General features: G+C 43.9%; 2 protein-coding genes across 3 annotated transcripts in view; both read left to right on the top strand.

Annotated features, from left to right (window-relative positions):
• The first annotated feature begins 11,939 nt into the window (after nucleotides 1–11,939).
• On the top strand, nucleotides 11,940–40,128 carry LOC126533952 (doenitin-1-like). 2 transcript variants are annotated; one of them, XM_072289299.1, is made up of 5 exons: nucleotides 11,940–12,067; nucleotides 28,854–29,030; nucleotides 31,784–31,921; nucleotides 35,864–36,046; nucleotides 39,949–40,128. In XM_072289299.1, the coding sequence occupies exons 2-5, from the start codon at nucleotides 28,880–28,882 to the stop codon at nucleotides 39,978–39,980; spliced, it is 504 nt and encodes a 167-aa protein (XP_072145400.1). In that variant the 5' UTR covers nucleotides 11,940–12,067; nucleotides 28,854–28,879; the 3' UTR covers nucleotides 39,981–40,128. The 2 variants fall into 2 exon arrangements, with proteins under 2 accessions (XP_072145400.1, XP_072145399.1); XM_072289298.1 differs by lacking the exon at nucleotides 11,940–12,067 and adding an exon at nucleotides 19,848–20,007.
• Nucleotides 40,129–66,142: 26,014 nt separating this feature from the next.
• Nucleotides 66,143–72,089, top strand: part of LOC126533953 (uncharacterized) — a 22,319-nt gene continuing 16,372 nt past the window's right edge. The window contains exons 1-3 of the mRNA XM_050181164.3: nucleotides 66,143–66,284; nucleotides 70,984–71,169; nucleotides 71,815–71,952. Coding sequence (XP_050037121.2) covers nucleotides 66,221–66,284; nucleotides 70,984–71,169; nucleotides 71,815–71,952 — 388 coding nt within the window. The 5' untranslated portion in view covers nucleotides 66,143–66,220. The remainder of the gene's footprint in view (nucleotides 66,285–70,983; nucleotides 71,170–71,814; nucleotides 71,953–72,089) is intronic.

The following is a 72,089-nucleotide window of genomic DNA, read 5'->3' as shown; positions in this document are numbered from 1 at the left end:
TTTTTGTCACGCTCTTCATGCGCAGTCCGGTTTGTCACAGTCAGTGTATGCTATGGAATCGTGTGTAATCTTAGTCAACTACTAAAGCAATATAAAATTATATACGATACCACGCATTCATTTCCACGAAAGAACCCAAAACAAAGAACATGTGAAACAAACTCGATGTGTTTAAGTTTGAGCTTATGCCATCACATGGTAGAAGAGAAATCTACTTAAGTTGTCTTGTCAGGTAAGCAGAAAGCTGTTTTAGTGCGCATCTACTTACCTACGTCAATACAAAAAATATTAAACATCAAGACTTCAGCAAAGGCTCTACTTTCATTCTCCTCCTCTGCATCCCTCCCACGCTCTGCACAATCGAAAGTAGAGTATGGCGCTGATGCATTATGCTCCGGGAACAGAACCATGAGAAAGCAGCCCCCTTTCAGAATAAAACAATGACCTGAAACCAGCTGTCAAAGGGACAGCTTTGAAGTTCATTGGGAAGTCTCAGAACCAGTGGATAAAGGGGGCTGTCAACGGCAATTTTGTTGCCTAATTGCAAAGATATATTTATGCAGAGTGCTATTGGCAGTAGGAAAAGGTATTGTCAAGATCTAAAATGCATGTTAATAATGCAAGAGCGCCCTCTGCCAGCCTTTCACGCTAAAACAACTTATTTCATATAAGGTGCGTGTGCCAGTGTCGGTCCTTCGTTCCTTCCCCCAGGCAGTCTGATGTGTAGGCGACTTTACACATGCTGGTAGAATACACTGCGTTTTATTAAAGGTGATTCACTCTTTAAAATTTATTTCTTACCCTAATCTTTCCGTTCACGTCCTCTCTGATAGTTCGCCCCAAAAAAAGAGTGTGGCAAGCGAGGTAAGTGACGGGTGTATGAAAACGCAATGAGACAACTCTTATGCTACACTCATATGTCGTACCCCGCACGATAAGGGAAACAATACTGCATTACCAAATGAACTTGAATGAGAGATACGCCTCTGAGTTGTTTGTAAACTTTTTGTCTCACTAGTGAACGAGGCATAGATCTAGTTCCCTGCGTTTCTGTCCTCCAAATTGCTAAAATAATGCAGTTGAAGAACAGGTGTTGATAGCCTTTTGTAGAACACAATACGTCAGTCATGCTGTTACGTAGGTAGTGGTTTACGCTAAACACCTTCTCCAAAAAATCGACCGAATGGTGGCACTAACAGCGTTCACGATTTTGAAACATTGCGCTTATCATTATTCTCTAGTGGCTTTAGTTACCAGAAAGAAAATTCGTGGAATATAAGTGTTGTGCAAGCGCCAATAGAAACTGATTGAGCCACCGACTGCTGAATATGGCACATTCGTGCTCGCCCGGGTTCCAGGACGAGGAAGTATCTTTCTTCAACTGTGAGACTTCCTGTCTGAGAAACGCGTAGGGGTTTCCTTGGTTCTCGGGCTTCAATGTGGGTGGGTTATAATTTCTTTCATTTTATTTTCGTTCCTTCACCTTGCCAGATCCTGCAGAACTGTTTTGATGGCTTATTAAACACATTTCGTTATTGGCACGCCATTATATGACACATGTCAACATGCTTGTGCACTTAGGCTTAGGTGCACGTTAAAATGTCTTGGTCTTCGCATTAAAACTACGTATTTTTGTTCTAATTCTATATGATTTCTGAGTGCGGAAACAGTGCCAAACCGAATGTATATGCGAAGAAATGCAACTTGGGCAAAGCAATAATTGGCAACCGCTGTCTCATTGAAAAAAAGAAAAAGAAACACATCAATATGCACACTCTCATGGTAGTGTTACTTTGTTAAAAAAACATCCTACGTGACAAACAAACAATACAAAGACGTGCCGAGAAGCGAACTTAATACGCAAGATCAGTGTGCTGCACAATACACGTGGTAATGAATTTATTTATTCAGCTAAACAATTGAAGAATCACTGACATATGCCTTAAGGTATTACCTTATTAAAAAAACCTTCCATTAGTTCTTCCGTTACCCGGTTCTTGTCTTTAAATAGCGACAATTACATGCCAGAATTAAAAATATACCTCAACTGCAGCAGGCCAGCTTCCAGATTTCATTAGCAGAAACAGAATTTCTAATAACCATTCTGAAATGCCGCTACATCTTCATGAAATTAACTTTAAATATCTTAGTGTCATTTCTATACAGTAAATTTGCAATAAACTGTTAAAGCAGAGTGCTTTCACGTAACCATAGCATAGTACAAAATGCTAACGCACGGAAGGGAGAAATGCTGCCACCAGATCATTCATTTGTGCCTTCTATGCAAGTCATCAGCAACGCCCACTTCTGCTGTGAGGGAGTAAGAGCACCTTTTGCGAATAAGCATACGCCTGGTAAATTTCCGCTGCACTGTGTATAAAAGAAAAGTGCCGAAGTTGAGGGCGATAATGTAAAGGCGTCCTTCAACAGCAATATTTAAAGGCACACACCGCTAAACATTGTTTGATATATTGGCAGCATTAAGCTGTCAGTGCAGCACTAAAATATTGATAGGGAACAGCGACTGGCTCGGCATAGCTGCTGCGTAGGCACTAAAGAGGACAAAGTTGGACCAAAATTCCCAGTCTATGGCGATCATGGTCGCGTTTGGACCAAAAGTGTATAGATACGCTGTAAATAGCTTTGTTTCTGTGTTAAGCGTAACAATATAAAAATGGCTTCAATTACCCTGGTAACTAATTCGAATTAAAGGCATGTTACGTAGTATACTGTCCTTCATTGTACATGTCTCCATCGTTCATGCGGCGTAGATGTCTTCTTACAACGCTTAGAACACCGTTTCCCACTAAGAAACATCTTATATCGCCTCGAAGCTGAATAGTATGGTGGGATGGCTTTCGGTGGCTTCTGGACGAACTTTTATCCGTGACAATAAATTGATCTAGCTCTGGTTCACAACCCCAGCAACTTCTGGTCACTGCGACTATTTTCCAGACGATGGTTGAGTCATGGAATCTATACGTCAGGCAAGAATATTTGTTGCACAGGTAAGGCGTTCCGTTTATTAAATACTTACAACGGAGAGTATCTGTGAGATGAGAGATGTTAAGCTCATGCTCACGAGCGCGTGCCTAACATTAACCATCTCGCACAGTTTCTCCGTTGTAAGGGGCTAGAAGATGCCGAAATGAGGACTCCAGAGGCCTACATTGATATTTAGCCGGCTGTATCTCTCCACAATATATATTGTATATGCCTTTCTCAGTGCACATATCTGCTTCCACATGAAGAAACATTGCTTCAAGATATGGTTACAGCATATACCACTCTCTATTGCAAAACATAAGAAGCCAACAAATGCTGTCACCAAGGACAACATAGGGGAAATTACTTTTGCCTAATAAATGAAATAAAGAAACGATAAATTAATGAAAATAAAAGTGGACGAAAAAACAACTTGTCAAAGGTGCGGCACGATCCCACAAACTTCCCAAGCGGAGGTTGTGGGATTGTAATTATAGAATAAATCGTGATCCTTGATAAATTACTACATTAGGTGAAAGCTGAACATGTATTGCGTTAAAAAGATTCATACGCTGATATCATGTTTCCGATTTTACGCTATCGATAATTTCAATAACTCTAGTGGTAATAAACTAAATTGCCAACGATGCAGGTCAGACTCCGGCACGTGTTATCGCCGAAAGATTACATGCATATTCATCGAGGCCGACCGAAGCAAGCGGCGAGTGATCTTGACATTTACTACACCTGTGCTTTACTAGATTCATTTCTCTTTATCTGGAGAACTGCAAGTACTGTGTAAGTGCATCTTATTCGGAAGGAATTTTTCATGAGCTATTTTGTACGTTGGTCTAAAATTGATTACTTACACAGCAAACAAATAAGGCATCAAGCTATGCAGGAACGCCACATGTCTTAATGGTCTCTTGATTTTCACGGCAAGTATTTAGTTTCAAACACTTCCCACTGACTTTCTCAGAACAATTGTGCCAGTGAATGTGTATTACGGTGCGTATGCATTTATGCAGCTGCAGAAAAATGCAGTAGGTTCTAATAGAAGCAAAACATGCAGTGCTCATACGTAAAAAACATTTACCCGGAAGAGCAATCTCATTTCTGACTACAAGACTGAAGTTTAGGCCAGCAGGACGGCTACTGGAACAGGCGAAGGTGAAATATCTCCCCAATCTCGTAATCCAACCTTTCACACGCACGCGGGGCTGAGGTTGTATCTTTATATTTCAAATATATAATTCGGGACTCATAGCTTTTCTTGAATAAATGTGCGCATAACGAGTGTTGACTTTATTGTAGTTAGCGAGAAAACGTCAGAGATGAAGTTCGGGGCACCAAGATGCGTGCTCCAGTATATATTTCAAAGCAGGTGCCATCTAACGAAAGGTGGAACAACACAGTCGTGATTCTTATAGCGCATGCATTATAATGAAGAGCATGGAAAAGTGGGCGAGCTCGTACTCAGTCATGCCAAATAAGCATCAGTGCACTTAAAGCGAAGACGAAGGAAGATGTAGACAGCGCTTGTGTTGTGTCTACGTCTTGCTTATTCTTTGCTGTCAGTGCGCTGTTTCTAATTTGCCATGAATTCATTATGATATATTTGAATATTCGTTTTCTAGGCATGCAATTTCAACGTTAAAATATTTGAAGTTTGGTTATGGTCGTTTTAATGTGTGTGCAACTGCGTTGTTCGGTTAATCACAGGCCAAGGCAAGATGTTGCAAAAATGGCTTGCCAAGGACGGTAAAAAGGACAGTGATCGCCCCTATTCTCTCTCCTTCTGCGTCTACAGGTCATACAACATGTCAGTGTAGCAACGGAGACATAAAACACTCGTGCAACTATATACAAAAAAACAGCTGCCTTATTCCGCAGAATTCCAGGTTTTCTCTCTTTGCGTTGCCATTTCCATCTAATCTTTTGTCAATCGTCTTGTAACCACAGTTCAGCGAAATGTTGATACTACAAAACAACAGGTGCCTTAACACAAATTCACGCTTGTATCCATCATCACAGGCATTCTAACCCAGGAGCTCTGGGCTTCCTAATCTTGCGAAAACCTGAACACATAATTTCGCGGCCCCGATTTGTATTTGTTCCGGCTATTGGGCACTCAGCACTTGTTAGGCATATCCTGGCATGTGCGTATTCCACATTCCGCTGCAATGAAGTCTAGCCGGACACACAACCGCAGACACAGCACAAGCGCAGAGAATACATGCATGGTTCACGTACAGAAAAAAAAAAGTGCGTTTGGAAGCATGTCGCCGCATGCCAGGACTTTCGTAACCCCGAAGCCAACCAAGGAGCGGCAGCGTTCCTGGAACTAATCGCATTGTTGTAGCCGGCGTTTTCCACTCGGTCTTCTCCGAATAGGTGGGGTTAGCCATTGTGTATCGTTCGCACCTCATTTTCTACACAGGTGCGCCGCCGGTAGCTTTGCAGGGCACTGCGTGGAACATCTATGTGGGCCTCTTTTGCACGACGAAGCTCAGGGGTGGGGGGGGGGGGACGTACAGCCAAATTGCCTTAAAGTTCCTCTCACCAGGTCCCGTAGCAAATTTTGGTGATACGCTGGAAATTGCTACGTGTCCTCTAGGAAGCGTTCTGCCGTAAAACTTTTTGAAATCGGCTCAATAATAACCGAGATAAAAAAAAAATATTTCCGTGCCGCGGATCCATCATTTTAGGATGCGAGCTCCACTGCCAAGCGAGGTGCTCTCTCCACTTGCCCCGTATAGCCTCCCAAGCGAAATTCCTTCTATGCGTTCTGCCATACAAGACCTTGAGGGTCGCGTGACGCATACGTCACGGGCGCCGCCTTCATTCTTCTTTCTCTACGTTTTATTTTTGCAGCGCTACGCGCTTCCGCTGACGGCGTTGCGCGCGAGCTGTTGTGACGTCTCCTTTCGTGCAGCGCACGATTTTGCGTGCTCTGCAAAAGGACACATGACTAGCGATAGAATTCAGTGCTACATGAATACTGAGGCAGACACAAACAGATCACAGAGCATGATCCCGCGCAGGAACACTGTCAAAAATGACATAGTTTTGGTGTCTCAGCGCGCCACTGCGCGACGTGGGAACAAGCACACGAAATGGAAGTACATCTCTCTTACTGCGGGGCGAAGTAAAACATAAACGTGGTGGCATAGGGTTCGTGTGCTTTATTATTTCTCTAAGTTTTTTTTGTAGATTCAAGAAAGACATTACACAAATAACAGACGTTTCCTTGATTAATCTTGGAAGTCACGTGTCACCATGGGCAACGTCACAGTGCAAATACGTGTAGGTAAGCGCACTAGCACGCGTACGACAATACACAGACAAAAGAGACTATTTAGACTGCACTTCCAATAGCAGCGCAGCCAGAGCTCAAGGTGATAACTAGCTAGTGCAGAGCCCAGAGGCCCGTATTCGTCGTCCCTTGCGCCTTGTTTCATAGCGGCTGTTGTATCGCAAAAATATATTCTTCTTTTCAAGGCTAAATGTTATTTCTCGAGCTACTTGCATATTTAGATAGATACTAAGCATCTTGGTCCGGTATTTTTACGTTCCTTCAATTAACTGTTTCAAGAAAGAAATATTTGTATGAACATTAGGGTATTGCAGATATGTGACCATTATTCTCATGCCGAAATAAACCATTTTTATGCATTCCGCCAATTTCCAGTGGTAACCATTTATTATCACCAAGCGAAGAATAAACATACTTAGGTGTTGTTATTGACTGTATCCTAAAATTTGAACGCCATGTAACTCACGTTAAAAAGAAGTTATCGCATGGGATACGCATTCTCATTAGAGCACGTCAATTCTTTTCACGGCCTGTGTTGCTCTCACTCTATTTCGCGCTTGTACCCTATCACATTAGCTACTGCATAACCTCCTGGGGTAGCACGTACAATACTCACCTAAAAACTCCACAAACTATTCAGAAGCAGGTAATTAGAATAATCACATCGAGAGCATACACCACCGATTATAAGCAATTACGAAACGCTAATAACATTTTGGACGTTACTTGCCGCACTTTCTAAGTAAAACATTGTCACTTTTCTTTTCAAACTTACAAATGAGAAAATCTAATTGTCACTATTCCCTACGTGATCTCTGATGAACACTAGCTGAAAATGTGTCGCGCTGTATAATAACCTAATTTTGCCCAAAGTACACACTAATTATGACAAACAGACCGCTCACTTTTCAACTATATCCTCATGGAATACGTTTCCATTTGTCATTAAACTATAGAATGCCGATAGGTTTTGCCATGAATTAGATTTTTTTATGTGATATTTATGTCACACAATTTACTGTATAAACTAAATTTTCGTTTAAGACTTGCCGCTCTTATGTCCTTCAACATGCTACTTGAGTTCGTCTTTATTGTCTTTATTTTTTATTTTTCCTCCTCTTCTATCTCATTATTTATAGTTTTTGTTTTTGTACTGATTCAGCTGCTGTTCTTGACATCGTAAATTTTAGGTTAACCATGAAGAGAAGGTCCCAGTTCAATGTTAACTTTGGGACCTTCTTCTGTATATCTATATATGTAGAGCATTTTGTGAAATAATCAACATTGAATGACTGATTGATTGATTGATATCCGAAATAACCCGCGCTTGCAACAAGCCTTTAGAAATGCCGCGCTCAATGTTTTATATCAATGAAGTATTGTAAAAAAACGCTGAATACTTTCGACAAAGCCAAAGTATTTGCTATTATTTGTATGCACTTACCATTCTTCATATTGCTGACAACGCAAAAGCTAAATATTGCTTTCGGTACTCAATCCAGTCGGTGGGGGCTCGGTGTACGTGAACTGCAAACCTACTGGTACATTTGACTAGCGTTGAGTTCATTCATATGCCTTGTTTTTTTGTGACTTCAAGACATCTCTTACTCTTCATTGCAGGCTGAAGAGCAATTTATTCCTAGTATTAGTGCTATTTCACCGACTTTTGTGTTGTTTAGTTGGTTGCTGTCGGTCGCGCTTTAGCGTCAATACAATGTCGTCAAAGCAAAGGGCACACGCACCCAAGCGTGTCGAGGGGTATGCTCATCGCCGAAAGCCTACGGTAAAATTATACCATAGAAAGAAAAACATGGATCTGAACGTTAACACCAGAATTTTTTTTTCGATTTTTCTATGCCAATTTGCAATCGTAAGGTAAATGTTTCATGAAGCGTCTAATAAACACTGAGGGCCGTTGCCAAGGTTCTGAAGATAGGCAATGGACGACGATGAGAAAGTAGACATCGACTTGTTTTAAATATTTCTTCGTAATATAATGTAGACATAATGTATACATGCCTTCGTCGACCAGAATTCACGCCGAAACCATTGAATATAGTAATGTGATTAAGGGAGGAACATACAGTCGTGCGAGAGCATTGTGGCGTCTGAAGGTTAGGATTCGGTAGTTGGAGCTCTCGGGAAACATAGACCTCCTCTTTCTTATTATCCTCTCCCACGGTGGCGGATGCAGGAGACGGCTTAGGAAGCGGGAGAGGACCATGTCCCTCACCTTATATGCCAGCGTGCGGCGATCAAACATGCGGAAACTTGGCCCATAAGTATGCCAAACTATACAACTGCTTCAGATGTGGTCTTTCTCAGCAAATTTCTTCAATGAAAGAGGAAACGTTACTCAGATATCTTCGTCGCAAAAAAAAGACAAAATAAGAAACTGAATCCACGAATCGTACCTTACCTTAACTGGGCGAATACCGTTGTAGAAGCATTGGGTTATTTCTTACGAGGTCAATAATAGCCGACGGCTGTGGCATAAATTTTTGATTTGCACTGTTCATTTTACGTATTAATGAACGAATGAACTCTTCTCTTCCGACTGGGTGAACAGGAATATGGGTAGTATGCCTTGTACAACATATCGACATAAGCTGTCACAATATGTAACCTACATTGTTAAGCAACATGCGCAATTTTTGAGGAAGGCTTGATGTGCAAATAGTGTGAAGACGCTCTCTCCCGAGCCTTTTTTATGGATGAGCCCAGGGCTACAAATAAACGGCCTATCATAGCAGCCTTCCCGCACACACCGGCTGCTGCTTGCTTGGCACGCTGGCTACACTCCGATCAGAAGTAAAATTAGTAAGCTAGGTTCTTATGCATAGTGAAAAATCCAGTGACTACATTTGGAGGTGTTATGTTCATGAGCATGAAAGCGAAGAGCTCCATGAGCGCCTTTGTAAATAATTATGAATTTTGCGCATCGCGTCTTTCATTGTGATAACAATTATACGGACACTTCATGCGCATTTCTGCCACCGGCGTCACCGTCGTTGTCACGGTGATCTACCGTATAAAGTCCAAGGGCGATAATATTGTATCTGCGCCCCGTATGCTGTATTCGTGAGTAAAAGCATGCGAGTGTGAGCCGGCGATCGCGCTTCAATCTCGCGCACGCAATGGAGAAAAGCGGGGAGCAAGCGCGCCGTTTTCCTTCGCGCGCAAGGGTCCAAGGTTACAGTATGGAGGGGGGAGGGGGTCGGTACGTTTTACTTTCGGCAGCAACAGGCGGGCGCGCCGGACCACCGTATCTTGAAAGCCATCTGCGACAGGGATGGAGTGTGGCGTGAGCTGTGTTTTTTTCGGCTTAGATAACATTGCTGCGAGAGGCAGCACGAAGGTGAATTATAGGGCAGGCTGTTGCCACGCTTTCTGACTCTGGTGATTTGAGATCAAGTTTCCGCGGTCATCGAGTGAGATGTTTGCATGCTTGATTATGCGCGCGTGATACAATGCGTATTAATTTAGTTAGTATGCCCATGTTTACCAGTTTAAACGGTCAATAAATCGATTATCCTTAGTTCGTCCACTAACATGCCATCGCAATCGACGCTTCGGCTGTCAGGAGAATTAGCGACTTTTTTGAGTAGCATTTCAATAAAGTGTTGCGTGATGTAAATGCCTACAATAATGTTGGCACTACCGTGGGTTTTGTTATTTAAGTGCATGTTTTATAACCACATTTCGTCAGTTATCTATGAGTGTGCCACCACGGATTCTGGAATACATAGCAAGTTATCAAATATGAAAAATATGGATTTATGTATATGTTTATTCTCTCTGAATCTATTCTTCTACGATTGCAACAATTATCTGTCACCTGAAATTTCTGTTTCCTTTGGAAGCGACGTAGTGCAGAAACTTAAAATGGTAAGCCGGGTGTGCCCCAGCAATTGCTGACGTAGTGTTGCTGTGTTCACGTATTCAGTATCACATGGGAGACTTCCACTCGATGCGGCATTTTGACCAAGCAAATCAATTTGGCGTTTCATTCGTCCTTCTTCTAACTGCCGGCATTAGAAGCGTCATTGACGATGGGCATTCTGCTGTCCTCGGGATGAGCGTGGTGTTGGGAGTCACAATAGCTAAAATTCTTGCTGACGAGGAATGTAAATACCGTAATATTCGCTATAATTAGACGAAACCTATCTCCAGCCGCGCCTTAGAACGGAATATTTTAAAGCTTTGTGTGGCATCCGCGTTTCATTGAGATGTGTATCATGACGAATCTGCATGTGCACTTTCAGAATTACCCATTTCAATATGACGCAAAGTTCTATTAAACTGTTATATAGATTACTCATTGTTTTCTCAATAGAGGAATACAGTTACAATAATTAAAATCACGCATGCAAGACTCCAGGCTCATCATTTTGTGATTCCTTTGCTTGCTAGATTAGGTACAGGATTTAGAAGATGCGGTAAGGCTTAGGCGGAATATAAACACTGTTTTCTTTTTATGTACCATGTTAAAAATAAAATTGCATTCAGCGATTTTACCTGGTGCACCTATGACCATATGATTACGAGGTATGCCGTACGGGAGTCTCTGAAGTATGGTTAAAGACTTGGGGTTCTTTAGCATTCAGCTAAACCTAAGTTAGCAAAGGTCATTGCATTCAGCCACCAACGGAATGGGGACACCACTGCCGGGATTGAACCCACGACCTCACAATGCCGAAGCCACAGAGTTACTGCTGTGGGTTTCCAAGTATACTGTTCGTTAGTTGTCCACCGTGCGAGGCAACGTTGAAAAATGCCACAAATTACTACGTTTTTCGCACCGTCTATTTCAAAGGGGGCCCAGCGTCAGCAACAACCTCACGTTTACTGCGCCACCTCTTTCGAAGAAAGAAAAAGAGAATATAAGTGGAGACTATGCATGTTCGTTTGAATTGGGCCCACACGCGAGCATTTCTGCTTACATTTGCTCGAGGCAATGCCAGGGGCTCAACTGACGGAACCATATCTTGTTCATGCAGCGAAGCCGAACGTCTCGATCCTCCAAGCAAGCATGTCTTATCATGAGGGCATTCGGGAAAAGACACTGGTAGAGGCAAAATATTTATGGGCAAATGAAGGACGAAGCTAATGCTAATGCTACGTGGTTTATTGAGAGTTAGTGGGAAGCCGCAAGCACAGTGACGCGAGATCGAACGCGGAGCAGCCGAGCAGGTGCAGCCAAACACAAGCGCGATCTGCAGCGCCAAAGCATCAGTCTTCTTTTCCAGCAGACAAGCGGCAAGAGCGATGATGCTCGAGCTCTCTTCTTCACTACAATGGTCGCATATTTAGTCACGTCAAATCTTGTTTTGAAGCCTGTCGGTAGCGCTACATCAAAAACACTGCTGACAAAGAAGTAGCGTTACCTATTGTAGGCTGTTGTTCTGTGCCTACCTTCTGGCCCTACATTTATCGGACGCGACCAGACAATGGCAGGATTTGCAAACTTGGGTCTTTTTTTGTCGTATGGACTACAACGATTTGAAAGTATGCATGGCCCTTCGTTCTTTCGCCGGGAATAGCGGTTTGCGTAGATTAACCTGCAGACGCATTGTTCATTGTCCTAGCCTATAAAAATATCACACCAGTTATAGGATACACATCCATTTTGTCCAGGAGTGATGGCGAACGTCCACGCGCGACTGCTTTCAAAGTGTGCTTATCTTGGGGCTTCTGGGAAAATATGTTCTGCACTCGAAAACAAATGCGAGGACAAGCAAAAGAAAGTAGCTTTTTAATCAGCTTGTAAGTTTTCGGTCCTATATTATTTAACATTTTCTTTCTTTTTTTGCAGTGCCTTAACATTACCAATATATGTGGACATTGATTTCGATAAGACATTGGAATTGATCGTAGTCATTATGCTGAGGCACTACTTTTATTCTAATGATCATGAAAAGTACATGTCTTTAGTTATCTTCTAAATGTTAGTTACAGAAGTGCGCTATCTCGTTGAAATTAAACTGTAGGCTACCGCTCATACACATTTCAGAAAAACCTGATATGCAAAGATAAATTTTGCTTGAACATTCTTCTTTCCAGTATTAGACATATATGACATCAACTTCATGTTCTTTCTAAAGTTAAAATCGGCTTGTAGAAGTAAGGTTAGGGAAACCTGATAATATCCTAGCCTAACCTTTTTCGTTCGACTCTATAGAAAACAAGATGTCACTAATCAAAGCAATAAATGAAAAAAGGTCTTCAATAAGTCAATGTGTTGGTTTGATGATGATGATGATGATGATGATGACGATGACGACGACGATGATGATGATGATGGTGATGATGATGATGGTGGTGGTGAGGAAAATGATTTACTGGTATCCGCAATGAAACGGGATGGTGAGAAATAGTCACCTGGCCTGTTTGAGGTTTTTCTGGTGGGCCATAGGTGCTTTTCATTCTAGCATTTTTGTAGGCATGTCCTTAATCTTTTCTTTTTTCCTCAAAACTCATCTCAATGAATCATCAATCAAAAAGTGAGCTTTATTTAAACAATTCAAGGAATGCGTACAAAAATGGTTGCACCAATAGCTTATGGGGCTAGTAGCTGGTCCAATACACAAAAAATACATATACAGGTGAACCAAGTACATATCTGCTCAAAGAGAAAGGACATTATTTACATGAACAAGTGCTTTTCTTAAGGAAGAGCTATTACGTTTGGCTAGACAAGAAGAAGCGTTTACATACAAGATCAAAATTTCTGGTTACTTTATTTTCACAGGCACAGTGCTCCAAGTTACAGCTCCAAAGAACTCAAATAATCGTTCACCGTAGACATTGCTACCGTAAGGAAGGTTTCAGTTAAAGTTAGTTGCTTGCCTGGGGTTTGCACGCTGGAAGGTAAATATGGTGTTGGGTAAGGGAGAGTTGGTGTTGAGTATTTTGTGAACTAAACAAGCGATCTTATATTTTTTTAACACCGCGAAAGAAAATATACGAATATCAGTAAACAGAACGCTACTTCAGTGATGAACTGAGAAAAATCTTATCATTCTTATGGCGCGTTTTTGCAACTGCACTATAGGTGTCAAGTAAGTTTTATATTTTAGGCCCCATATTTCACTACAATAGCTCATGTGGGTATGAAACAAAGAAAACCATATGCAACGAAGCAAATCACGAGGAAAAAATTGCCGGGGACGGGCCAGCGTGTAACAGCTGAAAGCGAGTTTTCTACAGACAACGCTAATTTGTTCTCTCCAGTGCAAGTGACTGTCTAAAGTAACACCGAAATATTTAAATGAATCAACACAATCCAGAGTTCAGTTCGCTAGAGTCAAAGTGGACGCACTGTAGTCTACTCTTTTCCTGTTGGAGAGAAATATGATGTACTTAGTTTTATTAGTATGTAAGGCTAGTCTATTTTATGAAAACCATTTAGCTACTTTTAGCAGTTCATCCGGTATAGTGTCCTGTAATGACGAGAGTGAATCGCCTGAGTAAACTAAGGCGGTGTCGTCAGCATACATCAAAACTTTTGACAGGTTAAGTGCGTCCGGTAAATCATTTATGTATAATGAAAACAGAAAAGGGCATAAAATCGAGCATTGTGGTAGACCGCATACGATATCATATGACATATCATATGATAACCTACGATATCATACGATATCATACGGCATAGGACAGTCAAGATGCCTTGTATCGCAACATATGCCTCTAAAGAATCCAGCCATATCAATGTCTTTCATGATTTTTGTCGCCAGTACTCTAAACGTCTCTAGCCTATTCCAACTGTCTATAGGTTGATGCTTCCGTCCAGTTTAAATCAAAGTGTTTTTGGACGGTGTACGTTACCTACGGTTCTCTCCGGGTGAATCGCTTAGCAGTCCATTAGGGTATGCTGAGTGGTCTTCGGATTTTAGCATACACATGGCTCATCTATGCCTCAATATTTACAGCAGTGTGCTTTTGTCCTTAGGCAAACCAACTCGAGCATAATATAAGAAGGCACAGCCTTTTTGGAAAACCAAGGTAATGTTTAAGCGTAGGATTCTCGTTTTTGCGTTACCACTGCGTCCGAGTTTTGACACCCACCTGGCCAGGGAAGAGGGCTGGGTGGGGGGAATGCATTGGTACTGTTGGCAAGGGAGAAATAAAAGGCAGTAAACACTCGCTACAATCTTACATCCGATCCCGCGCATTCGGATGTATGATATGCTCATGAACGAGTGCAAAACAAACGTGTTTCCACGACGCTGCTTTGTTTTACGCGAAGATTATCAACAAAGGCATACTTGCCGAAGCAAGAAGCACTTCACAACGGCACGCCCTGCACTTACAGCTGTCTATATGGTCAGTACGGTTAGCTCGCTGGACTGTCGCAGTGATTGCTGGCGGCACTCGCAATCGAGCTTGTGACCGACAGTGTACTTTTGCCAACATATTTACATTTGTTCAATTACGCAGTGTGTACGCAAATAAAAATATTTTCTCTGATGGGAAGAGCAAGCGTGCTAGGCAAGTGAAACACTCCGCCTAAACTGTCGGTTCAGTGCTACCTTCCTGCGAAATGCCTTGGCATGGCTGTTCCCCTTCTCGCCTGTGGTTTATTACTAGGCGCTGCTTTGCACATAGGTGCAATTTCGACATTACATTACTCGGTAGGTTGGTATTTCATATCAAAATTGAAATATAGGCAAGTGTTATGACAGTATGACAATTTTATGACGGTCTAGAGGCCATCATCGCCCCACTGTCGTCAATATACATTCGTTATCATTTCAGAATCGTCATACTATTGTCGTCGTAGCACTTCTGGCATCACCAATATATACTCACTAAGCCTGCGATATCCGAAATTCGCCACAGAAACGCTGCCTACACAATGTGTACATTTAATTTTCTCAATGGGAGCTTTCCTCACGCGCATCTGCTAATGTTTGTAGTATCGCTGTCCTGTGGTATGATGGTGCGAACATTTATGTTGCCCAGCATTCTGTCTATACTCAGGATATCGCATGCTGCTCTGTTCTTGTCATCAACCGCCAGAATGTTCTTATGGATGTTAATTCTCATATCCGTAATCTCATTCGGAACAAGAGCCTCCAGTGTGACAGATATAGCTTGCCTGTTCAGCCAATTGAGGTCTTCGGTCGGCGTCTCGGGAAAGAGGAGGATGGTATAAGCCCCGCCATTGGCCTTTGCCGCCGCCGTCTTTCTTGTGGAAGACCAGGAAGCAGTGACGATTCTCCTCTTTCCTTTTTACCTTACAACTGTCTAGTAATCCCCGTCATCCGACAGATCTTCTTCTGAAGCAGAGTACTACAGCAGGGTGTCCTCGCTGCTTGTGTCACTCATGAGGTGATTGCGCTTCCTCGGAGCACTTGACGCTGTGACGTCTGTCTCCTCCGGACGTCTAGCTGACTCCGCTTCCATCGCCGAAGGTCTCGGGAGCGGCACCCCCGAAAACACGCTAAAATACTCGTAAAATGAGAGCAGTGAAAAAATGGGGTTCTGCACAAGAGTCACTTCTTCATCGTCTCCCCTATAGAAATGTATAGAAACACACACTGTCAAGATGCAGCTGCTATACGGGAAATCACTGTTCCCCTTGCGTAAGCTGCTGAAGCTCCTTAAAGCTGCTAATATTACTGCGTTGACTTTCATATCGCAAGCTTCAAAGAAAAGAACACCGCACCATTGGGTCGAACAATTCTCACTAGGAACGTAGACGTTAATGCAATTAGTGCTATTACCGTCCAAGAAATGCGACGACATGCCGTATTGTCACCGCTGACACCCGTCATTCATGTGTGAGGAGTGCGCGCAGCCGCGCACTTTTTAATGCGCTTCCCTCTCGACACGTTGCGCCATCTGCTGGTGGCTCCACGAAGACCGTTGATGGTGCGCGTGCGAACCCATTTACTGATATGCCCCGTTACACACCCACAGGAACTCAAGTTTGCGTAAAAAAGACTCATCGAAGAGCGTGTTATAATGCATGGCGCATACTCAGCGCCCTAAGTTGGCGTCAAAGAGGTCTATTGAAATAAGCCATATGGACAGTGGCATTTATCGAGCGACCAAAGTTGATGTCAAAGTGGTTTGTTGAAGAGCGGTGAGTACACAGTGGAGGCTAAACAGTGAGACACGGAGGCGTGAGAGAGGTTCACTGAGGAGTGGCCCATATTAGGTGGCATATAGGAAGCGATCCAAGTTCGTCCGACATCTGGTTTCTGACCAGAGTTCCCCTCAGGACAGCAACCCGACGTGCCATTTGCAGTGACCCAAAGTCGCGACAAAAACGTGAGGGACAAAGACAAAAAGACGTAAACAACCCGGAAAGCGTGTGAATTATCCTGACTAGGCTAATCGCAATAAAATGATTATTGCCAAGGGCTGAAATCTCTTTTAACCTCCTTACTGGCAAAAGAAATTTTTTCGGTAATACCATCAATACCGTCCCAGTAGGGCACTGTTATACTGTAATGCTTGATGTAGGATGAGATGCGAATGTTCTACAGCTCTTCGACGTTTATGTGATGCATCAAAATTGAAGAGACCAAAGTGCACATGCTTACCTGAAGTTACTTTACAACACAACAGAGTGGGATAAGATGTTGTCCACCTACACTTACCATGACCAGCCACGGTAGCATAGTTGTTATAGGACAGTTAAGCGAAGGGCGCATGCGCATTTGCGCCTGCGCCCTCCGCTTAGCCGCAGGCGGGCTAGCGGAGCGAGTACGAAGTCCCGAGATCATTTAATGGCTTTGGCGTCCGCTGTTTGAGGGGAGCGCAGTGTAGGAACCATCGTGTATCTATATTAGCATGCGAGATAAGCATTCCCAGGAGGCCTAAAAAGAATGATAATCTTCCCGTGCAGCGTCTCTCTTGTAGCCATGTAGTATCTTTGTTGCATCAAACCCAATTCATGAACCAATCAAATTTAATTTGCCATGTGGAACACAACGAGGAATACCAGTGGTACAGCATAGAAAGCTGATACCTACGGCCACATTTATACCTTTAGGGATCAAAAAATTCGACAGAACACGTCTCGCGATGCCTGTCAACCGTAATGCGTTAAGAATTACATCAATGCACCTTCACATGTTCCCACCGTCGAAACGAGTAATAAATTGTTTTAGTTTGGCGTTATAACGCTCCACTCGGCAGCTCCGCGGAGCGGAAGCACGAATGCGCATGCTTCCTCCGCTTAGCCGCAAGCGGTCTAGCGGACCGAGAAACAAGGTCCGCTTGGAAGACTTCTGCTAGCGATGTGGTCGATGCGCGCACCCTCTCTCGCGTGTGCATCGAGTTGCTTTTTCAAAGATGGCTCCTTCAAGCTAGATGTTGACCACGCCGTCCGCTTCAACCACGCCATGTTCGCCTGCGCAGCGCAAGGCACGAAAGCGATATCGTATAGCCGCAGATTTGCGTCTACAACGACAGGTTACTTTTGCCGACCCATTCGAACACCCCACAGCGTGGGAAGCTGTACACCGACATGTGGTGCGCACTGCGCAGCTCGAGCTGACCATTCGCGCAATCAAAGAGCGGGTCGACCCGCTCGTCGGATGCCTTAGGCAACAAGACACAGTCAACGCGAGAAAGCGAATGCTCAGCTTCTCGTAGTACATACTGTATGCGCTGTTTTGTTCGGTAGGTCCTAGATGTGACATACGTGAAACGGATAGTCGCAGCGTAACCTGCTCGTTTTCTCCGTAGATCCGGCACCGATAATCAAAATGGAGAACGCGAGCATCTGCTCCAAGAAGTGTCCACTTTGATGCAAAACGCCGGGTAGCGGCCAGGAACGTGCCGCGAGGAGCAAGCTGCATGGGGCCGCGGTGACCTGCTACATCGGTGCAGTCGGCAGCAGCTCGGCAGCGCATGGCGCGCGAGCTGAGTGACTCGGCCACGTCTTCAACGGCCGCAGTTTACACAACCGAGCATGGGCAGCTAAATGGCATGCGATCTGGAGTGGGCGCGGGCATTTACGGATATGTATGTGTGCTTTGTAGTCCGCAAAATTTTCTCAGCTTCCACAGATACAATTTCCATTACGTTCTAATCCCCGGATTTAGATCGACACCGCGCAAGTTTGGCCTGGTCGCACTTTTTTGGTCGCATGCTGGCAGTTGTGCTGCTTCTTATGTGCCGTAGGAACTCTTCCGGCCAAAATCTTGAACCCCATTACTTTGTCCTATACAAGCTGTTCTGCTTGGATCAGTCATTTATTTTATTCTGCCTACAGATATGTAGGATATGGTTTAAACATAATTGAACAATCGTATAATTTGCTGTGTTCAGTATCGGCTAAAAAATAAAAACGTACTTGCATTAAAAGCAAATAAATTAACATTACCCCTTCCTGTACCACGAAGTTATATAAAAGGAAACGCCGATGACAAGACTGATGGAGCAGTTCCAGTGTGCTCCCATCGACTGCAGTGGTCGATGCGGTGCATTTACATCGGCGCTCGACATTCGTCAGCCGCTTACATTTCACGCACAAACTCAAGGCTCGCGTTGCAGCAACAACTCAGTTCCGGCAGCATTGTTGCGTACGCAGTGTGTATCAACGCATGCCGAGTTGGCGCGCATGTAGATTACTGCACATGCGCAGGTCTGCTTTGATGTGCGGCCGCACTGTCTTCCCGTGCTCGCAGCACCGCGCGGCCACACACACGGCGTGTTTAGCCTAACTGTACTCTTTCGTGGTTAAGTCGCGCACATACTTCACTGTTTCTTCCTCAAAAAGCCAGATGCCGGTGGCGTTCCCCCACATTGTTAATGTCACCGGCTTTAATTGTTTGAGGAGAAATGGGAAAGCAAACACTCCCTCCGTATGAACACACTTGCCGTGACCATAGCGCAACGGGACGAATGACGGCTGCATGACTCGGGCCTAACCTAATCGACAGATTAACAAAACCAGCCGACTTTCAAGCACTTAACTGCTGTAATAGCATCAACACCCATTATTCCAATTTTATTCGAGAAATATGCACCTGTCTTATGCGTCTTGAAAGTACACATTAATAAAGACGTGCTATTCCTGGTAATTCCCACGTCATGATTCTGCTACGTAATAGAAGCAAAATATTTATTCTGGTGTATGAATCAAATGAAACACCTAATTGACATATATATAAAGAGTAACAGGCTGATGAGTTGTTATTGTGAAACCTTTTGTACTTTGAACTTCGAGGTTTCTACCATACCCCAAATCCACCGTTCCAATGCGTATTTTGCGTTGTACCTCACATTCAGAAACGATGGCAGTTTCTGTCCTTGGATACGTTTACTCTATCCGTCTTTCGCAATGTTCTGAAAGGACTACTGTTCCAATAATAACTTCCATTTTCTGCACATCAGACCGCTAGAAAACCACAAATACATATGCAGAAAAGATCATAAAATGAGTACTCTCTGTATCATTCATCACTCGCAATCTGACATTCTTCGTCGTTGGCGAAGCTGTCAAGCTTGCAGCTGCAAAAGGAATACCCGCCTGTTGAAGTATTCTTGTTTGTTACGGTTGTAGAAGCACTGTTTTTGTTTTTCAAGTGTGTGTCTCAGGGCGCATGACTGAAAAACAAATGCACTTGGCAGTAAGAACTTAGTGCTCCTTTTGAGAAGGCATACTTCGGACCATAGGAAGGCAATGAGGATTCCCCTAACTTCTTTTCTTACCTACTATGTTGTTTGCTTCATACCAACGTATGGTAAGCTGTAGCAATCACAATTTACCTAAATGAAATCTTATTTGCCATTTTCATCAGTACATTGACTCGAAGTGACGCTTGAATTTTATGAGAATTCAGTTTGCGGTATGCATGCGTAAGGTTGCGACCTTAGCAGTTTATAATCATGTACCGCTGCGACACGTACGAATTACTGATCCTGCCTGCGGCACTGAATATGCTTTGTGCGTCGCTGGCCACCTTATCCGGAAGAATTCGTCTATGCATTTCTTTGAGGTAAGGCTCAAAGACGCTGACGCATTTGTAAAGAACGTTAGCTGGAGAAAAGTTGATGTTGCGCCTTGTTGATATGGGTGAGCAAGATGTGTATAGCAATTCAAAAAAAATACAGTGACGAAGAGTGTGCATAACAAAACGTGTTGTGTCATCACCACCTAGATAGCACAAGGCCTATTTACTCCGATCCATGACGTCACACTACCTGGCCCGAAACTTCCATTGACATGGCTGGCATGATGAAAGCGGGGACGTCAGAATCACTATGGCCTACTCGGGGGCATCTCCATTAGGTTCTATTGCAGTCGCGCCTGGTAAAATGACGTCATGGATCAGAGTGAAAAGGCCTTGTGCAATCTAGGTGGTGTTGGTTGTGTTGAACGTCTTCGTTCCCATCTTTTCAATCGATTTGTCATTTGCTTACAAGCATTTGCTGTAAGTGCCGTTAGAACGGTACTCAACGCGTCGCGTCGAAAGGCAGACATACATGCACGCGTATGACCTTCTTCGGCAAGAGGGTGACAGTGCCTGACTCTGACTGCACAGCAGGTACTTTCTCAGTTGCGTCTATCACGCCAGTGGCAACCAGTCACCGCCAAGAATAAGAGGGTGAAAGGGAATGAACGAATGAAGAGGAATGTCAAAACTCAACCCCGCAGTCCCACACAATATTGGATTTACAAAAATAAAATGCAACTAGCACGCGCATTGGGAATGAGTTTAAGCATGATTAGTTGGTGCTCGCGATGGACGCTGTTCTTGTTCAACAAGAATCTGCAACTATAAAGCACGTTGGCATGTTGGACACATTTTCAGGGAAAAACGCCTAACTCAGCCTGGAGATATGACACCCGGAATTGGTAGAACCCACGCTTGAAGAAGAAGTAATGACGGCGACAACATGAAGAAATTGAAACAACGACCATGCAACGGCAGAGATTGCATGTCGATGGCGATTTCACAACAATGTCATTATCGTGGAATAATGATGACGGCCTGCGACACCAGAATGACTACGACGACTGAAAACATGGCGGAAACTGTATGATAACGATGCATTGAACATGGTGAAACCATAACGACCGTACGACGACGACAGCTTCAGGAAAAAGGCATGACGACCACTTATGATGACGATGCGTTCAAGAGGGCAGCAGGACAACAATCGAATGAAGGAGTTTGAATGATGGTGAGGAATGAAAGAAGCGGTCATCACGACGATAATATAACAAGGAATGAATGCAACAATTTGACAACAACGCAATAACGTCGATGGCGGGAAGATTTCTTCATGACCACGACAGCATAAGAACACCGAAATGACTACGACCGAATGAAGACGAATAGAAGACCATGCCGGTATAAGGAAGGCGACATGAAGATGACGGCATGACAAAATTGGATGGCTATTCGACATGCTAACGATGGTAGGATGATGACCACAGAAATACAATGGCGCGAAGACCATGGTGTCTGCGTGACGTAACGGGATCCTTCAAGAGCACCATCAAAAAGAAACCGAGGACACCGAAGCGCTGCTTATGGGTTGTGATTGCGAAAGCATTAACGTACAATTGAACGACGCTGAGTGGTCCTTCGAGTAACGCTGCGAGTAACGTGTCATAGCGGTACGTACTGCCCGAGCCTGTAAGAAGCAGCAGCCCGCGGTGCGAATGCCGCATGCCACCGACATTCTCCGTGACGAGAGTCCAAGGACGCAACAGCGGCCACCAAGGCCGCCAGGCAGTTGCAGCAGCTAAGCCGAGTGGGCGTGAGAGATAGAGAAACAGATGACGCGCCTGCTACCGAGAGCGAGGCGGTGGCACCCGCACTTATGCGTCACGTGCCCTCGCCATCAACAACCCCTCTTGCCCCGCGGCAACGTGTCGTCTTATCGGCGGTATCGTGACGTGGCATCGCAGCCAATGGGAATTTAGGTGCCGTTGCGCAGCTACAAACGCCGGTTTTTTCGCGCAAAGGGCCATTTGACGCTTTTGCGTCAATATTTCTGAAGGGCAGGAATGGCTTCTTGTCACAAGATTGTTCAGAGTACAGTTGAGCCCTCCTCCCTAATAACAGTACAATTATTGCTAGGCACGGACATGACCAGGCCAGACTCATAATAGTAGAAACTGCAATTGAAGAGAAAAAAAAAGCAACCGTTCAATGGCCATGTCAACAACGGAGCTATCCTATTTGTGGGATGCACCAGAAAGAATGGGCCAGCTCTTTGACAATGACTGCAGTGTCGAACGTTTTTAATCGTGACATTGATATGAGCAAGCGACAGCGTGAAATCGCGCATGTGCACAATTGCATATATGTTTGATCTTTTTGCAATAATTGAGATCAGTCGCAAGTCAGTGCTTGTTTTCGCTTGTCGCTTTTTTCGCCAGCCTTTGTCTGCCTTCGCGCTATCAAACATCGCGAATAAAGTAGATGGCATGACGACGGCAGCATTACGACGCTAAAGGATGGCGAAGCTAAAATTACAACGCTAGAAGCAACTCGACGATATCGTGACGTTGTTAGTGCTGCGTACGCTTGACGAGACTACACGATGACGATGCAGTGACAAACATGGCATAACGACGGCTGCATAATCGCGATCAGATGGCAATTGCGTTCTCAAAGTGAGATGAGGACGACGCTATAGTGACTACGACAGCACGGCAGCAGTGTTTTAATGATGGCAGCGCGACGAGGACCGCATGGTAACGGCAAAATCACGTCACAGAGATGAAGAGGGAATCAAGACAGCAGAACCGTCAGAGCTGAAGAAGCACAAAAGAATAATCACAATGAAGTAAGGGATATGAAATGACAACCACGGAAGGACAAAGACTGCGTAATGACGGAGGTACGTCTGCATTGGAGCTCACATAAGCACTTACCTACATTACCATGAGCAGCCTCTGTTCGCACTAAATCTGGGGCGCGTTTGAAGTACGCCCGACGGGGAAATGTTGGAAAACGGCACTTTTGCATCGATATATCGACAAATATATCAGCCCAGGTCCGGATCCATTCAGCCGCGCGACAAGGCTAGCAGCCACGCCCTAGCAAGGAGAGAAAGCAAAAAACGCTTCGCTTCGAAGCAGCACCACAGAGGCAACGAAAATGAGAGAAAAGCAATGTTCAGGCCAAGCACTTGATTCACTAACAAGTAATGACAGCAAACTTCAGTGATTCCATCCGCCTTACGCAAAATTACTTCGACAGCAGCATTCTCCCTGAGTAAAGAACACAAAATGTTTTTCTTGGCAGCTTTTACCTCAAATCATTGTGTTGAATAGTGTTCCCTGTGGTACGGCAGTTGGTGATGGTCATTCGAATAAATATGTATTAACACATTATAACAATATAAAAATATATTTCAAAATTTTAAGCGGTCCCTCTAGTGCTCTGATAGCAGAGCAACAATACTGTGTTTTGATGTATTTAACTTGTGACTTTTTATTGTTTGTTATGTAGGTACCTTCATTTCAATATTCTTGGATGATGCATGTTGGGAAATTTGAATTACGCACCTGTGCAGAGTTACGAACTCTCAGATTTCTCATGTCTTACTAGGATTGATTGTTTGCAGTGAAAATGTAGATCTTTACGAAAGATTTTTGGCACAGCTGTTTGGGCAAAGGATTAGCCGGGTTGCTTGCGGACAGGTATTATTTTTCTTCACGCTGTGAAGTATGCTGAAGGCGACAATGAAACCTAGCCGAACAGACAAACGTACTTACGGAGTCACAAGGGAAGCTAATTTTAAAGCCCACAACTGCAGTGGCACTAATGTAACTTAACATAAAGCTTACATATACCTACAATAAATATCAGAATAACCGAGGGAAAAGAACGCAAAGCGCGAAGTAACATCAAGCCATGCTTGAGCAATGTGAGGTAAAGACTAGCAAAATGCCTTTCTGGGTTACTTCAAATATGAAATAATTGAGCTTGGACATGCACGGCCCATGAACGTTCTTTTTTGTTTCTTTTCATTATTTGTATATTCATAAATGTGCTAACTCTCGCAAGAATATTTTTATACAAGCGCCACCCTTTTCTTCTGGGTATTCTGCCGTGTCTTTCGCTCTGCCGACTTACTTATGCAAGCGTTTATTTCACATAGAGATTAATACTGTGGGACCATACGCTAAATTACACAACTTGACAATATAGCGACACTATAGTGTATAGTGACACTATAGTGTGCTCCGTATAAGGAGCACCATTGTAGCGGATACAGGCGAACACTCAAGAAGGCACATGAAAGATACAGAGACGGCACTGTGTCTTTCATTTGCCTTCTTCCGTCCTCGTCGGTATGCGCTACGATGGCACTCCAAGAAGCCATAGCAACAAGAGGGCATGGCAACACTACTTGACGGTATTTCCTGTTCAGCGGGCCCTTTCGAGACTGTGAGCGCAGTGTTCGGACACATTTAAAGAGAAAGTACCACAGTGGCGGCTTTCAGTACCAGCATAACGCGATGGCACATTAAGCCTTTATTGACGAGCGTCGCATACTGGCAACATAATTGATAATATTTTTTTCATCCTGTGTTTTCATGGTGAGAAACAAAGTTTCTTGTTAACTGTCTTCAATAAACAATGAAAGACAGATGACAAGCTTCATTTGTGGATTTAGTGAAGAAGCTCAGGAGGGACACGAAGTTTGACAGGCGATTCAATTTCTTTTGAAAGTAGGGTTGCCACACGCATGTTGAAGGCGACCACTACAACAAAAACTCGCGCGGCCAGAGGATACAGACCGATGAAACATCTACAGTAGCAGTGGTGTCGCACGCGATATGTAAAGCCAATCAAATCCACACAAACGTTCACACATGACGAGAGGTCTTCGTAAAAACCTCCAAACGAAGCCATAGGTTCCTTGGCATATATAGGCCACATCTCTTCCCTAACATTGTTGTTCGTATTAACGTCCAATAATTTCCTCACCACTAAACACTTTTGCTTAGGACGACGTCTCTTTCCGTCGGTCACAGGCGCTAACGCTACGCTTGTTACAGACACATACCTATTCCAACCCCGCCACGTTACACATTATCTACCCGGACGTCTACCACGACTATGCGTGCTCCTCGTGCCGGATCACGGCGACACTCGCACACGTGCTCTGGGAGTGCAGAAACGCTGTGCCCGACTTTACATCAGACAAGTGGGAGAAGACCCTACTAAGCACGCTCCTACAAGACCAGCAATGCGGCGTCCAGCAGGCTCGCGCAGCGGCTGCCCGGTACTCCCTGTCGGTTCCTACGTGGGAGTCGTCCACTGCGCCCTGACGTGCGTCCTGCAGGACAGTTATTAAAGTTTGTCCAATCCAAATCCATTTTTCGGGAGCCTATGTTCAGTGTCCTGTCTAGTGCTTCCCCTCTGGCAATGAATAAGCTTTCCCAAAATATTTTTTTTCCTCAATTGTAGATACAATTGAGGAAAAAACAAGCTGTGAGGAGTGCATACTCTCGATTTGTTCTTACCATTTAGATGTATTGAAAATCTTTTTTTGTGTGTTTTTTCTAGGTGCAGTCCGTCATTAAAGAAACCAGTTGCATAAATGGACTCTAGGGCGACACAGAAAATAATAGGCGTTTGGTTACATGGTAAACATTACCGACTTGAAAAACACAACAGGAAATTTCAGTTTGTCGTATTTTGTGACGTTGTTTCTGACGTTCTGTTGTCTGTAGTGTGACGTCCTGTAGTCGAAAGTTCGGTAGTTCGTGAGCAATATTTAATTAAAAATTGACAGAGACCTTTTTAAGGCTACGTAAATTTGTTAGTACAAATAAGAAAAATATAATATGAAAAAAGATTTCCCCATCGGAGATTCCAACTTGGAACTTCAGGATCCCGAGTCTAGCATCTTACCATTGCACCACGCGGAATTTTCACTTCCTTTGTTGGTATTTATTATAGTAGCATTCAACCCGACATTCACCAGTTCTGCATAGTCAGAGAATGGAGGGCACAATGAAAGTCACACACAGAAAAGGCAGAGCTGATACTGTGAGTAGAAACGCTGGTTTCATTTAGAAGGGAGGTAAGGATAAGCACCCCACCAAAATAGGGTACCAGTCCAGTTGTATATCGAGTCCATCATAAACATGTTTTAGGTGTAGGGTCATTTGGTTAAAATGTACCCTTGTAGGTACCACCGTTTCGGCGTTTCGGTCCATCATTCGCGTTTTCCACAAAGTGTGCATTCCCATGAGAAAAAACATATCGAAAGGTGCACTATTATCAGAGGTGGGCAGCAGGTATCGCACAGTATGAGCGTTAATTTCAAAGTCTTTCTTTAGAGTACATTGGAGGACATCTCAAAATAGGATAGCGTCAGTGCAGCTAATAAAACAATGTTCAATTATCTCTGGTACATCACAAAGGCAGAGTTAACAAAAGAGACAAAAATGCCCTTTTTTTGTAGCCGTGTTTTTACCGGTATGGTTTCACTATGAAGTCTATAACAGAATATTTTGCAGCAAGGGGATTAATACATCTTGCGAACTCACTTTAATATATCGTGGACTGGCAATTTAATGTATAGTGATCGGTAAAACTGAGGCGGAAATAGCAGGGACAGTAAATCGTTATATAATGTTTTACGCGATACAGAGTACAAGTATTCAGTGGAAAACCGGACTGTGAGGAAACGAACCACCAAGCAAACTTCTTGTAGGAAACCCCAGAAGCATAAACGCGAAGAAAAATTTGAAGAAACAACTAAATCAGGTAACACATTAACAAGTGCGACTTGCATGTATGACCGAATTATGGGATGCAAAGTATCGCGAAAAATGAAGAAACGAGACACCATTTGCCGCACATAAAGATGTAGTAAGCCCAGCCCACCTTCACCAACAGGCCTAAAAATGTCTCGCCTCATGGGCTCAAAAGTTGACGAGCATACGGTGAAAGCGTTGGATGTATAGTCTAGCACAAATAATACCTTGCAATACATAGTACATTTTGTTGCCAAAAAGTTATTGCAGGCTTCGGCTTTCCCAAAAAAAGAAATTCGTTGTGGAATGAATGTCTGAGCGTAAATTTGCAGGGCCGAAACCCATTCTTTGCAATAGTGTGCGCTTACATGCCTCTAAGTGTACATTTTGGTAAGTAAGTCAACAGTAAGAATCTCAGTCAGCGTTGCTGTTTACATTTGCATTTTAATAGCCAAGATGCGCTTTCATTCCACCGCGTCAACTGCCGCATCTCTAGAAGAGCAAAGGTGTCGTTACCATCGACAGGTACATCGTGCAATGCTACAACATCGATTTTGCTGTACGATATCCATATTGAATAAGAAATTCAGAAATAGACAATGGTGACCGGGGACACTGTTAGGGTTGTTACTGCTAATTTCGACAGTTGTCTCTCGCTCTTTACACTTCTGAGCGCGCATATAATTGGTGTGTTCAATGCAAAATAGCTGCATAAACACTCGTGGATGAGTCTTCATTCTGACACCATCCTGATTTCTCACGGCAGCGCTGTACCAGATTAATGAGACCCGAACTAGACAGCTTATCACGCAACTTTGTGGAAGAACCCTAAACTTCTTTTCCGATTCGCAAAAGCTTATGCAATATTTCTGGGAAATTAATTAATGTGTCAGTATAACGGCGCATGTAAGTCCACATGCCTCTGTGCCACATCTTGCCAAATAAAACAAAACGGATACGCAGCCGTTTCTGCAGATGGTATGATCTTGATCAGCGGCCGATTTTGAGGAGACCGGTAGGGCGTTGCTGATGCCTCATCGTCACGGCACAATTATAAGAACTGGCCACGCTGACTTTAATACCGATGTCGGTGCTATCAGCATTGCCGGCTTCAAAGAAGCACGACTGAATGTCGCGCAAGAGAAAAATACAGTGTACACCACCGATGCGAAACTGACGTACAATTTTAAAGCATCGCGACGGAAAGCGCTTCTGTCGCGGCGTCAGAACTCATGTCGCTGCGGCAGAAAGTGGCACATTTCTAACGCTATGGACAGAAAATATGTAGTCCCTACAGAGAGTTCCTGTTGCGACGTCAAAATTGCTGTTGCGATAGATAGTTGTTGCGACTTCACAAACTCTTGTCGCGATAGAAAGTTTCTGTTGCGACTTCAGAACTCTTCGTCGTCGCGACAGAATCTTTCTATTGCGACGAGAGAATTTCTGTCATAATGTCACAATCGCTCTCACGATAGAAAGCTGTTGTCACGAAGTTAGAACTCATGTTGTCGCGACAGATCATTCTTGTTGTGACTTCAGAACACTTGGTCTTCGTCACAGAATTTTTCTGTTGCGACATCGAAATTTCTGTCGTAATGTCAGAAATGTGTGTCGCAACTACAGAAACGTCAGGAACTTCTGTCGTGCAACAGGAATTTCTGTAGATGCGACACGAATCCCTGTTGTATTTTTCAACTGGGTAGATACTCCGTGTAGCAAGAAAATACAGTAGCCTACAGTTTTAAGGGAGTCGTAATTTTGCAGTTGTGTGGTATATATTGACAGACTTCTTGAAAGCATGTCACTAAGTAACAAATAAAGATAGCACTCCTGTTTTCGTCTGTAACGCAGTGTCGTCGTCCCCACGCTGCTTATCAATGCCTACTCAAGATGACGATTGCGACAATCGTCTCGATGATTGGTATTTCGACAAAAATGAAGGAAAGTGTGTAAATTTTATGTATGGAGACTGTCCACAGAATAATAACATCTTTCAAAGCCAAGAGGAATGTGAAACCACTTGCAAGGGTAAGTCTACGGACTTAGTTATAGACTATAGTTTCCATCAATCCTTATACAAAACTAGCTCAAATGTAACTTAGTGTGTTTCTCTAAGGAACTGTACTGGAAGCTTCACCTGAAACTACGCTACATTCTGCAATAGCCGTTAACTGAGGAGGTCTTTAAACATCATAATTAAACGCAAAATGAAAACCAATAAATAAATGCAATTTCTTCTATTTGGGCTATGAATTTGGGCATATTGGTGGGCATGGTATCCGGCCCTCTTTCATTCTTCTATTCCATAGTTTTAATCAGGTGGAGCATATGGGTTAGCTTCTCAATTACGGCAATATGTATAGTGAAAGTCGCATGCTGGGATCATAAACGATAACGTCCCTGGGATGTGGCCGGCAGTGTTATTTACAGCCTTGGGAGATTGTTATGCTTCAATATTATTGGTTTAACACAGGCTCCGAATGAGCTGCATAGTCACTTTAGCGCTACTACGATATATTGACAAGGCCACATTGTTTATATTTTTCTCAAGACAGTTTTCCTTGATGTTTTTTTTTTTGAATAGATAACCATTGTTACAATGTTATCGCTCTGCCTGATTCCTCTATCAGAACTTTCTGGAATGTTTACACCGTATGTATAGTGAAAGTATATTTGGCTAAGTAATGTGTTGGCCAGCCATTTTTGTTCGCTGACACGCTCGTACATGTTGAGCCACTCATCTGGGTCAACGCTGTTTGCCCTGAAAGAGGTCCTGGGATTGGGAGGCTCTGACAGGGCTACAAACTGGGTGGTGGTGGCTGGCGCAGCTGGCGCAGCTGGCGGCGACGCGTCATCGCTTGGCGGCGTGGTTGTAGATCTGAGCTGGAGGACGTCCGCTGCGAAGCTGCGTCGTTGGAATAAGTACGCCGCGCCTCCACCAAACAAATATAACGTGAAACCACATTAGGCAAGCTATTTACACGGTGTATTTACAAGTGGCAGCAAGCACTGGCCTACATAGAAACTGGCAAGCATCAAAACGTATTAGGCACTTCATCGTCCTAGCAGCAGCCAGCATGGATTTATGGGTACGTCCCACTAAATAGAAGTGCCCACATCATCTTCTTCGAATAGCACGTAGCAATAGTGCTAGTGCATTCTAGACCGTTTGCGGGCACCAACGTTATAAAATTCTTCGTCAGAAATAGCCGGAGATTTCAAGCATAGATCAAGTTTCGGGGATCGACGACTGCGCTCTGCCGCTGTCATTGTGCTCTGTGCGTGTTGTGTTTTTCTGGGCGTCGCTTCGCGAACTGAATAATTAAACCCTTAACTATCGTTAGTGGAAGTCCTATTCTTCGCACGAATGCACATTATGTTGACAATGGCATGAATATAGTTAGGTGGCAATTCTGAAACGATCAAGATAATACCACGACATGGTATTGACGAGGTCATGCCGACTATTAGAAGATGACGACTGCATTATGGCGGCAGTCGGATGACGACTGCATGATAAGAGTCAAATGACGAAGCTAAAATGATGACTGCATAATGGCTAGAAGCACATGACTACAAAATGACTAGGGGCACTCACCTTGTGGCCCAATATATCGGGCAGGTTCGTTCCGTGAGCCTGCGTGAGACTCAAAATGCTTGAAGTAGTAACAGCATGCTAACCGCAATAACCATATTACAAGCGATTGAGTGGAAATTAGTAAGAATAATTCAGCCCTGGCTTAGCACCAATGTGCTGCAAACGTCTACTTTCTAGTTTCCTTTCCTATGCTGGTTGGCCATGTTTATTCAACTGCAATTGCCAAAGCACTGTATACGCCATGCAGAGTGGTATGCTTCAATATGCTAATTGAAAAGCGGAAAATATATAGCAAAGCCGAGCACTGCATTATCGATATGATATAGTTAAGCTTAAGTGGTTGATAGTTTAGGAAAGCGATTACGAATTTATAATTGGATTGCCAATGAAAAGATAAACACCCTTCTGTTTTTGTTCTTTCACACATGTACTTTCCATGACGGGAAGCAAATGTCACCAAATTGTTCGAATTTTCATTGGCCGAACTGGGTTCGGATATTACAGGATTCCTATTTTCGGGCGCGTTTCAATAAATAATGATGCCTCCAAGACACTTATGCGAACCTTATTGCCAGATTCCTTAGTCACTGAGGCTCTTTAAACTGCATTGTGTCATTTTCTTTATGTCTATCCACCTACTTAAAAAATTTTCATCGTATTCAAAACAAGAATTATATTAACGCATTACAAATCAAAGGAAGTGTTGTCTCATTCCTCGCCCCTCACTGCTTAGAAAGCCTAGAGAAAATTACTTCCTGACAGGAACTCCTTCCACCACAACTAAATAACCTTTTTACCGGAGATATAACGTGTCTTTACTACTGCAGGCATATTACCAACGTGAGTGAATTTCCCAACCACTGCTTAGTTTATTAACAATTCCAGTGTATCTACTTATTGCATGGCCCTTCCGTGGGCTGAGTACGCTTTCATATATAAATGGAAAGAAGAGTTAGAGATTTTCATGCGTTCTAATGGTATGAGTAAAATGGGAGATGCAGATAACAAATGATACCAAATTTCGCTAATTCCGTTACAACTGAAAGTATTTCGGTAATATTCGCGAGCGATTATTTGAAGGCTATAAGCAACATTGCTGTTTGTGTATTCAAAGCCACGGAAGGGGCCACGCTAATGTGTATACTTCTCATGGCAAGCGCATTATTTGACACCTGGTATACAGGCGCAGCAAAAGGACATCAGGCGACAGAGCCTGGCGGGTGGGGTACTACGGGATCCAAAGGACATCGTAAACCGCCGAAAGCCCCGCGTCCGAGCCAGCAAACAATCGGTGGTGGAGCGAAGCGTCCAGGAAAAGGAGGTGAGTGTGATCAGATATGAATGTCATTAGGAAAGGTGAACAGCCCGAGCCAAAGCTGCAGTGCCTCAGCGACAGGCTGTACTACTCAATTGTTTTACTTAATCTTCTGTGCATGTTGTATTTAATGAAGGATGGGTGGTAGTCAGGGATCCTTCAGACTGATGGCACTTTAAAAAAAAAAGAGCACGTTTTTTCCTGCCCCTCATTGGCGCATTTGCAAGAACCCAAGCAGTTCTTGCACAAAGGGGTTGTGTGTGAGTGGCTAACTGTGACGGAGCTGGGCAGCTGAGCACCCGGGTAGGCTTGAGCGAAGCGAAATATGAAAATTGGGGGTACCAGTATTCGTACTCTAAGGAGAGATTGGCAGAACACATGTATGGGACATAATATTGTGTCTTTGAGGCTCCGTTCAAGGTGAGGCTGATCAATTTCTCAATTTATCATATAAAATATTACACAATCGGCTTGTCGAATCCACTGTCGCCGGTGCCTAAAATTTTGTAATGAACAATTTGAATGTAAATTTCGTCTATTCTCTGAAAAAAAATGCAATATATAGATATATTCATATCATAAGATAACAATTAACACTAAAACCAAGGACCGCCTAGGGCAAATTATCTGCGGTTCCTAATTAAAAACAATAAAATAAAAAATGAGCGCAAATGAAAGTGGATGAAATAAACAACTGGACGCTGATGGGATATAATCCCACGTTTTCGCATTACGCATGCGACGCTCTTATCAACTGAGGTACCATGGCACCATTTTCCCATGCACTATCTGGAGTATTTCTGTTCATGTAATAGAACTAACCCTGGAAGTGTTAGCCATCGTCAACTCTCGCGGCCTTGGCGCGAGATGTGAAACATCATTTCTGCCTCAGGCGTCACGCCAAAGTGAACTTTTTTGGGGTGAAGGCCACTGGTTTATAAACAGACACATGCTACCTGAAGGCATGAATTTTTTAATGAAATAAAGAAAATGATCATGATGATTACATAGCAAGAGTCTTGAATCCGACAGCTTTGATACCTGATGCCTGATGGCTTATGCCTGCCTGATATTTCCATAGTGATGGTTATTAGGATGATGATGATAGCGACCACGATAAATATTTCACCAATGGCACAAATCTACTGTTGGGGAAATGCCCAGAAAAGATTGGTATCAGGAACATTTTGTAATTTGCTACTATCTGTTAATGTTGTTTATTTGCTGTTCGGCCTTGAAAGAACCATAAGTCAACTTCAACACAACATTGTTTTGGTAGTATAGTGACAAAGCCGTCTTGTGACACATTTGTGGTGCTCTTTCCTCCAGAGACATGTAACAACTGGTTAACCTAGTTCAGTTGCCCTACTAATGGCGACCAGAACTGCCTTTGCGTCTTGGTATTAATCATGCCAGGTGAATAGCTTTATTTGTTCTTCAAATATGCAGGCTCAAATTTAGAATAGAAAGTGATTATAAGAACACCTCGTAATGGCGCCGGTGGTAAATGGAAGGCAACAAATACAAAGGCTTCAGCGAACAAATGACAGATGCACAGATAAGAGCTGAGGAGGCGAAGCGCAAGGGCCAGGAATAAATGACCAGTGCAAAAAAAGCAGCCACGCGCACTTAAGAACTCATGGAACCGACGGACATAAGGCACGGTTATAACATAACCGGCGAAGATAGCTTGCACTGGCATAGTAAGAAAGCACATGAGTGGCCAATAGGCTGCAGTTCTAGCATAACCTCTTCAGCCACTGGGCCCACCATTGACGGTTTGGTGGGTCGGTACACATAGAAAATGTCACAGACCTCAAGATGCATGTTTGTTGACACTCTGCTGACCCAAGATGGCTACATTCTCCGTCCGTCTGCGCAGTATTTCCATAAATCACGAATTTGGTGAAGGCTCTGTCAGGTTTAACGCGAAGTTAGATTTGCCGCGTTCATCCAGCAGTGGTGAACGAATAGTTTTTATTTTCAATCTCGCAGTGGCTTGCGGCTATAGATTAACTTGTGCCCTGTGTTTCTAGCAGATAACTCTAGAGAGGACATGGAACCGAGGGGCTCTATTCTGTCAATAATGACCACGTAATGGCAAAAGACAATGAAGTCAAAAAAAGAAATATTGGGGAAATTACCTGTAGCTGAAACTGAAATTTCGAAAATAATCAAGGGGGTGGAAGGGGGTGGAAGGGAAATTAAAGTGGACGGAAAGGTAACTTGTCGCCAGTGGAAGCCCAACTCGCAACCTCCACACACTTTGCTTTACAGCCATGTGCCTACTCAACTTAGAGAACGTGTTGCGTGACTCCAGCGGGCAAAAAAGCATTTTTCACATCCGCTCACCATGGCTTTGAGTGGCGCTGGCTATCACTCCTAGGGCTAGGTCTAGTAAAACCATAAATACCCAAGTTAAAGGACGAATTGATAGCAGTTTGGTAGTGCAACGCACGCGTTATGCGGAGGTTGTGTGTTCGGCTCCCACCGGAGACAAGTGATCTTTTCGTCCGCTTTGGTTTTCATTTTCTTCATTATGTTCTACAGTTCAATTTCAACTACGCCTAATTTTTCCAGTGCATTCCTTAGCTTCAATATCTGTTGACTTTATCTGGCCATCATTATCGGGCAACTCTGTTGCTTTTATAGATTAAAAACGCGAAGCCACAGACTACATAATAAATGAAGACTTTATTAAGCTGTCATTAGTACAACTCAATAGACTATGCACAGAACACCGCGCTATTATCTACATTAACATCACCAATATTATTCTGGTAGCCTATTTCCTCCACAAGAATTAAAGTGTACCTTGAAATAATATTTTGCCAATCTAAACCGACTCATGAGTCTCTGTACTATCAATTTATTACATATTAGTTACTAGAAATAAATAAAAATAAGAAATTGCTCAAATGCGGCGTGCTACAGCGATTCTTTCGTCTGTGAAATAATTTACTACTTTAATAGCAATCGCGCAGACTGAGAACCTCAACCTTTATTGGCCTGCCTGGGCTTTAGAAATTGAGCTCACCTAGTGCGGGTGAACTGGAGAGAAGGCATCGGTTACGAACCCTTAGCGGGAGGGGAGAAAGGGCTTGGTAGTGAAATCATGTAAATAATAAGTGAGAACTTGAAACACACAAATATATACATAATAAAATGGTAGACATAATATTTCAGACACTAGAGTGTTGTTTAAATACCTAGTCTGTGGCATTACCTTCTTTCTGATATGGGCAACTGCCTTCCTCTAGATCGTAGTAATGCATTGTGTAGGATTAGCAATGAATGGACAAACTTCAGCCTTTACTTAGTTCACATGTCTGAGTAGGTTAAATTGATTTATAAAAAAATTACCAATTTCCTCAACCTTAACTTCGCAGCTGTTTCCCAAAGGCTTATATACTGGGTCTTTCACCGAACCCTTCCGAAATATTTAGTTTTCCGGCGGCAGAAAGCACAATTCTAGTTCCTGAGCTGGTCTATTCGAAGAGGCTGACATTACTTGCAAAAAAACTGAAACGCATAATACACTAACACCCTAAAATTCACTAATTGAGTTTTTAACTAATTACGTTATTGCCCATAATGCAATTTAAAAATTATTCCCGTGGAGATCGCAAGGCTGATCCACTTGGAACGAATTCTCAGGATGACACCACTTTCGAGGTAATTTTTCCCGAACTTTGCGGAGAAATACGTTGGTGTTCCAGCTACTTATGTGGTTCGATGCACAAAATGACGTTTTATTAATAAAGCAGCGAGCACAACTAGGAACAGCTATGTTTGTACGCATCCTGGCACCGGGAAACCTCTAAGATTTCTAGCTCATATTTCATCGCAGTGTTAGTGTTTGTTTGTGCAGAAGTGTTATTATGCTAGGTAAGTGAGGACTTTTGCAATGAATAGGACGCCATAACGAACGGCTGTCTCTGATTGCAGGTAATAAAAAATCGCAAAAACGAAAATGCTTTTCCAAACCACGAAAAGGAAAGTGCGACAATGGAGACGCCATGTGGTATTATAACTCACAATTTTATCAGTGCGACATCATCCCCCAAGGATTCTGTCCGGGGAATGCGCCGTTTTTTGAAAGCTGTGAAGAATGCGCTGAAACCTGCAACAGTAAGTTTCGTTAATTTTGTGTATCACTTCTATTTTTGGACAGTTCAAGTCTGTAAGGAATGGTTAGAAGTACTGATTGTGGGACCAGTTGGCGCATCATGTGGTGTCGTTGAGTGGAATACCGGTTGTAAAATAACGATGTCGAAAGGGCAAGGCTCAGCGCCTATCCTGTGCCTTCCAGGCCTTATTCCAATCAGCGACGTTACATAAAACAAACGGTCATTCCGGTAATGTCGCCCTGTAATCTGTACAGCAATGCTGTATTTTCAATATGACTCACGTTCTAAAGGTTACACACAGATTAATTGCTTTTGTGCAAGCAGGGTGATTGATGAAATGTAATGCCACGACACCTGCACGGTATGTTCGGGTCGTATTCGTTTATTTCAGCATTATCTTACGACACTGTAAAATTATTTTAAACATTGGGTACTCAAAAAATGTATTGACAAGAAAAAGAGGATTTTCAAATTGCACAGCTTGCGCTCTGCCCTAAATATAGTGGCTTGTTACGGAGGGTCTCAGAAGTTGAAGCAAGGCTACATTTATTAAAAACGCTAAGTCACATACGCAAAATTTGTTTGGCCAGGCGGTTTATGATTTTGGCGGACGCAATTTCTGCAAAGCAACTAGAGGCAACCTACACCTTTGTCATCCAATAAGGACCAATAAATTTCTTCCAGTCCGGTTTCAATTAGTTTTCGCGCGCAGTGAGATCTTTACACTCCTATATTGTCAATTTGCATGAATTGCTGTTTATTCGTTAGAACTCGCAAGGCCTCTACGGGAGTAAAACCCGGTACTGGTCCTCATATGTATATGGTATATTCTGTAACTTTCAAAAATAAAGATGTTCACACCAAACAGGCTAATAGACAATACGCCACCCGCTTAGCTTAACGATGGCAAATTATCATTTTAGTGCAAATAATCTGGTTTTCGGGAAGCGTTTCTACAATTCTAATTTGTGATATATGACTTCAGGTTATGGATAAATGCTTTTGTGTTGCTTTATAAGTCACGCGCATGGCTACTATTGTATTCATAGAGAAAAACGGGTGATGTTTTGCAGTGGATGCAGGCACACATAACGAAAATGTTCAGAAGCTGATACGATGACAGTTGAAACATCCAAAATACTAGTGTCCTCTTCCCCGACGACATGCGTATCTTTGTATTACAGTAGGGCTCTAGGAATTGCACTTTGATATATTTTTTAAAGATTTCCAGACTAACCAAAGGATGTGCCTCATGTCTGGCTCCCCAATGGTGGAGACCCAACTTTTATTTTGTAGATGTCATCTCGTTTGGCAGATCAAAATACACATTCTTTGTTGTTTTGTTCCCTGTTAAATATTTTCAGATTTCTAATAAAACTCTGCGTAAATGATTTGTTTTCATAAAAAAATGCTTATGAATGTTTTAAATGTTTATATTCATCTAAATCTACTATGACATTGTTCGATAATTTACTTATGGGCAAGAGAACGGGGGAAGGCGCTTAGCCACCTTTGTGAGCGGCAAGAAAAGGACTAGGAGGATATTAACATTGTCATTGTAATGTTTTTTTTTTCTGGTTTGTACCTGGAATCATCTCTCATGGTCTCTCAGTCAGAAAATACATTTTGTGAAAACACATTTGAAAAAGCCATGTTATATTCTTTGAGATTAAGCAAACACTACAGCCTACACATAAGTTCAACCAACTGTACAAAGTACACCAGCAGTTCTTTCCTTGCAACAACAAAAATATGAGCTGTATATGGAATGTTTTGAATTCATCCCTTACATCATAATATTTTAAAATTTACTCACGAAAGCCAGCTGTGAGAGCCTATAGCAGGGATGATAAAAAATAATGTTCCCGCACACTAACACAGCATGGCTCACCACATGCAGACGTTCGTCAATGAATAGAACAAATACATCACGCCGCTAACACATAAATACAATTTGGTTACGTTGGAAAGGTTCTTGTAAGTATGGGGAGGTACTATAGAAAACAGCATGCCCTTTATTTATATATTTGCAAATAAAAATGGGGTTTTATGTTGAAAATGTGCTGGGCTCTTATTCTTTCAGAAAAACGTCCCTATCATTTTTTGCTGTCACAATTATGGTATATGTGTATATTTAGACCTGCAACACTCGTCGTTGAATTTCCCTTCATTTTGTTTTATTGTCCTTGAGCGTTTCTCTTCCCAGATATTCATTATAAAATCTTACAAAGCTAATTTTGCATTAGAGGCGTGGATCTTAACACAACGTCAAGCTCCCACTTTGGTATGACCTATTGCTTTTTTTGCAATATAAGTGAAACTGGTGACGGCAGCAGTCTTGATTTATGTTTACGAAAATGTAAAAAAAAAACTGACTTTTTTTCTGTTTCGCATACGGCCACTGAACTGTAACGGCCAGGTTTGTCGATGTAGGAAGCTTCAAGCCAGTAAATGCAAAATTCCTAGAACAAGTTTGAAATTTTACCATGGGTCACAAACACTGCAGGAAACATTAAACGAATGGGAGTTGTCATCAAATACAAGTGTCTTAATCATTTCTTAAATAATGGCATCTGTTAAATGTTTACTAGCAACCATATTTGGCCATGTTATGTAGCTCCCTGAGGAAAAGAGCGAGTGTAAAATGTACCTTCTTGAGTGCCCGAAAAAATGTGCTATGAAGTACAGTTGTTATGGTAGGCTCTGCGGAGATTTTGCATTTGCTCTTTGTCGCCATTAGGGCAGCATGACGTGGCTGGTCGCCTTCGAATATAGTTTACGAAGACTTACATTCCATGCTCACGCTGCGAATACGACGAATACAAGAAGCACTAACCCCATTCCAAGCTTGTTTGACACAACCACACACATTACTAAGCGTATACCCAAGTTTTTTGATTCTAACAAATCTCTTCATGTCGTACTTTCTTGAAGACCAGCTAAAATCTTACACAAAAAACAGACATGGCATGGCCGAAAGGAGGCCCCTGTTCCAGCGACTAAAGAGCTGTTCATAAAAAACAGGCAGAGGGATTTAGGACTCTTTACGTGTGGGAATCCGAAAGCACTGTAGTACCTTTGTTGAAATGTCTTTTTTCTTTCGTGCATTCCTTGTACGCGCAAGCTCTCGATTGCGTTCTAACTGCGACTCGGTGAGACCAAATCAAAACCAGCGAAGCGACTCAAGGCGCTCGCTTGCCCGCGCAGAGTTCATAACTCGAAGGCCAACTCAGCGCCGCTCAACTGCGCAGTAGTGCTTTTCATTTTATTCACTCATTTTATAAACTCACGACATGGCGCCAACTCCTACCCATTGGCTGCGCTGGCACGCGTGAATGGACGCACACAATAGGCACAGCTTTAGTTGAGGATAAACGTGGAGCCGCTGTTGTATCGGGTAAGCGTGCTCGCATCAATATTACGGTAGACCTTCCCACTCTGCCAATTCTATCACTGTTCCTATATTAGTCACCAAAAGTTGAGAATGAAACAACAATTGATACAAAGTTATGAGAGATTTGCTGCACTTTTAAAATTAAAGCCTATCGAGGAATGTGCGTAGGATGAGAAGCCCGTAATCAAAATACAGTAACCAAGTATATACAGTTGGTTAATTTGACTTTGTAATAATAAGGTGATATTATAATTAGGGCTGCATTTTCGTTGCGGCCTATTGCGCAAAAATAAGATGAGAGGAGCAAAAGTATGTATTCGCAGACTATGTATTCGTGCTTTACTATTAGCGTCTTTAAATCTTCGTCCAATTCGGGTCTGATAAAATACGTGACGTTTTTCTAAGTCCCCATAAATAAAGGTGTGAAGTTCGAGATGACAATTGCTCTGGCCTAAGTAATCTTGAATTTATTGATTCACAAATATCCTTTTTTATTTTGCCATTTTTAGAGCGAAGCCTGAAGAGGTGCAACATGGTGTGAATCTCCAATATGAGAGAACAAAAAGAAGCTGCACTTTTGATGCACCAAAAAAACTTCATTTGATTCAGAAATACAAGACAATAAAGTTACCGATGACGTGACGTTCACAACTAAGCAATGAACGTGATGTTACCTTTCCTATGTCAAATCTTTATTACTTATTCGAGCAACTTTCATACGCGGGTTACTATATTTTAGGAAACAATCTCAGAACTATGAAAACAAAACGCTAAAATAACGAAATAGTGCCACACATAATTATTTATATTCTTCTGTGCTATAGGCAATTGGAGCTTCTTAAAAGAAGAGTGCTTTTATCACGTCTTTCAGACCTAGCATTCATGACACCAACATTGTCAGTAATTGAAGCAAGCGACGGATCAAGATTACTGCAAGTGGTGCTTGTGTGTATGAAAAAATCAGGAAAAAGATTAGTACTGTAGTGTGGCAACTAGGACTTTACATTGGTGGTCGCTGCTGGAAAGAAAAACAAACATGGGGGAAGAACAGAAGTATTCATTAGAGTGCATTCACTAAAATAACCTTGCCAGAACAAGAACTTACGCGTCTACATACGACATGAAAAAAAGAACGTAGACAAAATTTTTGAAGTAGAGAAGAAAGATTAGCTTGGCATGAGTGTGCGATACAAGCCACACGTGATAAGGCAGCACTGGCGATATCCCCTACAGCCCTGGAATACTCGAGTTTTGAGAATTTACAAATAAAAGCGTCACAAAGTAAGCAGCAATTAAGTTAACAGCACCGTGATTGATATTCATGAAGTTCATTTAACTTTAGAGAAAAATAGTACTTGTGACTGCACGAAGCAGAATGTTGGCTTAGACTTTAAATGAGTTGACGAAAATTGCCGCAAGTTGGTAAGTATACAAATTATAGAGGCACGAAGTCTTCAAAATCCTAGCTCTGCATCAAACACAGATAATGCAGTTGCGTAAATTGCACCTATGAGAACATGTAAATCGAACTCACAGCTTACATGTATATTTCTCACAATATTTACAAACGTATTGCAAAAGTGCTATTGAAAAATTAGTATTTTAATTAAAAGAGTTTAAATAACACTAATTGTGTCACCTTTATATATATAATTCAATGCAGTTTAGGAATTGCGGTATACTTTTTCATCACTAAGCTACAGAGTCGCACACTTGATAGTATCATTGTTTTCTAATTCTGCAAACTTGAACTAACATATATTTTTCTAACTGGGAGTCTAAATCTGACATCGGCTTCCAACAGTCCATAGATTTTAACTTTTCCTTTTAAACGTAACAAAAAGTATTCTATCGGTGCAATGGCAGCTGAGAAAAACGTTTTTTTTTGTTTCCAATTTATGTAGATGGCGGGCCCCGAGCTAAAGCTTCCTGCAAAATCAAGTGGCTCGCCGCGCTGTGCTACGCCGCCATCCTCGCGAAGGCTCTAAAGCATTTTGCTTCCCTATGGAAGTGGAATTTGGCGACATTTCGCGGTGCGGTATTGGGACAATTTTGAGAGGCGTTTTCTTTAGTTGCCTTGAGATACTTCTTTATATTCTTGATTCGTATGCACCGCGGTGGCTGTCGCTCCACAAGCAATTCGCATTCTTCTTAGAAGTCCCTGTTCGGGTCACCGTAAGTCTGCTGCATGTGCTCTCACAACAGCTGCAGCAGCACTTCGAAGTCATTCCAATACAATAGGCGAGTTCGAATTGCATTTTATTTGATTTGCATGCGTGTCCATTCAGCTAGCCTTCAGCCTCGTCTTTGTTAACACGATTCTCTGATGGTTAGTTAACTTTGGTTTAGTTTAGGCGCAAAAAGTGTTCAGGCTATGCTGAGCCAAACAAAAGGTGTTTAATATCTAATTTAAAAAGAAAGAGGATATGTTGATCTTTTTTATGTAAAATACCAGTGTCATCTAGAAATGTACGCACAGCGGGTAATACAACTATTGGATCATCTCCTAAAATTAAAGCATGGTGTAAAGTATGTGTATCTTATATAAATTGTGCACAAGATTTCGTCTATGTGCTTCGATATGTGTGCATGACAGTAATACATACGTAACTGTTAGTGGTTCCGGGAATTTCACGCGTGTTAGTGCGTCTCCTTTCGTAAGTAAATAATTGTGCATGAGGTGCGTGTGCCCAACGGTGCCGTCGGCATAAAGCTACTTCGAAGAGCCACTTCTGGTGGTAACATGACTTCCACTCACCAAGTGCGCGTTTAGTAAGATGTAGCTAGTTGTCTGCTCAATGGTCGCATTCATGTTGCCATTTTGATGATAACACTTTCATAACTTCGCGAAAATATCTTAGTATGGAAGTGCTGTGCTTATTTTGCACTTGTGTGCTGCTATGGATGGGCATCTATCAGCTGCTTCATTGCCTGATATCCCAACATGACTTGGGACTCGCGAGAAACGAATTGATCTCCCGTATTTATTAATCGTCACCATGTTGAAGACGTCCGCAATCCAGGGTTTACAACCAGATAACCTATGTAGAGCCTTTAGGGTACTTAAAGGATCAGTGTATACGTGTATTTTTGTGTTTGTGAGTCATCATCTTTTTAACTACAACCCAGATAGTATAAACTTCTCCAATGAAAACAGAGGCATGCTTTGGTAATCAAATACGTTTCCCAGTTTGGGGTTACGGCCCCCGCGCCCACGTCTTCCTTTCTTTTATAGCCGTCAATTTAAAATTTTATATAAGTTTGATATTTGTCCTGAACAGCCCGGAATTCTTGTATGATCTATTCGTGTGGGGTGTCTCTTTTACTAGATGTGTTAATGTCCAATCACAGAACTGTGTGAAATCGCGCCACAGAGGCAGTCGTTGTGGTTTTTTGGCAACCTGGACGACTTAATGAGGAAAGACATACTCCCGACGATATTCCTCATTTCGCAGGACAAGTGGCCTAACCATGTTCGGTTTATTTGTATAGTGTAGGCGCGAGTTGCATTGTGTGAGGATGTTTTAGCACATGTTTTGCGGTGATGACTGAATTATGAGCACGTGAGAAAAAGTGAGTAACAATCTGCGCTTCGGTTAGGGAGGTTCATAGCACCTAACATATTAACTTGGGTCAAGTGATGTTCTACAGGCACCATTTGCCAATCGCAGTCCAAGGTTATGTAATGGATCAAGTCGTTCGATGCAAGACGGTCTGACTGAGCCATAGACCATACAACCATAGTCTAGAAGGCTACGCACAATAGATCGGTAAAAAGAGGCACGTTTGGTCCGAACACCAGTGCTTATGCGATAACACTTTCAGAATACTTAACGATTGATTTGCCTTAATTTTTGTTGTCCGTACATTGGCCAGGTAGTTTAGTTTTTTTTGTCAAAGATGACTCCCAAAAATTTATATTCTTGTTTTACCGGCAGCGCCTCATTATTGTGGAAGATCGAAGTGCAATAATCGTTCTTGCTAGAATAGCACTGTAACAGTTTTTTTCAGCAGGGAAGAGGAAGCCATTCTTCTCAGCCCATTGTATTAAGTCATTTATTGTGATCGAGAGCTGCCTTTCACATGTTGGTAAATTGGAGCCGCGGCGCGCTATCTGCAGATCATCGACGTATATGGAGTGCATAACAGAAGGGGGAATGACTTTGTTAATAGAGTTTACTTTTACTACAAAGAGTTTTGTGCTAAGTGTGCAACCTTGTGGCACGCTGTTTTCCTAGATAAATATGCGCTACAGCACAGTGCCTACACGGATTTGAAATGTTCTGTTGGAGATAAAATTGGCGAGACAGTTTATAATTTTGCCACAGATTCCTAAAGCAGCGAAATCACGCAAAATTCGAAATCTCCACGTAGTGTCACACGCTTTTTCTAGATCTAAGAACACTGTCAGGCAATGTTGTTTGCGTAAGAATGCTTCACCTATTTCATGTTCAAGTCGCACGAGATGGTAAGTCGTTGAAGAACCTTTTTATACACGCACTGATGAAAATCAATTAAGTTCCGTCGGTCAAAAGTGAATGTCAGTCTCGCATTTACGACACTTTCGTATGATTTAGCTAGACAGCTTGTTAGGAAAATGGATCGAAAGCTGTTTGTGGATGTGGGGATTTACCTGTTTTTAAAATATGCACAACCTTCGCGTTTTTCCATCCTTTTGGCATTATCTAGTTTTAAATACTTCATTGAAAAACTTAAGAAGGGTTTCTACGGAATCTTGGGACAGGTGTGCAAGCATGGTATATTGGATCCGGTCATGACCTACTGTACCATTTTGCCAACACAGAGCACCCTGTTGAGTTACTCTAAAGTGAATGGAGCTTTCTATTCTTGCTTTGACGTGGGAGCAATTGATAATTTATCCTCTTATTTGTGCAGTTTATATTTAAAGAACGTGTTTGAATAGTTCGCCGAGCTAGAGACGTTATAGATATGCTTATCAAGTATATTCGCTTTTTCATATAGCGTTATGTGAGTGCCTGAAGGTGTAACTGAAGTTATCGTGTATGATGAGTACTCCCCCTAAACTTCCTGACCTGTTCCTACATCCTTTTGGATGTGATGGTGCTATTAACTGTAGATATGTAATTCTGCCTTGACAATTTTTCGACCAGTCTCCCAATATAGCGAGTTTTCGCTTTGGCTTGTTTGAAATGCACAAAGTTGTTAAATGTTGGGTATCTACGTAAGATTCCCCAGGCCTTATCTTGCTGCATATTTGCTTCGGTGCATTCATGTGTCTACGAAGGATTCAAGTTTATCCGAAGATTGCCAGAAGATTGAGGAATAGCCTTTTCATCTGTAGCAATTATACTATTAGTAACTTTTCATTTTTTTTCACCAATGCTTAGGTCTGTCAAAATGAGCTTCTCCAGCCTCGCACTTTCTGTGAAAACCAGTCTGCTATTTGTAATTTCAACCGGCGCGGTTTATGGAATATAATGGGTACCATTGATGCCAGGTTGATTATAGCAGGTGGATGGTCACTGCCTTAGAGGTGTTCAGGACTTCCAATTTAAAATGGGTAAAAACATCCGATGAGCAAAACGCTCAGTTGAGGTAGCTAAAATTCCGTGAACTCAGTGAAAAATATGTTGGCGCACCTGAGTTCACAAGACAGATGTTTGTTAAAATAAAAGGTTCAGTAAGTTGTCCTCTTTGGTCATTTTCATTGCCGCCCGAAACAGTGCAATGAGCATTAAAATCAAGTAAAAGAAGGCTCCGACAACTGGTCACCTAATTTTTCGAGGTCTCGAGTAGTGAATTGGGTATGGGGAGGAATGTACTGTGAACTGATGGTGACAGTCTTAAATGATAAAACGGTGACAGCTATAGCCTCGTGCGGAGTACTTATTATAACGTTACGCAGGTGGATGCCGTCTTGGACAGCAATGGCGACATCTCCTGATAGACGGCTGGAGTGCTCGTGGTTCTTTCGCATTACAGGAAAACCTATAAAAATTGTATTTCTGGTGCCTACGTTCGTTTCTTGAAGACACGGGATAACTTATTTATAATTTATTTGATATAACCTAGAATGGGGGGGGGGAATACGCCTCTGCAATTCCAGGGAATGATGAAAACCATTTTAACGGAATTGGATCCCTCGCATTAAGCGTGGTAACCATTCAGGTTAACTGTCCCTTTTTCGGTGGAGTTAAAGAAAGTTTGTCCTTCTTGGCGCGCTTTAGGGAGCGCGGATCTTTTGGCGCCAACGACGCCGGGGTTTTCGGATCGACCTCCACCGCCTTCTCCGACGCTTGCGTGCCGGGCTATGGAGTTCGGTTCAACTACGGGCCCTGCGGCACTGCAGTCAACCAGCCCGCCTTCGGTGATGATGGAGCAGGAATGGCTGCAGGAGTACCGGGCGTGGACCCTGTAGACTACTGAAACCGGTGTGGCGCTGCCTTCTGCCACGTCACGCTGGCATAGTTTACTTGAGGCAGGTGCCCTAGCCTTTTCCTCGCCTCATAGAATATGATCTTCTCCTTGACAGTTATTGCGACGATTTTCTCTTTTCCAGCAACGGCAGCTCCGTGAGTAAGCTGGATGATTGCCTTTGCAATTGACGCATTATGCAGGACCATTGCAGTTGTGAGATGGATGGGCGTTGGTACTACACTTCGCGCATGTTTCTTTACCTTTCCATAACTGTGATGCATGCCCGAACCTCTGGCGCCACCTCGAGTTCGGTATATAATGTCGGACGCTGACTCACAGGTATCCTGCGTTGAGTAAACTGGGCACAGAACTGCAACCAAATATCAGTAATACGTGTTCTGTGGGGATCTCTTGGCGTTTCGTCGAAGTGTTATTCTTTGAACCTTGATTACGTTTCGCGCCTGAAATCCTTGAAGGAGCTCTTCGTAACAGAGGTTCAAGAACTCCTCTTCCGATATTACTCCTCCACTTGTGTTGAGCCAGCGATGTGGATAGATTTTGACAATAATGCAACCGATATTTGTGAGTTCAGCGATTTTGTCGACTTGGTCTTGGTCTGCTCGAGAAGGAAGTCTTCGCTTGCCATGTGTGATGCTTTGTAGCCTGGTCCGATCGTGTTTGACAGGCATTTTTATACTAGGAGTGGCGATAGTTCTCTCACGGTCGTGTTGCCTTGACTGTGAAGGACATGGTACATTAGGAAGGGTGTGTTGGTTCGGTTTCAAAAGAAACTGGAATGTGGCTTCGGTGCGCTCTCGTTTTTGAGGGTGATCTTGGAGGGGGGAAAAGCGTTTGCAATGCAAACCTTGGAAAACTCGGCGGCTATAGTAGCCACCCACCACCGAGTCCAACAAGGATACGCTACTACGTTGGGAATAATACCTGAACACGACGGCCATGCATCGCCGCTATAACCTAATATATATGACCTATCACCACTATAACCCAAGACCGGATACATTACACACGGTTAACCCTTGCCAACATGAAATCCGGAGGTAATAACAAGTGAAGAAAAGACAGAAAAAAATGAGAAAGCTAGGCTAAATATGAAGACTGGAGAGGAGGGCAGGAAAAGGCAACTGCCGATTTCTTCCAGGTGGGCCAGTCTGGAGGGGCCATCTATGCGCAGCATAGGCCAAAGATCCCCATTTTCCCAGACACGGCTAAGCCACGCACGGCTACGCGCGGGAGGGTCCAACCCTCACGTGCTCGGGTACGTGGTGTCGCATGACACCAAATGCCGGCTGACGCAGACGCCCCGGCGGGGGACTTTCTTATGCAGTTTCGCATATGTAGGCTCCCGTGACCTATATTATCTTTTTTTATTTCTACAATGCTTTAGGAGGTATCAATTCTTTACTGCATGAATTAATGATCCAAGGTATTTGGCCATGTTTGCTCAAGAAGATAAAGTTTTTGCATAAGAACAATCGGCTTACAAGCAATAATTTTTTGCGTTTTGATCCATCCAGGAAGAAACGGAAATCTTCAAATTGATCAAGCAGCTGCCAATATTAAATAGCTGATACCCTTATATAAATTTTTGGGAATCTTATGTTTGTCTCTTTGGATGATCCGGCTAACGCATTAGAATGGTAGCATTAGTCAGAGCTGCCTAAACAGTCATTTGAGTAAAAGAAAATCACCTTCATTTTAGTACCATCAGAAGCTGGTGTGCGAAGAAATAAATTAGTGTTGATATTCGACAGTGTCTGATGGCGCATAAACATGGTTCCAGGTGGATGATGAAGGCTTATCGCGCGATACATAAAAAAATGACTCGTCATCCCGGACCAGCGAAAGTAGATGTCTCGGGAAGCTGTTGAAAACCACCACCAGTTCTGAGGGAAGGGGGAGGGTATATTATTGCTCTACTGTTTGACAGTAATGGTAGTAATGGTAATTTAGAATAGCTGCAGTAATGGGAGTACTGGTAATTTTGACAGCTGACCGCCGCTGGTCATATCGCCATTTCGTTTTTCCCATTTCCACTCTAAGTATTCACACTGCTCTTTCCGAGTCCTAACTATGCGTTGCCTGCGCATAACAATGCCGCAACAACAATTAAATCAGTTGCCAGGCTGGTTCTTTTATATACGAAATGCTAGTAACGTCCCTTCCTATATCGCAAGATGCCGTCGCTGCGGTAGCTCGCACAACAGTAATTTATGCCAGGAAACGTATGCTGCGTGCGCTACGTACGTGCTTCGCATTGTTCTCAGGAGCGCCTTATCAGCAAGTATGGGGTTCGGATACTTGCTTTGTTCTCATTCATTTTTTATATGAATGCTGTTCTGTATGGTGTATGCGTGATTCCAAAAATGTAGGCACTTTTCACTTCATTTTGCTGAGTGCTTGAAGCCTGCTTTGCCTGCGCCCTGGGTTGGCCTAGTATTGCACAACCTCAGTGATAGGCCCCCATTTTTGCTCACGGACATGGACATTAAAAATTCTGAATAATCACAGGTTAACAGCTTCGCTACAAAAAAAAACCAACATTGGCACTTTTTTCTTAGATTCCTAGATATCCTAGATTTACATACACCGGATGCCACGCAATATGCATACCACGTACAACGAAGGACTAAGGTAAAGCTCTGCCAGAGGTAAAGCTCTGCTCACCAGTGCCCGCTTGAACAAGGACCGAACATGCTCCGTAGACACCGCTTCGTAAGTTCACGAAGAAGCCTTCTCCTTAGTGGTCATCGACTGTGATTCTAAAGTCCTTAGCGCTGCGCTACCATCCGCACTTCTAGATCCTGCGCTGCATAGCAGGTTGCTATTGCTCTTGCATTGACGGACAGCACACCATGACACGATTTAGTCAGATTCTAAAGCCGCTGCCAGGGCTTTTCAGATGGGAATGGTGGCTCCCCAGGCCCTACGTATAATCCAAAGTGCTAAGACACGAAACTTCATTCTTTGGCCTGGTTTCCTGCGCACCTTGGAATCAATGAGGGTGCCTCGATCAACCCCAACGAGGAAGCACACTCGGCTGCACGAGGTTTGACTGACTGTGCGCTGGGTAACGCGTCCTCTTCTGGGCGACCCGAGTCTCTGCTCGTACAACGAGATATGCAAACAGACTCCTGCCTTTGCCGCACTCCTCAACGTGCAGGGCCCAGGCAGTCACTCTCAGACTTCTGCAAACAAGCGCTTACCCGAGCCCCGCGGAGCTGCACACGATGTACCCTGAACGGTTCTCAAGCCCGGACTGACCTCTGTGTGGTAATTAGGCGGACTTCGAGCATGTCCTGTAGGGCTGCGCCTTTGCCGCTCCCCCTTTCACCAAGAGGAAATGATGAACCTCTGTAGGGCCCTGGACCAGACCTCTCAAATCCTGGCAGTCCAGAGGGCTCGCGAGAGGGCTGTCAGGTTTCACCTACATGGTTCCCGAATGGGCCTAGCCAGGTGACGTTGAGTATGCTCGCGTCTATTGTGGACCGAATAAAGTTGTTTCACTCACTCACTCAGTCTCATTCTTCGCAATCTCGCGCCAGAATATCCACTTCCTAATAGCACAAGTCTTTTGAAAATACACTCTGGAGTTTTATGTCTAATAACCACAATTAAATGACGGGGCGTGTGCTAGTGGGGGACGCGCTAGTAGGAACAATTCTGACCACCTGGAGTTCCTTTCCGTGCAGCTGAATCTTACGCCCCAACCACTGGCACGCGCTGCAAAGCTTCGGCGCGCGCCGAAGGGTCAAATGCGTCAAAGCGTCGGTCGGGAACTCGCTGAAGCGGAACGTCGCGCAGCGATTATGTCTACTGCCGATGCTAGAAGTTTGCCGGCGCGCGGCGAAGCTGCGCCGGCGTGCACCAATGGGAGGCTGCGACGCCTCGCAGGCGTCAACCAATCGGAGGCTGCGGAGCCTCCGGCTGCTAGGCCTGTAATGGCCGACCGTGCGAAGCATTGTGAAGGCCCCGGCACCAACGGTTTTTTGGACGCACGACGCGCGCGACAGTGTTCCTGAAAGACAGTGTTGTAATAGTAGGCCGACAACGACACGACCGACCGACGACCGTGGGTTGTGGCAGTGCGACGTGGATCCGAAGCGACTTCGAACGACGCCGACTAATCCAACCTGGGTTCCGCCGGGCTCGGTACGATCGTCTGCTAAAACAGCCAACCGAATCACGATTGCCGCAACGTCTGTGCTTGTTGTATGTGCATTTTGTTGTGCTCAAAACGAATGGAAACACGTTTACGAGCTCCGAAGTCTGGATAATCAACACTCGCCTATCGCCGATGTTGTTTACGTAACGCGTAGGCCTAGCGCGTCCATCGAGTTCGTAACTGGCGAGTGAACGAACTCACCTGAGAAACTCTGTCGAAGGAAATGAATTTTCAGGTCCGTTTGGTGCTGCAGTGATTTAAAATATGGCACTCTTGACTTCGTGTGACCTGTGATGTGGTAAATGAACCGTGTGGAAGTTGGGTTGCTCAACCGCGGCGTGTTTCGTGTGGTGTCGGTTGACTCAAGTTTAACGGGCAAGCTCTGCGCTGTTTCCAGTGGTAAAGATAACTTCCGAAAGCGAAATACACTAGTAGCCGAACTATTGGAAGTACTTACATAATCAGCCGTGCCGCCTGTTTCAGCTGACACTGCGCTCTTCTATTCGGCATGTGAATCCAGTTCAGTACAAGTTCACTGTACTCATTCACTCACTTTTTTCTAGTGCGTCCGTCTTTTGGGCTAGTTGGGCATAAATCGCTCGTGTAGCAATCAAGAACACTGACGCACTGAAGCATACGTGACAACGCAGTCATGTTGGAGTCAGTGTGTCGTTATAGTTGAGCACTGCAAAAATAAATTATCTGTTTGCAACGTGTGCCCTGTGTGCAGTGCACAGCAGGACCTGCATCATGCAAGACCTATGCATGTAGCAGCGTATACCACGATTGCTTCGATGCCCGCTTCAGAAGCAGCAAGTACTGAGTCAATGAAACCGTAATTGTTTTTTTATCTCACTTTTTGCTTATGGAAAGTGTAGATGGTGTGAGTGCATTGTGGGGAAGGTGAAAAGGTGTCATCAGTGTTTTGTGCAGTCAGTATGCTTAAACTGCTGGAATCCCTTCAGCCTCTACTAAAATGTTTCTTGCTGCGATACTACAAATTGTAGTCAGGACAAAGATCTACTCAAAACCAAGTTACTAATGCATCTGCGCAGAATGTGTTTGATTAACAAGTTAACGCTTCCACAACAACAATATGCCGATGCACAGCATATGTGCTTACAATAAATACATTCCGTAAAGGTGAACGACTGGGCCTACAATATCAAACTTTGTAGTAGCACCGTAAAAAGTGCTGCCATGCGTATCAGCCACAACGAAACTGCTGCACGTCCAACCTTCTTCCTTGGAGGCACTTCTATAAAGACTGTTCGGGCCCTTCCCATTCTGGGTGTAGCATTTAGCTGTTCTCTCAACTTTTCCGCATATGTCACCAGCACTCTATGTAAGCACCGGCCCTTTCTTGGGTTTGTGTCCCGTGTCTCCCTTCCCTGATGACCTAAGGTTTTCCGAGCACTGTACACTTCTATCATTCTGTCACGACTTGAGTACTGCTCATCAGTATAGTTCCCGTACCAAACTCGCGACGCTAACAAACTTAAGCTTGTTCAGCGCCGGACAATACGAACGCTTTACTCCCGTCTTTTCGGTTGACACAAGCTCATGCCAGCCTTCGAGGGTTGCCTCAAACCCCTCAAGTAGCACACCCTGCAATACCAACGCAACATTGCACTAGTCTATCCTGCAGGGTTTTTGACGTCTCTCTGGACAGCACTAATCTTTCTTCAGTTCGTCTGAACAAGTGGTCAGCACAGCCTGAGCCCTCATCATGCCTCTATGGCCCGACACCACAGCTCCATGATTATATCTGGCATGCAGAGCTTTCTCTCCACCCCCCTGGCGATTTGGATCCTCCATCCTTGAAACCAGACTTCATTGGCACTCCTGTGTGTTGTGCACCTGTCGAATGTGTGCGTGTGTGCCGTGCTGTGTTATTGAGCAAGTGTGTGTGCACGTGGAGGGGAAGGAAGTGTCTTCTGCATCCTGCAAATTCCTGCTTTAAATGGCTGGTTATCAGATGCTCTAACATACAGGCATCAGCCTTCTTTTTAGTCTAGTGTGCCAAGTTACCACTAAGATTATTATTATTAATATTATTATTATTATTATTATTATTATTATTAGAATCTTCACTTTGACCACATTGTGTTGAAGCCAGTGTGACACATAATTCAAAATATTTCTGGAGCTTTGTGGGCACTCTCTTCTAAAAGGAGTGCCAAAGATGTACGTCTTCTTCATGAATATAGTGGTGTTGTCTCGAACACTGCTGATGCCTTTGCAGAACATTTCTGTTTGCTATATGGTGTGAAATATGCTTCAAGTAACCTTCCTTCTCAGTCTGGCGCAGTGTATGCTAACAGTCAATGAAAACCTCGTTTCCAAGTATATGAAGTGCCTTAAACTTTGCCTTAAACTTTCCCTTTCTTGTGGTGTTGATGGTATTTCCTCCACAGAGCTTAACCCTTTGAGACGCTGTCTACACAATTGGGCACAGCAGGAGCGTGCATCAATAGCAAAAGCACTGATGAAAGTAATGGTATTTAAAATGTGTTTCATACATCTTGAAACACTTATTATTGGAACTGTGCTGCAATTTTGAATAATGTGCAGAATGTTTTAACAAAATGAGTGGGAAGGTAGACGGCTGGGTGTTGTTACTCTGTCAGTATGTTGTATGTAGCGGGTTCACTTCTTTCATTGTTTTCTACAATGTCATGCGCCAGGCATAATTGTCAAGTGGCTGGGTAAGTGCTTTTCAAGCTTTTCAAAACACGAAATAGTACATGTTTTCATATTTTGTGTTCCTGTAGTGAGTTTTCGCATGGAGTCGAAATTTTGTAAACTTGACAAAACTCGCTAAACAATTGAAAATTCTTAATATTTGCTGCAGCTGTACACTTTCTACGATTTTGAGGATGCAAGAGATGTGGTGAAAGCAACTTTTCAATCAACGGGATAAAGTGGTGTCTGAAAGGGTTAAGACGTATGGTAGCATACTTGTTCCTCGTTCTCACAAGCATCTTCAATAGTTCCCTAAAGTCTAGTACCTTTTCTAGCACTCGGAAGGTAGCATGAACATTGCCCATGCACAAATCAGGTGCTAGATGTGCAGTTACTAACTGCCGACATATATCTACCCTCTTCAGTGCGTGAGGTGTTTGAATCGATATGGGATTCCTCGCTTTCTGTTAGTGCTAAGAGCATTTTAACAAATGAACAGCATGACTTTGTGTGCCGACAACTTAAAAGTATTTCAGACTGTCAACAGTGTTCACCACTGCATCGACTTCCAAAAAGACATTTTTTCACTCACAAACTGGTGCAGAAGCAATAAGTACTCTTAAATGCTTCCAACACTATGGCATTAAGTTATATGCACAAAACGCACCATGTGAAATTTTGATACACCCTACGTGATGCTCCACTCGTTAGGGTGGATGAAATGAAAGATCTTTGTGTGTACTTCTACAAAATGCTAAGCTTCTCTTCACATAGATAATTACACAAGATGCCCTTCACGCTCTTGGAATTGCATGCCGTATATTGCATGATTTCCACTCACCTGTTGTGTTTCTGAAATTCTGCTGTGTGCCTCCAACTACTAGAGTATGCCTCTGTAGGAGAGGGGTGCAATGAGCAAATCTAATTCTGACCTCATTGAACGCATCCAGAATAAATTGATGTCTATCTTCAAGCACCACTTTCGCCATTCTGGCGACCGCAGTTGAGCCTTCTCAAATATACTTCAACTCGCACCTCTAGATTCAAGTCTTAATTGCACCTTTTGTTCCTGTATAAGGTGGTCCATCACATTATACATTCCTTAAAGCTTCTTGATCATATGCATTTGTTTGTGCCACAACAGTATACCAGGTAGCATTCCACATTCGTTGCCTGGGCTTGTTACACGTTTGTGCTAATAAGACTCGACTCCAAAACATACTTCAGAGTTCATTTCCTGTGTTTTGTGTATCTGTAGATAATCACGTAGGATTAACTCTCTTTTACTTTTCCGCGTTTCCTTTTTTCCCTATTTGTTTCTCTATCTTCCATTTTTTTGTCTACTACATTCATGTTTTCTCTACATTTTGTCTCACATAGTGCTCGTTAAGTGCACCACTACGAAGGCTCTCTAGCTGTTCCTGGGCACTACAATAAATATTTGAATGATTGATTATTATCGTAGTATAAAATTGTGCTTTTTAAGTATGTACTAGTATACTATTTTAGTGCAGTAGCTTTCGAGCAATTAAAAAAAGGGCATGAATTAAGAAGAGAGAGAGAAAATGATAAATGAAAGATAGGGAGGTTAACCAGGACTGAGCCCGGTTGGCTACCCTACACTGGGGAAAGGGAAAGGGAGACGGAAAGATTAAAAGAAGAGAAAGTCCACTGGGGATATCAGTCGGTCACTCAGTCTGGATCACAGACGCTGACTCAATCCGGTATCTTTCAAATATCGCAGCAGCGCTTTTGTGGCCTTTTGTAGCTGCGATATGCAAGGCCATGGTCCCAAGATCTTGTTCAAGGTGAACAGCTTTCCATCTAGCTGATTGACAGCTCTGCAGAGGTCTTGCCTTTCATCTTCAAAAGATGGGCAGTAGCACATTAGGTGTTCTATGGTTTGCTCGACACCGCAGGCATCGCACTCAGCGCTATCAGCCATTCCAATCAAAAATGCATATGCACTGGTGAATGCGACCCCCAAATGTAAGCGGCACAGCACTGTTTACTCATTTCGCAGAAGACCTGGTAACAGCCGCAGTTGCATAGAGGGATCGAGGGAATGCAATCGATGTTGAGTGAATTCAGGTGTGTGCCACTTTTCCAATGTCAAAAGAGTGCACTAGCTTGCCTAAGTGTTGGGCTGCGTCGGTCCGCGATAAAGGTACAGAAACAAGGGTTGCTCCTTCGTGGGCTTTCCTAGCAGCTTCGTCAGCGAGGTCGTTGCCGGAGATACCGCAATGACCAGGCAGCCACTGAAACACGACGTCGTGTCCTTTCATGATCATGTGATGGTGCATTTCTCGTATCTCCGACACGAGTTGTTCACATGACCCGCGAGGAAGAGATGACAGAAGACATTGTAAGGCCGCCTTTGAATCGCAGAATATTGCCCACCGATTAGCCGGTTGGTTAATAATATAATCAACGGCACCTCCGAGGGCAACAAGCTCCGAACCGCTCGATGTTGTCAAGTGAGAAATCTTGTATTGGATGCTTAGTGATTGTGATGGTATAACCACTGCGCTGGTGGAGCTGGTCTGAGTGGAAGAACCATCCGTATATATGTGGACTTGATGAAAGTAGAAAGTGTGCAAACAATCCAGAGCTGCTTGCTTCAGGGCCAAGGTAGGCAGGACGGCCTTCTTTCTTATCCCTGGAACCGCAAGACGCACTTGACGTTGTTTTAAACACCACAAAGCTGAGGTTGAACGGGCTGAGGGTGTGAAGCCCGATGGTAAGGAGGCACGATGGATGCTGACCTTGTTGGAGAAGGACGCCTGTGGTCGTCGTTCTGGCATGAATTAAAAAAGTGCAATAATATGCTATGTGCCTGATCATATGTATTGTGCTATTAATTTCTTCTTAGTTTTAATAATGGCTGGCTACTGTATGCAGTGTTGTGCAATAAAATAATATGCCACAGCAATTATTGCATGCCTTGCAGAACAAATTGAATATATCTTTCTCAGTCAAAACATCATAGCAGGCTGAAAACAATAAACTGCAATTTTTCTTTTTGTGGTGACAAAGTGTATAAATTGTGAAAATAACCTGTTTATATATTTCTTATACTATGCAAATGAGCTGCTCCCATACATTCGAATAAGTGCTTCAATAGTACGACTTGGCAAAGGGCAACGAAAGACTCCTATTAAAACCCTCTAATTCTCAAGCTTGTATTATCTGACGGTATGTCATTTCATTAATGTAAAGAAAGGCAAACTTGATATGTGGAAACCAGTTACAATAGAACATGGCCCTTACACTGTGAAAATGTTTTGTAGCTATACACTCAATGTGAAGGCCTCCGGATGCGGTGTTGATGCATCAAAACAACCTAGAATAATAGAGGTGCTCCATGGGCTAGATTTGGCAGAATCAAGAATTGGGGGGAGACAAGATACGAATTACATACATTTTAGCTGTTCTAGTTTTTTTTTTTTGAGTGCTACAGGTGTTTCAATTCTGTTTTGCTGATTTTCTCAGAACACACTTTTTCACGTTTCTCTCATGCACCAACAAGCATAATTATATTGACACGGATGCTTTATCTGTATCCGGTTACCGTATTTCACCGGCTAAAAAATGTTAAACGTTATCGCTCGGTGCAGGATGCGCCTGAACGTATCAGAAGTTTCGCGAATGTTGTCGATGGTTCTGTCTGTTGTCGACGAACCTTGCTAATCTGATTGCATACGCGACACGAATTGTGTTGTAGTTTCTGGAAGGCGCGCGGGCCCAGCGAACAAGCTGTAACTTTCGACGACTGCCGTATGCAAACCGACGCGCTTGACCCGCAGATGAGATTTTCTACGATTGCCGACATTGCTCGCCGCTATCGTTGCGATTGAGCGGGCACTATTTATTTACCATCACTACTACGTGGCAATATTTCCAACACATATTTTTTTAAGTTATACATTGCACGCCTAATTCTTACATAGTTGGCTGTGCAATAAGCTACCAAAAAATGAAATGGTGCAAGAGTTTTTGATATATGGCATCGTCGTGCAGGTGTTTGCAAAGCGATCTTGCAGACAGACGACGCGCGAGCGCTGATGTCTATATTTTGTACACTATTGTTACTTCAAAAATAAAAAAAACTGTTGCGGCAGGTGTATATTTATTATTCAAACGTGTTTTTTATATCTAAAAGCACATACAGATCACTAACTTATTACTTCAAGCTTAGTTTACAGCAGGCTGTTTTAGGCCGGACTTTGACGGATGAAGACAGAATAGTCCAGCAACTGTGCGCCGCAGCCGAGGAGCGAGCTTCGGCGCGCGTCGGAGCTTTTCTCCAGTGGTTGCGCGCCCTTTCCCTCCAGCCGAAGCGAAGCGACGCATTCGCTTGCCAGCGCGTGCCGAAGCTTTCGGCGCGTGCCAGTGGTTGGGGCATTAGTGCATGGTTGTTTCTTTTTCGATTTCGCACCCAGCAAAATGTGACTGTCGTGGCCGAGATCAAGCCTACAGCCTCGTCTGCGGCATCATCAGGCTACAGCCATGAAGCTATCGTGGTGTGTTCCGATTACATTCGGAATGCAATACCAATTGTGGCTTTAACATTGAGTATATTTGATTTGAATATTTGGGACGCGTTTGGCAGGCATGCTCAGATCAGGAACAGCAGGTTGCCATTATCCCTCAAGAGAAAAGTTTATAACAGCTGTGTCTTACCAGTATTCACGTACGGGGCAGAAACCTGGAGGCTTACGCAGAGGGTTCTTCTTAAATTCAGGACGACGCAATGAGCTATGGAAAGAAGAATGATAGGTGTAACGTTAAGGGATAAGAAAAGAGCAGATTGGGTGAGGGAACAAACGCGAGTTAATATCTAAGTTGAAATCAAGAAAAAGAAATGGGCATGGGCAGGACAGATAATGAGGAGGGAAGATAACCGATGGTCGTTAAGAGTTACGGAATAGATTCCAAGTGAAGGGAAGCGTAGCAGAGGGTGGCAGAAAGTTAGGTGGGCGGATGAGATTAAGAAGTTTTCAGGGACAATATGGCCACAATTAGTACATGACCGGGGTAGTTGGATAAGTATGGGAGAGGCCTTTGCCCTGCAGTGGGCATAGCCAGGCTGATGATGATGATGATACTTGATTATCATTGATTATTGGCACGCAGTCCTAAGCCTTCTTTATTTCCCAAACCTGCAGATGCAACCTCTTCGATGCTTCAATTGGTGGCCGCCAAAAGATGCGCACGTTGTTTTGTTATGATGTTGCTTGCGCGAGGAATGCGAATAATATGATATTCGAGTCGATGTGCAGAGGAAGAAAGGGAGTAGGGCTGGCCGTGAAATGCGTTGCGCAGCTAACCAACCATATATTAATGTTTCATTACGGCTGCTAGGAGAGGGAAGCGTGGTCGAGGACCCTAGAAAACTGGATGAGTGACGAAATTAGGGAATTCGCCGGCACACGTTGAAGTCAGTTCACACAAATCACGTAGTATTAGACAACCTAAAATAGGGCTTCATCTTGCAGTGGACGTAGATACGCTGCTGCTTCTGCAGGTGATGATGTCCAAAGTGATTGTGATGATGATGATCAACGCATAACTTGAGGTAAAGTGCAAAGCAGCAAGCAGGACGACTGAAGGAGACAAAGACACAGCGCTGCTAGCAACTTTCTTCGTCACCTTCTGTCGTTCTGGGTGCTCTTATGCGCTTTATTTCAAGTTATGCAGTATCAACTAGGCAACCAGTCTATTCTTTTTATCAAAGCATATGAGCTGCAGATGTAAAACGTGAAAGCCATCTGTGCATCCTTAATAAAACAGCGCTTAGAAATTAGGAAATCCTATGAGGAAACCCATGTGTGAAACTAAGCGCGAATACGAGCCGAAGATATGTACGAGGTTTCTGCGATTGCATTCTTGCATTGTCTGAGATGTAGACAATTGCAAACTATGTCATGTTTTACTCAATCAGGTACCTGTGCCTCATTTTTTTAAAGGATCCCATCGCAGCCCGTCTTGTGTCTGTCACAAAAACAATAGTCAGCGCTCAACATTTGAGTGTGCATAATGTATTGTGCCGACATATTGCAACCATTGTGTGCACTAACCTTTGTTTTTTTTTTTTCTGCATAAGTACGTTCGTGTGGTTGCCTTGAATTGCACGAGTAGTCTCAAGATTTTGTTCTGCACCTTCACAAAAAAGAAGACACATAGAATGACACAGTTTATGCTGCCTTTTACTGAAGTGGCAAGGTCACATTTGTCACCTGTTTCTGAGCTTATAATTGTATAGTAACCTTTACACAACTAGTAAACTACTAACCTACTCAGCCAAAAAATTTTATATTGCCGGAATTACCTCTAGGAGAGGGCGGCAGAAAGTTAGGTGGGCGGATGAGATTAAGAAGTTTGCAGGGGAAACATGGTCATAATTAGTACATGACCGGGGTAGTTGGAGAAGTATGGGAGAGGCCTTTGCCCTGCAGTGGGCATAACCAGGCTGATGATGATGATGATGACCTCTGAGCACTACGTATTAGAAACTACCACTGAATAAGGTTTGTGAGCGCACGAGCAGATAATGTGTAGTGCAAATGCTCATCAAGCTCTGGTGTGCTGGAAGATGCAGTCGTTCGTCGGCGCTTCATTGTGGATTTATTTGCAGGCTTTACTTATGCAAATATAACGGGTGTTTCAGCTAACGCTTTCATTTTTTTAAGTTGTCTGTGGCAGATACCATATTTGTAGTGAATGAGCTGGTCTACTCGAAGACGCGAACATTACTTGCGCAAAATATTAAGGTGCATAATTGAGGAATTAACGAAAATCACCAATGGTGTGTTACCGGCGAGGGTGTAGAATTGAAAAGAAAGGTGTGCTGTTGAACGTCGGTGCAGGAATCGGAAGCAGCGCTTGTGTCAGACTGTCGTGTGTAAATTATAGTAAGGTGTCCTAAGGTGGAGTAAAGTAAATTAAGGTGAAGTAAAGTGAATGAAGGGGAATTAAAGTGGGTTAAGGTGGCTTAAGGTGCATTAGCATAAATTAAGTTTGATACAAGTTACAGCAAGGCGTAATAAAATGAATTAGGGTGGATAAGGGTCGAAAGAGATGATAGTAACCGGGATTAAGGTGGAATAAAGTTGGTACAAACCAATGCAATCAGCCTTAAGCTTGACTAAGGTGGAGTAAAATGGAATGAGGTGGTTTAAAATGCATCAAGGTGAATTTAAGCTTGTACAAGTTATAGCAAGGAAGAATAAGGTGAATTAAGGTAGAGTTGTGAAGGACGCGTGTCGATGTATGACATCACGTATCCTTTACGCATGCAATTAATTGGAGAAGACTTTACGCTTACACATTCAAATCGCGTAAGCATACTTAAGGGACAATTATATTTTTTTTAATATGAAAGTGTTCACTGGCAAGCGCCAACAAAAATCGGTACCGTGCACGTACTCGACGAAATTATCAGGAAAGGGGAACTAGATTGCACTATTGCTCTGTGTTTCTTTCTGCCGTTTATGCCAGCAAATTACTGTAATAACGACGTGAAATATGAATTCACGATGAAATTTCTGACTGCCGTGTAGGCACCCACTCATTTAGTGGAAACAGGCAGACAGACATCGTGCAGTGAACGCATGATAGGAATAAATATGATCTTGTACAACAGTACTTCTGCCGCTGCTTTGTGTTGTAATTTGTTCTAATGATAGGAATAAATATGATCTTGTACAACAGTACTTCTGCCGCTGCTTTGTGTTGTAATTTGTTCTCCGGTATTGGCCATTCACGCCCACGAGCCCGTAAAATGATTGCCTGGAGTAGAGCCTCAGTACTGCGACTGAACGTTTTGCGTCAAAGTACCCTTCGTTGTTATCGTCCAAACTGCCACTTCTCTGAGGCACACCTAAAAGCAAACATTGTCATGCTCCTTAGTTTACTGCTTCGTACGCAACTGCGGCTGCAGATTCACGCCGAAAACACCAGCCATTCGTACCGCAACTATTCCGGCTGCAAGCACTTGTGCTCACACCTCGAGTGCCATCCGCGTGTGCACCTGCAGGTGAGGTCACGCACCGCCATCTGCCACAAGAAACGACGACTCTCCGGAGGGTCGTCAGGCGTTGGGCATCAGATGTCGAACGTCACGTTCTAGGAAGCAGTGGCTGTCCTTACATGCAGTCAATGACACTGTCAGTGAGCATGGCATGCGCTGCCACAGATGAAACTTCGCGGATTCCCAACACTGCTTCTCTACGTGAAACAAGCACTCGCCAGAAAGCGCTACCCTTGTTCTTGTGCTCAATTAAAATATGTTTACGCCATGTCGAAATGCTCTACAAAAATGGAGACTCTCTATACAGAACTTGTAGACCGATTTGGCATTCTACACACTTGTTATTTTGTCTACATAAGATCTATAGACCTTCCGTAGCCAATCGTTCATAAGTTGTTTCTTTCCTTTTTATCTCCTATTCACTAGACTGTACTATGAACAAACGCCAATAAAATATTTATTTTACAGCGAACCTTTTTATGTCTAGGATTCTGCGCATTTCTTTTTATGTCTCTCAACAAATCTGTGTGAGCAAAAGGTATCATTATCAATAACAGCTGGTGCTACTGCTAGCGCGTTCGCCGTCTTCCGTAGCTGGCTCTGTTACCGCTCATCATTCCAGCCTTAACATTTTTCCCCTCCCTCTGTGAAGGCGTTGACGGCACTGGTACACTGCCGTCGGTGCGGTGATTTGGGTCTGAAATTATTTGGTTCAGTATGTCGCGAAATGAAAACACCAATTTATATAACGAATGTATTACACCAACGAACACGAATGTATAAAATAAATGTATGTGGGGGCCTTTTGTCACGATGACAACCGATCAAGACAATAAATGTACACGTACCTTTGTTACAAATTCTATCAACTCTTTGTCGTGTGCTAAATAACTTCATTGGTCTTCCACCTTCACAGGATGCAACGGATAACAATTTTAACGCGATAGCGTTAAGAGCCTTGCGTCTTAGACATTCCGGCATCGGCATCCTCCGTCCAGCGCGATGAATCAGTCGAAAACACATATATTTTACACGACACTAAAGATGCTAATACCTTATTTTACGTTTTTTACAAAGTTGTTCCTCGGAATTAGGAGAATGGCAGCCCACAAACAAACGTCATGAAACAACACACCGACATTTCATGCCGTTTCTGTTCAATCCTTTCATAGTCAAAAAATTAAAAAAGTTACAGTAATGTTTCACTTCGCCAAAGCGGGTGACGCGCAAGCGTGTGATTGCTACAGCGCGCATGACACTATCGGCCCTCGGTGCGCCTAGACACCTTCGACGTCTAACCAGTCATCATCGTACATCATATTAAAGACAGGGCTTGCGCGGCCGTGACATACACAGCAGCCACCAGAGTAGAAAGGCGCGCTATAAGCATTCGCTTACTAACTCTAACTAAATTACCGATCATGTTGTCAGCACGCACGGGCAACCACGAACACTTCACACTCGATGACCGCGGGCACTCACTGTCAAAACAGTGGCATGGGGAATCGCGGTGGAAGCAGCGAGTGACATGACCGTCACTCGCTGCTACGAGTCGTCAGCCCACCTTGACTGCGCCCCCAAAGCAGATTCCGTTCAAGATAAAGCCCGCGCGACCTAGGGCAACCGCACCATGAGACATTACGGTGGTACCGCTGGCAGGCTAGTACCTTCGGTACCGCACAATGGCATGGTGGTAAGACCCACAGGGTGGTAGAACGACTGAGGAATAGCGAAGAAAGTGAATGGGCTTGGAGAGTGTTCAGGCATTTTGGAAGGAAATACATTGATTCACGGTAGAGGAAAAGAACTAGGAAGCTTATCAGCAAGTACGCGGCCTGTATGGTGAGCAGCGTGGCAACTAGGAACGTCAAGTGGAAAGTAGGCTGAGATAATATCATCGGTGGCGGCAATAGAAAAAAAAAAGCTGCTATGAGTAACTGCTTAAGAGGAAAATACCGAGATCAGCAAAGAAACAAGTTATGATAACTCCAAAGGAAGCTCATTGCTTTTCGAAGCAAGATGAGGACGCCTTACAACACACACTTATAAAACGAGATATAAGAAGAACGAAGAAGAATGCCCTTGCTTTGGTAAAGCTAGGGAAACGATAGAGCAGGTTTTATTATAATATGAAAACATCAGCCCAAAGGTCGATTTAGGCACCTCTCGCCTCCTTGAAGCTCTTGGGTTGAGCGAGAGCAGGGGTGAGTACATTTATCCGCAATAGAGATTAATAAAATGCGATTGAAATATTGGTGAAAGAAAAGTGGGGAAACGACAAACAACGGAGGCGTACAAAACAAAGTTCACAGTAGGGGTTCAGAAATTTTGGTTATGGGAATTGATCGTGTTTCTCTTTTCTTTTTTTTTTTCTTATTTACCATATGTAGGACATTAGGCAATATAACTAGAGGTTGGCGGCTCAACCCACCACCCCCAACTGAAGGGAACGCTCAGAGCATCCGTCCGTCCGTCCGTCCGTCCGTCCGTCCGTCCGTCCGTCCGTCCGTCCGTCCGTCCGTCCGTCCGTCCGTCCGTCCGTCCGTTCGTCCGTCCGTCCATCCATCCACCCATCCATCCATCCCCTAGAGTTTCTCACTATAACACCTAGAGGGTAATGTGGCGCCACCGTCTATGGGAGTTTCTTAAGGGGGCACCGTGCCGTCATGGGAATGACGGTATATGTGTCTGCGAGGCTCGTTTTGGCTGGTGTTGTAAGAGGCTTCGTCTAAAACGTGGATATGGCTACACAAATAACGCGTTCTCAAAGTAAAATCTTCATAAAATGTTTCCATTCACGCATATTACATATTTACTTACCCACGATGCATGACCAAGCGAAGAAAAGCAAGAACAGATGACCAACTGTTTCAAAGCGAGCGCGTACCTTGTCGCCTGTCCTCCAACTTTAGCGGCCCGCTGATACTTTTTACGTAACATGTAGTCGTACACACAATAACAAGTTCTCATAGTTAAACAAAACATGTTTTCGCGTAATAATAAAGCTAAAACAGCTTTTCACGTGCTGTTCTAGTAGAAAATGAATCATTGTGACAGACGGAACGGTACTTGCCAAGCGTGTCTTCAAGGTGTCCTGTCTCTACGAGAACGGTGCCAATCCGAATCCACAATATACCGGCATTCCCATGCATACCACAGCGCAGCAGCGCCAGATTTCCCTCTAGGTAATGTAGTGAGAAACTCTATGATCCATCCATCCTTCTGTTCTCGTATTCTCCCCTCGCGATAGCTAGCGCTTTTAGATGCCGGCGTTGAGACGCTGCGCCTCTGGTCGTAGCCTCCGTGATAACGGACAATGGCAGGCGCTGCACGGTGTTCCGAACGCGTTGGTTGAGGAGCGCTCGAAGTACCGGTTGGCTTCCGCGTACGGGTATGGCACGGTGGTAAGGTAGAACCCCCCTCCCCCCTAAGAGAGTGCAATATAATGCCGCAAATTACCACCACTCAATGCATGCTTAACGTATTTTTCAATAGTAAGTGGGGTTGGTTCCTCATATTTTTTTGTATTCAATAATAGCCAACATTTCACTAGCGTATCTAGGCATATGCGTATCAGAGTTTGTGTTTCCTAACGTTAGCTTAAATAGTATGAAGGACGCTTAATGATTTTTATGTTCCAATTTCTGTGCTGCCGTGGGCCATGTTGCTAATAAATCTGTAGACGAAATTTGCAGACAGACTGGAGCCAGCACGGAGACCCCGGCGCTTTTCTCGTTTGCTTGCTTCGCCGCTTCACACAAGCACCGCCGATTTCACGAGCTGGGCGGTTACGCTTGCATGTAACAGTCCACAACAAAAGTTGGCAGGACGCTTAAACTTTCGCTTTAGCGGCATCTTCGGCTGGCCATTTGGAAGCGCTCTAAACGCTTTCGCGAGCGATGTTCTCTTGGCTGGTCAAAAGAGGGTACCCGCCTTGCGTTTCGCTGGTACTTTTCGATCACTAGCGCCTCTTACTCTTCACAATCACACTCTCTTATTTCATTCTTCGAGCGTCTAAGACGCTCCTAGCCCGGTCATCGGAGCAGTCGTCGACATTGAAGCGTTTCCCGCAACGTCATCAGAGCCGAGCGTCGCCGCTGTTGGCGATGGTCCACTGTAACCTAGACAACCTAGGCCACTGCATGCGGACGTCTCGACGAACGCTTGTCCCACGGGTGCGTCTGATGGTTTTACCAGCTACACCGGGAGCTTTGGATAGACGAAACATCGGACGTTGACGGTATCGTGGTTATGCGTCTCTCATTTACTACTCCCAGAGCAAGTCACATGTTCGGCTAGCGCGCTTGTCCTCTCTCTGTGAACTCGTGGGATGCCGGATCTGCCCGATTCTGCTTCGGCGGATGGAGGCGACCAGTCAAAGGTACCATAATAGTGGAACGCGGTTACATTCAAAGATTCCTGATTGCTTCTCACGCTTCCCGGCAACTGTAGCTTTTCAACCGTAATGTTTAACCGGAAACGCTGGTGGCGAGTGCTATGCACGAAGGCAAGATTTGTAGCAGAAGCGCGCCCCCTTGCGTGGGTCGTTATGAGACGCAGGCAAGCGCCATCTGGAGGTGTAGCAAGAAACCGGACGCACGGCTCTGTGGCCTGCACGATTTGCGCGCGCAATTTTTGTTATTAGCGAGCTAACAACAAAAAGTCGGCCCACGTAAGAGGCTGCGCTTCTACTAGAAAGTTTGCCGTCGTGCATAGATTGCACAGCCAGCGTTTTCCGGTAAACAATACGCTTACATTGGCTGCAGTTGCCCAGAAGCGTGAGAAGTGGTCAAGGACCTTTGAATTCTACTGCGTTCCACTCTGAAAGGCGAAGTTTCAGTGTCTTCCAATTTTTCGATCTATTTTGACTTAAAAAAATTCTAATGCTCTCGGGAGGGGTAGCCCAGGAAGATGGCACACAACTTAGAACAATAGGAGACGTGCACTGGAATCAACATTTGCTTTAGCGTGATGCGTGCGGCGAAGTTCTGACCGTGGTCATGCACGTTGCAAGAAGGAATAGTGCACCTTCTTTCTCGCTCGACAGTGGCCACTCAAGTCACGCGCTGTTCGCTGTGCCTCTAGATGAGCTGGGAGTTTGATGACGCGAGATTAAATCTTGGTACTGAATTTTTTTCCCTCACTGCGTATGTTCTCAATGCTTGTTCAAGGTCTACTTTTCGATAACATCTTTCGATTTTCTAAGTTTGTATGCTACTCAAGCGCCCGAATTCATGACAAGAAAGACTTCTTGAAATGATGAATGTCTCTTTCATTCTTTATTAAATGGAACAGCGCATTATTCGTTCTATTGTCATGGTTGCATCTGGTGAGACAATGTCTCAAGTTCTTTGTTCAGGGTTTCGTAACGACTGTACGAACTTTTCAAGTGTATATTGGCACACTGTACTAGAACACATGAAGTTGACAGTATACTGAGGTTGCTCCTGTTGAAAGAGATGCGAAAGACCATTGGGCAGCGATGAGGACCTTCTTCGTTCCTTTCCTCACATACTACATTATCGTTCGCTTTGTACCGTGCGATGGTAAGTTATAACGATAACTATAGATGTAAACTATTTTTATGACATTTGAACTGTACGACAACTTAATTATTTTTGACGTTAATCGCCTCACAGTTATTCCCATTTTAATCGTACGTGCATCATGGTGCAACATACTTTTGCGCATGAAAATTATACTCGGAAATACGTCACCAAAAATGTGGCTACGTTCGTATTTTGCAACACATTAATACTCACTTTAAAAGGGGGGCATGTGCAAATGACTGTGCTGGATAGTTGGCGAGGAAAACATGCACGCCTCAATGGCTCTTTTTGAAAAAAAAAATACTAGGTATTCCCGTCAGCGACGCCGTAACAAACCGCTCGCATTCTTCAAGCATTCTAGATTAAATTTCGGATAATACTTTTAAGCAAACTTAGTTGACGTAAGCAATGGTAAGCGTGTTGTGAATAGCTCGTATCCGGTTTTCTTCTCGAGCTACAGGACCGCGTCAAATGCGCATTTCCTATGAAAGTCACACCACCTGGCCAGCTAAATCCACTATTTTATTGGTCAACTGAAGAGTCCGTCCTGACGAATTGTGGCTGCGGGAAACTGGCATGACGATTGTGCTCATATCTGGGATGTACGAAAGTATTTCTTCCTCACCAAGTAGATGAAACGTGTCAAGTTGCCTATATCGCAAATCAGTAGATATGTGTAGAGTAACTTCTTCCTTCGCCATGACATCACTTTTCGGTGGTGCTAAGTTCAATTAACAACCTATGACCACCACCACAGCCTGCCTGGAAAGCTATCCTTAGCTCTCATTGCAACCTATAAGAAAAAAATCGCTATTTGAATCTGTGCAGTTTTCTTAGAGTTGTCTTCGTCGGTATGTAAAAGGTGCTTGTGGACGTCTCAGTGCTGTGTTCACAAGGGCATGCTCATACCTAAACCACTCATGCTTTCCAGCGATTCCTCTCATCGCATCTCAGCTTTCTTGTAGCTTGGCGATTTTTTTAAAGTAATTGTGCATTTCTGTTCCTGCAGACGTATGCGCAAACCCATTCTTTTCTTTCAGATTGGAATGAGGAAACCAAAGCAACTATGCGTGTCCAAACAAACTCATTTCTTGTTCAGGAAAAAAATGTTGACGCATAATCAAGTTGACGCACTTATAAGAATGCAGCTGAAAAGAAAAATGTCCTGTGGTGTTATAAAGCACTGCATAGAATACGACGGAGCATCGCTGTACCACCTTCCTCTGTTCCGCGCATTCACTGCCTATCTGCGGCACCTGCCACGGACCGTCTGATTCGCTCTTGTCACTGGCTTCACAGTGACATTCTTGTGACTGTTCTTAGCTGCGCACCGCACGTGACCTCGTGATGGAATCTTTGCATGGCTGTCGCAGGCAACTCATGCTGGCTCTACTGCAAAATGTTTATATCTGCATTTCTGCGGCCTCCGAAAGCTGTTTCACCGGGTGTCAGGAGTTTGTGCACGGATTTAGGTGAAGGAAGAGTGTGACAAAGAAGAAGAGAAGTGATCCTCGAGACGTGCAAAAGTTGAACTCGAAACTCCCGGCTCGAGACCGTAGGAATGAGGAAGAGGAAGAAGAAAGCGTTAGTATGGTGAGCTGCCAGTGGGTGACTTGGCTATGTTTAGTGAGGAAAGTTCTCCAGCCGCCCTATGGAGACGACATTCGGTGGCGCAGAAGTCCCGGCCCAGAGATTGGTCCATCGAAAACGCACTGGCCTGCCTTCGCCCAAGAGTGCTGCGACCGTGCACCGCGTACCCGGGCATGTCGCCACTACAATCCCTTCCCCACGCTGCGCAAAGAAATACAGTTCAAGCTTGACCAGATCGTCATTCACAAGCGCCGCCTTGTGCAACGCTGGTAACCCATACAGCAAACCCTGTCTTAGGCTACGGTGGCCACCTATTTGTCGGGACCCGTCTTATACCATGATAGCCAGCTGTTCACCTGACCTATCCTGCACCACGGTGAATCCTCCGAGCCATGGCAACTGAACAAGGCCGTCACGGTCTGGAATAATTTTGAAGTAGTAATGTATATACTGTCTAGTTCTCAGTGTTATCAAAGCGCGTGCCCTGTTTCTTAAAATATGTTTCATTTGATGCTTGTTTTTCCATGATAAGAGAGAGAGAGAGAGAGAGAATGAAGAGGAAAGGCAGGGAGGTTAACCAGATATGAGTCTCCGGTTTGCTACCCTACACTGGGGATGGGGGATAGGGGTTAGAAAGATGACAGAGAGGAAAACGCAGAAAAAAAGGAAAAAAACAACACGCACACATGAGGCACACACGCACAAAAGGCGTTCCAGTTAAAGTCGTTCACACAGGCCGGTAGATCGCAAAAAGCGCAATAGCGCTTGCACGGCCTTCTTCTGTGACGGTAGGTCCTTTCGATGTTGTAGAATTCTTTTTTCGGATAGCGCTTGGTCGTCCAGTTGGTCAAGTTTGTGGCGAAGGCATGCCCTCTGTGTACTGTACTGCGGGCAGGCACACAAAATATGGCCAATTGATTCTTCATGGCTGCAGTGGTCACTGGTTGGGCTGTCGGTCATTCCTATGATAAGTGTTTGTTTTAAGCATGCAACGTGTATCTGTCTGCAGTCTGCCTAAGTTCATTACAATTGGCGAGCCTTCCAGGAATTTCTTTCTGTCGGTCATGAATTTTTGTACCTTAGGAATGGTTAGGGACATCATTATTTCTGCGGGTAGAGCGCAGAAGCTCAGCAAGGAGCAAAGTCTTAAACAAATAGAGGATGAGAGAATTCGTGTGCGAGATACACAAATCGCAAAACGGGTAGCAGTCCAGAAAGCTCCTGCAAAGAGAAACCAGGCTCAAGCTAATGCAATTGATCGAAGTGGTAGGCACCTTTGCCTGCTGCAGCAGCATGGCAGGAGGGAGGAATCAAAACAGAGAAGCGTAATGCAGGGCCTTCGTGACGTTAAACAAGAGAAGCCTGCGATAATGCCACGTTGCAGTGACTGCAGTGACAGTGAATATCATAGTAGCAAAACTCTCAGTCACAAAAATGACTCCTGGGGGCGAAATGCGAAAACACCCGCGTACTTAGATTTAGGTGCACGTTAAAGAACCCCAGGTTGTAGAAATTTCCGGAGTCCTCCACTACGGCGTGCCTCATAATCAGAAAGTGGTTTTGGCACGTAAAACCCCATAATTTTTTTAAAAATGACTCCTTATTGGGTTAACCTATGGTCACAATAATAGGCTATAGTCAAAGTACAACGATAACTTCAAGCACAGCCGGTGATCTTCGAAAATCTAATCAGCGGGTCAAGTGCGTCGGCTATTATATAACTCGTTGAAGGTTCCAGCATAATCACTGGTGCCCGCGTGCCTTCCGGAGCGCACTACAGACTTCACCTTATGCATGCAGTCAGATTACACAAGCTTTGGTCACAACAGACAACGGATAGAACAATCGATAACATTACAAAAGCTTCCCATACTCGCAGTTGCAACGTGAGCCCAGCGATAACGTTTAGTATTTCTTGGTCGGTGAAAGGCAGTCACCTGAGGAAGATAAACAAGCACACATGTAAACATGTCAGTTGTTGTGGCGCCAAGGTAACAATGATGGAAATATCACCTGACTACTGCATCATGACCTACATAACGAGCGAGTAGAACAGACTAGGTACAAAATATGTTTCTGTGAGCAGCGAGTTGACTGAATATGGTCAAAGCAAATCCGGAGAACATGATTTTCAATAACACAGAAAGTGACTCACGAAGGCATGAAGGCAGAACAAATACCATCAACTTCCTTTAACAGATGCGGCGTCGGCGCGAATGCGTAACATATGCTCCACCTTGACAGGGATGCCGCCGCCACCTCGGAGCGCTGAAACGAAGTACAGCATCATGACACTAGCAAGCGCAGTCTGTGACCGCTTCGGCAGCCTCAGCCCAGCCGAGGTTCTAATGGCGTGTAGCCTGGTATAGACGGTGCAGGCCTTCTGCTGAGGTGACGGCCCAGTTTCCACAGATGGGTTGACTTTCGCGGCCGATCAGGCTGTGACGCCTCGTCGCCTACGAAGTGCAGCTTCAACATTCATCAGCAGAGCTTACGCGCCGCCTGCTTCCTTGCTTGCGATGGCACCAAAGAAAAGTGCTGCGCCAAGCGACGTCGGGCCACGACGGGCAACAAGGCAACGACGTCGACGGGCGAATCTCGCTTGGGTCTGGCGAGAGACACGCCAGCGCGAAGAAGAACGCATTCGCAGGTTCGCGAAGCACGCTGCGAACTCTTCCACTCACATTCCTGAGGCTGAGTGCGTCGCGACTCAACTGGCTCTCTAAGGCACTACGGAGCCCGACCAAAATGCTCGTAACTTCACCTTTGGCGCAAAATGAACAATCTCTTTTGAAGTTTAAATTCGGTTCACCGGTTAAATTCATCACGGTTTATCTTTGTTCATTGCTGATATGTTCTCGTGTTTCTTTTTTTATTATGGGCGAGATTTAATTTAGTGCGTTAGAAAGTTGACAGGCAAGCCTCAGTCAGCTCCATCACAGAACACACAAGTTTATGGAACAACGCTGGCTACCAGATTGCGTACGAGTGCCCAACAATCTAGACTGAAAAGGAATTTTTCAAATCAATTTACCACTGAGTAAACATTGCTCTGTAAAAATATTGCTTCCGTAAAAAAAAAAAACGATTTCCTTTTTTGTTCCAGGTAAAGCAGCGGCATCGAGCCGAGGCTGCTTAGCGATGCCAAAAGAGGGTGATGATTGCGAAAGTCCAATCGATCACTGGTATTATAGTAGAACTGAAGGAAAATGTATGAATTTTATGTACGGAGATTGTCCAGAGAGTGGAAATAATTTTGACACCGAGCAAGAATGCACCGATGCTTGCAAAAGTAAGCCCAGTTTCAATTGCTTGTGTGGCTTTGGTGTGGGGGGCGTTATTTCTTACACACAAAAACAGTACCGTACAAAATTTGTACTGTACTGTTTTTTTTCTATTTCTTCTGATTTCTTTTGAATTTCCTGCCCAGTCATCTCAAGAGGTGAACCGGAGGTGCTGCGCAAGAAACATAAGTGTCACTCCATACTCATGCAACTGAAAGCCATTGCTGTAAATCTTTCAAACCCCTTCGGGCGGTGTGCCTTTGCAATAAATAAACAGTGAGACTGGTTGGGAGCGAGAATATTTGCTTATTGAGCGCACAGGCACGTCAACAGAACAATTGATAAAATGGGAAGAATTAATTTTTTTTTTATTAGCATTACAAAATAGTGTCATGCGGTTCACGGTAGAATGACCGATTGGTGCGCAGACGTTTTGTTGCAGAATCAGTGCCGCGCAAAACTAGACGCCAGACTAACTGATGCTTGTTGCATGATGATTTACCGCTTCGTGTCGTCCCTTTCTTCAAGTCTAGCGTTTTGCTTGTGGTAACTTCCCAAAATCATGAATAACCAAGTGGCCTACACCCGCACTCTGCTGTGTTATATTGACGCACTTGTTAGGGTAAGCTTACTGCTTGACACCTGGCATGCAGACGCAGGAGCAGGGCAACCTGCGGGGAAGCCCGACGGTGGGCCTGTTAAGGGCCACGCAGGGCGACCCAGGCCGTCGCGACCACGTGGTTCAAGCGAAGAAAACGACGGTGGAAGTTCCAGGCGTCCCGGAAGACATGGTGAGGGTCAAAAGGGATTAATAATATTAATTGAGAGATGTGAAGCTACCCGAGTCTCAGTCGCATAGCCTCTGTAAAAATTGTGCGAAGAACAATAGCTTACAATGTTCAGTCTTTCAGGGCCCTTGTTACGAGGT

This window comes from Dermacentor andersoni, chromosome 7 (genome assembly GCF_023375885.2).
Source record: "Dermacentor andersoni chromosome 7, qqDerAnde1_hic_scaffold, whole genome shotgun sequence".
Taxonomy (NCBI): domain Eukaryota; kingdom Metazoa; phylum Arthropoda; class Arachnida; order Ixodida; family Ixodidae; genus Dermacentor; species Dermacentor andersoni.
Note: the sequence above shows the minus strand (reverse complement) of the source record. Positions and strands in the feature narration are given on the sequence as shown.

Coding starts and splice junctions, on each gene's coding strand:
- LOC126533952 (XM_072289298.1), top strand. CDS start 19,947: ATGAGGATTCCCCTAACTTCTTTTCTTACCTACTATGTTGTTTGCTTC. Junction 20,008..28,853: donor TTGCTTCATACCAACGTATG/GTAAGCTGTAGC, acceptor TCTGTAACGCAG/TGTCGTCGTCCCCACGCTGC. Junction 36,047..39,948: donor ATGCGCTGAAACCTGCAACA/GTAAGTTTCGTT, acceptor TGCCATTTTTAG/AGCGAAGCCTGAAGAGGTGC.